The sequence below is a fragment of the Nothobranchius furzeri genome, chromosome 5, assembly GCF_043380555.1.
Source record: "Nothobranchius furzeri strain GRZ-AD chromosome 5, NfurGRZ-RIMD1, whole genome shotgun sequence".
Taxonomy (NCBI): Eukaryota; Metazoa; Chordata; class Actinopteri; order Cyprinodontiformes; family Nothobranchiidae; genus Nothobranchius; species Nothobranchius furzeri.
This window is the reverse complement of record NC_091745.1, coordinates 41933045-42005133: the sequence shown is the minus strand read 5'-3', so window position 1 is coordinate 42005133 and position 72089 is coordinate 41933045. Positions and strand designations below refer to the sequence as shown.

The 72089-nt window shown below is 41.2% G+C and overlaps 3 protein-coding genes across 4 annotated transcripts in view; all 3 read left to right on the top strand.

Annotated features, from left to right (window-relative positions):
- Positions 1-27491: 27491 nt before the first annotated feature.
- Positions 27492-45901, top strand: LOC139070099 (tumor necrosis factor receptor superfamily member 11B-like). Its single transcript, XM_070551766.1, has 6 exons — positions 27492-27802; positions 34148-34375; positions 34710-34854; positions 39791-40006; positions 44429-44632; positions 44704-45901. The coding sequence occupies exons 1-6, from the start codon at positions 27752-27754 to the stop codon at positions 45096-45098; spliced, it is 1239 nt and encodes a 412-aa protein (XP_070407867.1). The 5' UTR covers positions 27492-27751; the 3' UTR covers positions 45099-45901.
- A 6925-nt stretch (positions 45902-52826) lies between these two features.
- LOC139069921 (tumor necrosis factor receptor superfamily member 11B-like) lies at positions 52827-54601 on the top strand. Its single transcript, XM_070551298.1, has 5 exons — positions 52827-52867; positions 53237-53618; positions 53710-53889; positions 53997-54075; positions 54164-54601. Exons 1-5 carry the CDS (start codon positions 52859-52861, stop codon positions 54372-54374), a joined length of 861 nt encoding a protein of 286 aa, XP_070407399.1. The 5' UTR covers positions 52827-52858; the 3' UTR covers positions 54375-54601.
- Positions 54602-64155: 9554 nt separating this feature from the next.
- The window catches only part of LOC107378724 (F-actin-uncapping protein LRRC16A), a 70764-nt gene continuing 62830 nt past the window's right edge, over positions 64156-72089 (top strand). For both annotated transcript variants that reach the window (XM_015949084.3, XM_054740426.2), the window contains exon 1: positions 64156-64354. In XM_015949084.3, coding sequence (XP_015804570.3) covers positions 64315-64354 — 40 coding nt within the window. In that variant the 5' untranslated portion in view covers positions 64156-64314. The remainder of the gene's footprint in view (positions 64355-72089) is intronic.

Below are 72089 nucleotides of genomic sequence, written 5' to 3'. Positions count from 1 at the left end.
ACATGAAAGCAACTGAACCCAAAAATATATTAACCAGTATATAACTGCACTCTCACACAACACGCCTGCAGCAACAGTTGGGACTCCTCCCTCCCTTTTAAAAGCGTTTTCGCTTCTGAGGACATTGTGATTGTAAAACCACATGCTAGTAGTCTGGCCCCGGTGTGATCAACCAGTTTCTTTGCCATGCTAAGTCTGACCTACAAACGTTGCAGGTAACGAATGTCTTCGCCTGATTTAACTGAAAATGCTCCCAAACTTTAGAAGTTTTTACTTTTTTGGGGTCTCGATGCTTCTGCCATGTTCCTCTTCCAAACACCTGCCGGCTCTCCAGTCTGCGCGCAACGGCGGGTGGGAGGGGAGGGGGCTTTTGGAAGAGTTGTGCAACACAACGAATCGATGACGCAATTCATTGCCAACGCTTTTAGTAATCGATTTTCATCGAATTTTTCGATTCGTTGTTGCAGCCCTACTGGACAGGCTTCACTGCATTGGTCTGCATCCCAAATTCCAGTCAGAAAAGATCTTCGGATGAGAAACGGAACATCTTCAACAAACCAAAGAAGTCCAGTTGCCTTCCTTTGATCCCTGTGGATTACCATGACCTGGATGACTAAAAACCTTCACCAGCACATGTGTAATTGTTGTTCTTTAAAAAAAAATAAAGATTATGTATTGTGTACAAGATGCTGAAAACATTAAAGACTTAAGATCTTTATCTTCCCTATAGGCATCAAAATGACAGTTAGCTTAAAAATGCATTAAATATTATTTGTTTTTACAGTTTTTCTCAGTCGCTTTGGTGCGTTTCTCAGATCAGAATTAAAATTCTCATAACTATTAGTTCAACCTCCACAACATTTAGTCATTTGTGCACATAATAGTAGCAATTTCTCCTTTCTCTGAACAAACTGCAAATGATTTTGGACATGCATCAGTTGCTTTCATACATTTCTCTGCTGTTTTTTGACATTTCCATTTGCTTATGTCATGTCAGTCAAAATGAATTATACTTATGGATGCTGAATAGTCACTCTCAATAAAACTAATAGTCTTACTTTCATTGCTTGAGTCATTACACACAAAATTGTTGAACTAGTTATCAAATGTAAATATCAGTCATCTGTCAAGCAAATTCTATACCTTTCTTTATCATTTTATTCTGGAAATGTCTCCTAAATTGAACAATTGATCACAGGTGAATTTCATCTGTCACTCATGAGGAGGTGAATCCTCAATTGGCAAGCATATATGAACTGAGCAGGAGCTAGTGTGTACCATTTCTATACTTCTGTATACTTCTCCACTCCAGGAGATACTTTCCTCGCTGCATTGCGAGGGATGACATCCATTGTGATGTAGATGAAAATATGTGGCCAGACAGGCAGGAACGTCTGGATGTGCCAGAATGATTTACTGTACCTGTATGTTACAGTACTGTGGAATACTGTATATACTGTTACATGTACTGTATATTGTTCACATTTGTGCACAGCTCTACCAAAAGGGTGATTTTTTGTTTACATGTATTCTACAGTAAACAAGTGACTGTAGCATATTTTCTTTTGCACAATGCTGTAGAATTACAAACACTTCTATACAGTAAAAATGTAAAACGTACGTATTCAGTGTCTCAGTTACTCCCAAAACTCCCATAACCTCTACAGTAACTTTACTGCACATTTCAAATGGCTGTACCAGTAGGGCATAGTGCTGTCTTGAGCATTTTCTGGTGTCACCAAATATTCTTGCAATGGAAAACACTGAAATTATAAACTGTCATAGTGAAAACATGACAAAGCCATTTAACTATCTTGTTCATAGAGATGGTGTCAAGACTTTTCATTTTGATGGCACTGACAGTTTCATTGACATGAATACTTGCTTTTGAGGAATGGATTATCAATTTTGAGCATGTGACGTGCTTTTGCAGGCTTTCCACTAGGTTTTGCAGTTTGCACTAATTGTTTTGAGAAACGCACTAACTGCTGTGCAAATGTTAATAGTGTTCTGAGAAACGCACCAAAGCGACTGAGAAAAACTGTAAATCAAATGTATAGTTTTGACATGAATGTCCCAATCTAAACTCAAGGCTCTACTGGGGTCCTGATCAAGATAGTCTGAATTGGTCTGTATCAAATTGGTATGGCCACACTCAGCTCCTGATCTCTATTGCCTTTAGTTTTAGATCAGTTGCGCCACAGTACAGTACAGTGCCAAATGTTTGCTGGATAAGAGGAAAAATACACTTTATTTAGGTACTGGAGGTGGGCTCAAGTCCAACAACCAATGAAATTTATGGTGGTTCTTTGCTCCTGTGGGAGGTTTGCTGAACTTACAGCCCTTTTCCCTCAGTTTTCTCCATGTCGAACGTCTGGTTCGATGATGTCACTTTTGTGAAGCGCATTTGTAGTCCTGGACTTATTTTTACACAAACCTAAAATAGTGCTTCGCCCTGTTCGAAAATAAGAGCATTGTTGGTATGAAAATGAGCCTTTAAAATTCACGGAAATCATATGAGAAATCCATGGCCCAAAACAAGCGTGATTAGAAAATAACGTTTTTAGCCCCATTAACTTAGACAGACAGACAGACAGATAGACAGACAGACAGACAGACAGACAGACAGACAGACGATAGATAGATAGATGAAGATAGATAGATAGATAGATAGATAGATAGATAGATAGATAGATAGATAGATAGATAGATAGATAGATAGATAGATAGATAGATAGATAGATAGATAGATAGATAGATAGATAGATAGATAGATAGATAGAGATAGATAGATAGATAGATAGATAGATAGATAGATAGATAGATAGATAGATAGATAGATAGATAGATAGATAGATAGATAGATAGATAGATAGATAGATAGATAGATAGATAGATAGATAGATAGATAGATAGATAGATAGATAGATAGATAGATAGATAGATAGATAGATAGATAGATAGATAGATAGATAGATAGATAGATAGATAGATAGATAGATAGATAGATAGATAGATAGATAGATAGATAGATAGATGAAAGATGATAGATAGATAGATAGATAGATAGATAGATAGATAGATAGATAGATAGATAGATAGATAGATAGATAGATAGATGATAGATAGATAGATAGATAGATAGATAGATAGATATAGATAGATAGATAGATAGATAGATAGATAGATAGATAGATAGATAGATAGATAGATAGATAGATAGATAGATAGATAGATAGATAGATAGATAGATAGATAGATAGATGAAAGATGATAGATAGACAGATAGATAGATAGATAGATAGATAGATAGATAGATAGATAGATAGATAGATAGATAGATAGATAGATAGATAGATAGATAGATAGATAGATAGATAGATAGATAGATAGATAGATAGATAGATAGATAGATAGATAGATAGATGATAGATAGATAGATAGATAGATAGATAGATAGATAGATAGATAGATAGATAGATAGATAGATAGATAGATAGATAGATAGATAGATAGATGATAGATAGATAGATAGATAGATAGATAGATAGATAGATAGATAGATAGATGATAGATAGATAGATAGATAGATAGATAGATAGATAGATAGATAGATAGATAGATAGATAGATAGATGATAGATAGATAGATAGATAGATAGATAGATAGATAGATAGATAGATAGATAGATAGATAGATAGATAGATAGATAGATAGATAGATAGATAGATAGATAGATAGATAGATAGATAGATAGATAGATAGAAAAATAAGATTAATGCAGCCCCAATAGGGAACAAGCCGTGTCCTATTTGTTCCGGTCCCAAGCCCGGGTAAATGCAGAGGGTGGTGTAAGGAATGGAGCAAAGGAAAAGATAGCTATATGGATAGAAGAACTGTAGTGATGATAGCATAGTTTTCTATGCATTTACTTACCAGGGTGTGTAGCAGCAGCATTACACAGTTATATACTTGCATTTATTTTTTTGTTCTTCCGGGGACCCATGATCCAGAAGTAGGTGGGCGTGACTTAGGCTGATGTCTCTTGAAGGCCACTCAACAACATCGGTCTGAAACCGCTTTTATCACTCAAGAAATATCTCCAAACTGCGACGGCTGGTGCCAAAACATGAACTTGAAATGATTATCCATGCCTTTATTTCCTCTCGTCTAGATTACTGTGACACACTCTTAACGTGTTTTAACAAAAAAAAAAAAAAAAAAACCTTGACCACCTTCAGTTGGTCCAGAACTCTGCAGCGAGGCTTCTAACTGGAGCAAACAGAAGAGCTCACATCACTCCTATTCTAATGTCTCTGCACTGGTCACCTGTGAACTTCAGAGTTCATTTTAGAATCCTGACTAGAACTTTCAGTGCTCTACATGGTCAAGCTCCTCCCTATATTACTGATCTGTTATAGCCTTATGCTCCAACCCGAGCCCTCAGGTCCACCCACCAGAACCTTCTAGAAGTTTCAAAGTTCAGATGTAAAAGTCAAGGTGATCGCTCCTTCCAGACCGTTGCACCTCGACTTTTGAATGATCTTCCTTCATTCTTATGTAGCATTGACAGTTTGGACACTTTTCAAAACAGCTGAAAAACCTTTTATTTAAAGCTTCTTTCACATAAATCTTTTATTTTCTTATTTTTTAACTCGAATTTGTAATCATCTTTCATTTGTTTTATGGTATTTTATAATTTTATGACTTTGTTGTTCTGATTTTAATTTATTTCTGTTTTAAGCTCATTACGATTCTGTAATTTGTTTTGATTTATGTTGAAACACTTTGTGATTTTCTGTCTGTAATGAGAGCTATCTGAATAAAATGCTTTTGCTCTTTGCTTGCACTCTATTTTTACCCTGTCACCTCTGGCTGAGCCTAACTGCTGCTCTTCCCTCTTAGTAGTTTATATTATCTGCTATAGTGACTGCATTGTTAAAACATCTTCTAGCAAATACATAATTATAAAGACACAACATAAAAAGCTATTTCTACTCAGGATCCCTTCGTTAAAGCCCTGAGATTGTTGCAGTTTCCTGAAAAACGTCGACATATCCAAAGTTTTAGCAACAGATTTCCACGGGGGTAACTGAGTACTTCCTCAGCTGTAGAAATGAAAACACAAAGAGCTGTAGATCTTGGGGAAGATATGAAAACAAGCTTGTTTAGGTCTCTCGTCAGTGAATGATTTGCATCATCATACGTCCAGATTGTAGTAAATAAAATTGGCGTTTTGAAAGAGACCAGATTCCTAAGATTCCTTAGACAGATTTTGCAAAGTGCTCAATGTTACCACACATCCACTTGGTTGTTTGGATGGCACAAAAAATACAAGCCTGTAATAAAATATGAAACTTCACATGTCAAGACAAAAGAAACTGAAGATTTATTGATGCTACAAATGCCTAAGAGTGAATGAAATGTGACAAATGTGTTCAGCTAATGCACTGTTTATCCTGCCTTCACTGTGTGTGTGTGTGTGTGTGTGTGTGTGTGTGTGTGTGTGTGTGTGTGTGTGTGTGTGTGTGTGTGTGTGTGTGTGTGTTTGGCTGTGACAGAGGATTTTCCAGACTCTGCAGACCCTGATGAATGGGCCACTTGTGTGTGTGTGTGTGTGTGTGTGTGTGTGTGTGTGTGTGTGTGTGTGTGTATGTGTGTGTCGTCAGATGTAACATCAATGAAAAAGTTGTAGGCCTTTAAAATTGTTGTTGCTGCACCATCCGAAAGGAATTGCAGCTGTAAAAATCTATCAGAAATATTCATGTTTGCTCAAATGAAAAGTGGGATTCAGAAGCATTTTCTTTCTGTAACTGCCAGACATGCCCACTCCTGTCCTACCATGGATTAAGTTTGACCAGAACATCATCAAATATTTAGTGACTCAGAAGCAACAACAAGTAGCAATCTGCTCAGCCTGCAGACACGCGACTATGACTTGAGATCAAAGAGGTTTCGAGCTACTGTGGCTGCTTGTGTTACCATGCAGAAACCCTCAAACCCCAGTCAAATATGATGTATTTGGGTTAAATATTACCACGGAGAATTTCAGCTCTAAAGGAGGGTCCTTGTTCTAAATAAAGACCACACATTTGTGCAAGCATTGGACCTTATACTGATGACCAACGTCTGCCACAGTTCTAGAATCATATTTGATCTTAAATATCATTCATATATATAAATATAACATATAACAAATAACATTCTCTAAAGTGGATTTTACATCCTAGCTTCCAACAAGCCCAGAAGGATACTGCAGCCCTGTTGACATTTCAGGAGGAACAAGATGTCAGGCTGTGTTCCCAAACAAAGCCTTCTTTTGCTAACACTGCAGGATTGTTCACTCTCTGAATAAAGTGACTATTTTCAGCTCATATGAGCTAATCAATCGTGAAATGAAATGAACAAATGTTATGTGAATCATAATAATGTTTTGATTAATCTGCGCTTGAATTACTGAAGTTTGAAATGAATGTTATTATTAAATAGAAAGATTTCTATATGATGGTCAGTAATGTTTAATATGACAGGTGAATCATTATCTACACTCAGACACAAGGTTCATTAGAGATGAATTAAAGTTAAGTTAAACGTCATGACACATGGATATTTTCTTAGCCACAAATCCGAGCATCCTGTATCTGAAAGAAGGCGTATTTTCTGAGGTTTGCTTGTTAACACCCCTTAACATGGCACGTCCCGGTTGGTCAAGAAATCATAATATGAGAATATTACAACAGAGCTCACTTGACGGTGAGTCAGTTCTAGAGAAAGCTACGGACAGGTCATCCGTAGCGAACCCTCTTTAACCCAGAGCATTTTTGACAAGCTGTCAAAAACCCTGCTAAAAGCTGAAGCTGACACAACAAACGGTTCCTGCAGAACAGAGCTGATACAGTTCAGACTCCGCAAGAGTCCTTCTAGATGCAAACGATTTCATTTATCTGTTGCGACTCGGAAACATCTCTGGACTGGAGAGTCGGTGCTGCGGTTAATCTACCAAACCTCAGTGCCCAGGGGTCATCCGACCTCCCTGGCCTCCGGAACCGCGAAGAGGGTCTCCAACGAAAGGGTGAGGTAGACACACAAATTGCGTCTGATGTGGTTTTGATAAAAATCAACTTAATAAATTAATGCAGACCAAATTCCTTTTCACACCCAGAACTCAGTTCTTCTAGATACAAGATTCTGATGAACACACACCATTCAATCACCATACATCACATCCCATCCTCTTAGATTCATCCATCGCAGTAGCCTTGGTTAACTTGTCACGTTTTAATTTGTTTAGAAAATAAATTCTTACTTTATATAAACCTGATTCTGTCTGAATTGATACGAAGTGTGTTTGATCCCTGAAAAAGCAAAGCATCCTAGAATCTTCTGATTAAACATCCAAAGGCCAAGCAGGTTGGTATTCTATATTTATATAGAGTATCACAGCTTATTGGTCATAAGTAAAGGTATATATTAAGCTTAAAAGCAACAACGTTTACTACTCTGCACAAAGCATGCAGCAAATTTTCAATTGTGGGAGTGGTCAGAAATTCTTTATATTTGGAGGGATGGACTTTCTCCATTCCAGTAAATGTTCTAGTTCTGAAGCAGATGACATACAAATGACAGAGAAAGTCAGATATAAGAAAGCAGACCTCAAATTCTGTTCATTTGAGTAAATGAGGGAAATTACAAGTTTTGACTTTGTGTTTGGGAGAGAATTGAGTGTTTTTCTATAATTAAATTATGATGTTTTCTTTCAGTTCTCTTTACTTTACAGTCCCTTAAATTTTCATTTCATCCTGGGTGTAACCTGCTCTTCTGTTGATTACAGCTGTAACAAACTCAGCTCTAAGTGACCGTAAACACTTAGGCGGATATTTAGGTGTCTTTCGGTGGTAGCCAATGGTTTTGATATGATTTCAGCCAATGCCTTCCACCTTATTTTCTATTTATGCAGCCAAACATGATTAGTTTATAATAATCAGACTATTGACCAGTTTCAAGATTTTAAAGGTCCAGGACTTTAAACGGACTACATGCCAGATAAAGTGCAGGGAATTTTCTCAGTGAGTTCGTAGACTGTCATACGTCTCGCCAGGGGCGTAGCACCAAATTCTGGGCCATAGGTACAAGTCTTCTAGGTGGGCCCCCATGCTCAATTACTTAATATCTCTCTTACACATTTTTTGTCATGCTATAAGACAAGATAATAAATATGATCTTAGTTTAACCTCTATATTGAGCAAATACAAATGCCAGCATAATAAAAGTGAAATGCCCAGACTTCACACATAATTATTTTTATTTGCCAACAATGTGTTCAAAAAAAAAATCCTGGAATTTATTTTCCAGTAAATGCCCACTGACGGGTCTTCATGTTAGCAAAATCACTTATGAGATCTTTAAAGTCCAATCCTTTGGCTAATTGGCTTTCAATAGAAAGAAGAGCTAGGCTGTTCAGTCTATCCTGGGACATTGTTGATCTCAAATAATTTTTCACCAGTTTCAGTTTGCTAAAAGCCCGTTCACCCCCAGCAACAGTCACAGGTAGTGTGCAAAATATCCTCAGTCCAATACAAACTTCTCCAAAAATGCTCTGTAATTGCATCCTGTATAGATGGCATTAAGCAGCTCAAGAGGAGACCAAATGTGTGGAAATGTGGCACCATTTATTGTTCTCAGGTGTAGCATCTCATTCTCAAATTCAGCTGTGAGATTCTTGTGATATTTTCTCATCGGTGCCTGGCATGATATCTTCATCTGCTCTTCGGTCATGTCTGTCATGGTTCATGACGTTAAGCTTTGCTGATATATATTGATATATTAAATACATATGACATGAAATAAACCAGGTTCTCTCTGTGAATGTAATGTACTCTAAATTTTAAAATCCCTGCATTATCAGCCAAATTATAAGATTGTCCATTTTCAAGATCAAATATAAAGAAATTTAAAATAGGCTTAAAATATCTAACCAAGTCAATAACAATCCTCTAACACCAGTGTCATCATGTTATACGAAACAGTGGCAGCTTCTCATTCCTGAGATTACCACGAATCCATCGATACCAAGTTTGTCCTGGTCCATGACTGGGAAGGAGCTGAAATATCCACACAGAGTGAACCTGTTTTTACTGCGAGGTCCGCGAATTAATTGGCGGCGGCCGCCCGCGATAATAATTCTGATTAATATATATATATTAATTAGTGTTTTCACTGATAACACTAATTAATTTATATTTGATATTGATGGTGAAACTAAAGGCGTTTAACACTGAACACCTACCATGAATGCAGCTTCTGAGAGCTAGCTAGTATCAGCTAAAACTGTGTTCTGCTGCTGCTGCTCACCTTCCTTCTACTTGCTTCTGTTCAATTAACTTTTCCTCCTTCTCCTTCTTTTCTTTTCTGGAAGCCAGATTTCCCTTTCTTGGGAAAAGACATGACTGACTCTCCTGCCTCCAGCTCTGGCTGTCGGCATCTGCGATGTCTCATTAGCTGTACATGCGGCTGTGCAGCCCCTGGCCGCTGGTGTGGACTAAACCACTTTGCACATTTTTAAGGGGTGATAGATGCCTCAGAGATTATTCAGTTATTATTTTTAAGGCGAAATTCTGTTTCTTAACCTCTTTATCCAGGTAAAGATAAGTTTATTAAGACATTAAGTAAGTTGGGGGGAAAAAACAACAACAATAAAATATTTTTATTCAAAGCTGTCTCAGGGCCCCTCCCTGCAGTGGGTCCTGGGTAAACGGTACCCTTCCCCCCCCCCCCAGTCCGACGCCCCTGCGTCTCGCTGTGACTTCAGTCCGCTGTTTATGACGGCTGAAGGCGGGAAACCCCCTGAAGCTTTCTTTGATTTCAGGAAGCAAAAGAAAGAGACAATCATGGCTGCCAGAAAAGTGCTACCAATCACTATTTTAAAAGTGTTCAAAAGGCAAAACATTTGTTTTCTGCTCTATGAGTACTTTCTCTCTAACCCTGGCCCTGAAATCCCCCTATCCAGCATGTTTAATTGTTCATGCTCCAACACACCTGATTTGAGTCAGCAGCGGATTAGCAGGCTTCTGCAGAGCTTGATGACCTGCTGAATATTTGAGTCAGTTGTTTTGGAGTAGGAAAACAACTAAAACATGCTCCTTAGGGGTTGGTGAGCTCTGCTCTAGTGCCATCATTAAGTTTAACTTGATATATTTGTGGTTTGCTTCTACTATTGAGAATTATTTGATTTTCAGTTTTTATTATTTTACAAAAAGTTGATTTTAAAAATTGCACATATAAGCACACTTGGTTCTTTCATGTTTCACATGTGTGCTTTAATTTATAAACATTATCCTAGCTATAAACATTATTAATACTTTAGTAATGTGTGATGGTTTAGGAGCTGTCGTAATAAAGTAATTTCTGTTTTTACAGAAATGCACCAATTCTGATTGTGTGGACCAGTACCAAGTTCTAAACTGGCCCGATGGAGATTTTGGTTTATTCCGATTCGTCTCAAAGGAATGCAATAGTGCATTCACAGAAACACAAAAAATGAGTTTCAGATCGGCCAATCATTTATTAAACTAGTCATGCAAAAAATTGTAATTCTAACCAGAATTGATTAGACTGCATGCATTTATTTTTAAATTTTGGTTGTAACAGATTTTAATACCAACACACGCCTAGGCTAATCTGCAAAAACATCACAAGTAGAAAGCGCTAAACTTTGAACAGCAGAACCGTGTTTGTTGTTCTAACACTCTACAAGATTAAATAAAATAATAATTGATTTGTGTACCAATGGTTTTTGAGCAATCATGCCCAAAAACATGAAAAACAAAGTTTAATCATACATTTTGTGGGATAAAAGAATGGTAGTGTAAAATAAATACATCAGTGTAACGTTTACTTTTGCCGTTTGTCTCTAAGTTTACATCTTGAGCGACCTTTCTGTCCATGATGATGTAATGTTTTCATGCTTCAGACGGCCTCAGTGTCGTACTGCCAGTTCTCTGTCCGTTTCACTCATCAAAACGGGCCAGACCAGAACAAACCCACTCTGTCCTCCAGCTTTTACTTTGGGACTCGGTTTATTTTGCTAGCAGTGCAACGACAGATATAATCAGTATGAAGCAGAGAGCTGACTGGTGAGAAGATTTTAATAAGTTTTTTTTTTTGTTCCACAGGATGAAAACCAAGAAAAGTCAAAAAACAGAAAGCAAATTAATAAAAGACATTAATATTACCCAGTATTTACTCTTTCTTTATGTGTCGCGCATGATCAAAGTCCATTAATGCGGTTGGGCTGATCAACTATGAAGGTTTGTTTATGTCTGGAGCTCTGGTGATGAAGTCAGTTTGTCTCAAAGAAAAAAACATGACATGAGAAAAATAAAAAACTGGGTTGAAAAATGACTTTTAAGGAAATGACTAAAGCATCAAGTTTATGTACCAAAAGTCATAATTCAATTTGATGCATTTTCTGGTCAGAATCTGACCTCACCAACCACTTGGTTTCCAAGCTATGGGACCTCGACTCTTGTGGTCATGCGACCACTTGTGGAGCTGGATTCATGTGGTTTGAGTTCCACCTAGCTCCAGAAGCCATGGTTTGACCAATGGCCCCAAGAAGGTGCCCATCCTCTCTCCGACAAATGTAAGCTGGTTTCCATGGTTCTCCTTCATCCCTTCCTTCCTGCTGCAATTCCGATGAAGGGGTTTGAAACCTTCAGAGTCTCATCTCTGCTTTTGTTGATGATGTTTTGGAGCTATAACATTCAGCATGGACTGGGGTGGATAGCTGAGAGTGCCCCTGATTCTCAACCTGAGTGAGTCTCTTCCTTTAGCAGAAATGAAGGTCCGGTTCTCAAGATTGGGCCGATTTTTGACATTATCTTCCCTTCTGACAATCTTTAGGATACACCTGATTATTTTAATGGCTCTAAAGATGATCTTATCAGATAATCCTATTGTGTGTGGTGTGTTCAGATTGTCCTTGCCAACTCTGAAGGAGGCTGAGACCACTCCAATCATAAAGGTGTTGCTTGTTAAAATTTATATGGAGCCAATCAGACAGCAGGGAGACAGTAGGGCTTTACTACAAAGTCTTATTTAATCTTGCAAGATTTTCTGTCTGACCGACAAATGTTCAATCAATCAATCAATCAATCAATCAAAGCTTTATTTATAAAGCGCCTTCCGCAACCCTGTCAGGAAGCCCAAAGCGCTTCATGTCAACATATTCTCACACCTTGAAAACTGATGCTGGGTGACCAAGCGTTTGTTTCGAGGCGACATGTTGTGTCAGAACATCAGTTTCCGACGCGGTAAAACGCACATTTCACCGACATTTAACCTCTAACCTCTTGCTATTTAACCTTCCCTTCACCCCATCCTAATCTTAACCCTGTTGCTCATTCTAAACTTCCCGTTAACTGCGTTGGAGAGGGACGTTATAACTAGGAACAAAGTTTTGAAAGCGCAAGAGAGTTACGGTTAGCATGGGGGTGAGGGGAAGGCTAAATGTCAAGAGGGTAAAGGTCAGAATTCAGTGAAATCTCAGTTTTACCGTAGCAGTCAGAAACCGTGTCGGCTCCCGATGCGTTGGTACTCCTAATGCATAGTTGGAAAAAAACGCTTGGTCACGCAGCATCGTTTTTCGACACTTCAGGTGTGAGAAAGTGTTGTTTGTGTGTATTTTTTGCAGTTTTGCTGCACATATAGAGCCAGTCCTGGTGTATAGGTGATTTATTAGTGTATCACCACTTGAAAGGTCTCTAATGTTTAGCAAATTGACCAACAATTTCAAAATGTTGTCGTGAAAATCAAGCTCTTCTTAGATAATGGCAGGATGGGGAAAGATGGGCCAATTATCAGGGCTTTGCGCTCAAGAGACAAACATTTCCCTCAGGTGGACGAGGTTCTTATTACTGCACAAAACAAAGATTTATAAGCAAAACATATCACATCACCACATCTTGTGGTTTAAAATACTTCAAGATGTTTTGTGCCCAACAGCACACGCCTCAGTAAGGCATGCATAAAAATGTCTTTTTAATGTGTTAGTTAGACTTTTTTGGTCAATGATAATCTCAGAAGATTAATAATAAAACATAGAAATGCTGTTATTTGAATATGTTTAAAGGGGCATTATGGAAGTTTGACAGTCAAAACATGTATAGAAATAATAAATGTCTTCTTCATACATTCTCCTGCAATGCCCTGGTCCTGTAGAATGAGCCCTGGCATTTTTACTGTGATTGCCTGTTTTTCTGTAAAATCACAGAAAAACAGAGCTGCTCGGGTTGAGCAGGCTGCTTCATGCGCGTTCACGCTCAGGCATAGCCCGTAGCATTTGCTATCAGTAGCTTTAGCAGCAGAGAGTGAGGTAGTGCCAACTCAGTGACTTTGTGTTCCTAATGCCTAGTGATGAACCTAGCTACATTTCTGAGGCCCCTAGCTACTTTCTTCTAGATATTTCCTGCAAATTAGCAACAAAATAGCCATTTTCGCTCCGAACTGTTCTTTGAATGTTGTTTCAGCTGTCATCAAGGATATAAATGTCACAGATACAAAAGATGTCACTGGTGCTTTAGCTCACCTAGTAAAATGTCGGACTCTCATGCAGAAGACCTGGGTTCAATTCTGGGTATGAATATGGTTTAGTTGGAGTTTATTCTTACATTAATGGTGTATTTTTTACAGTAAGATGCCCACATTTTTATTTGAGACTCACCGAACGGCATTCAATTCACAGATAAAAAAGATGTGGGTTCAACTTTCATTTTGGAACAAGTTTTCAAGCAAGGGAAGGGAATGATCTGAGCATGCAGGAGGACTGACCCATCTTGAAGCTTTGTCGGCTGTGCTGAAGAGAAAGGTACAGAACCAAATTATTTAATTAATTAGCTGCGCGTTCTCCTGTCTTCCGGGCCACACACACACACACACACACACACACACACACACACACACACACACACACGGGACTGTCTCAGCTGTTATTTTCGTTAAGGAGTGTGGACGTACAGCATGCGCGCCTCGTGCACGAGCCTACTATTTAAGCTGCCGTTACGCTTTTGGCCTGAGGGGGCAATCGCGAGTATAAAAATTCAAAACTCCGTAAAGTCCCTTTAAAGAAATATAATCAGTCCATAACTGAGATTTTTCTTTTCAAACACCAGGACCATCCCATCATCAGGGCAAATGGTTTGCATTATAGGAGTAGCATACGCATTTATTTGGGTGCTTTTAAAGCTTGATATACTACATTACACTTTGACCAATGTGATGTGAATTTTGATATAAATATGGAAATCCAGTCTGACTGGTGTTTCAATGTTTTACCAGAAGATTTAGAATTCTTTGTTTATTCAGGGATTGTCAGACACTTCGTATTAATTCAAGAAGAGAGTCAAGTTTATAAAAAGTAAGACATTTATTTTCTAAACAATTAAAAACATGACAACTAGGACAATTTATGTGATGGATGAATTTGAGTGGATGGAATGTGAGGTGTGATGATGTGTGAATGTGATGTTATCAGAACCTTCGTATCTGGAGAAACTGAGTTCTGAGTGGGAGTGAATTTGGTCTGCTATAACTATAGTGATGGTTTATAAAACCACATCAGACACAATCTGTTGAGTCTACGTACCAGCTCGAAGACCCCCGTGGTAGATCCAGAATGTGTTGAGGTCCGGGACCCCAGAGGTACCAAAGTCCATAGAAGAAACCGCAGTGCCAACTAGACCGGTCTCGAGATGTCTTCAGGTCATGACAGTTGTTATTTGCGTCTTAGGAATAACTCTTAAGAAGTTGAAGTTGGCTCAGCTTTTTTTGGAAGGAACCGTTTGCGGTCAGCTTTAGCGTGCAACAGGTTTTTTTTTGACAGCTTGTCTGTCAAGAGATGCTCTGGGTTAAAGAGGTTTTGCTCCGGATGGCCAGTCCGAAGCCTTCTCAGAAAGTGACTCACGGTGAAGTGAGCTCTGTTTAAATGATCGCCATATTTTGATTTACTAACAAATCAGAATTTGACATGTACAAAGGGTTTTACCAACAAACCTCAGAAAACACGCCTTACGTGTCTGAGTGTGTGAGCCGTCAGTAGATAGCGATTCACTTGTTAAATCTAACTTTACTGATAATAATATTCATTTCAACCACAGTAATTTAAGCACAGATTATACAAAACATTGTTATTATTCTTCAACCAATATTGTTCATTCAACCATTTGATTATTTACTCCTTTTGTTCATTATGCAATTTAATTATGAACGTTCATCCATCTTGTGCTGTGAAGTGAAGCAGTCTTAGATAAGAGGGAGCTTGGAGGGACCTTGGGCAAGCACAGTATCTTTCTTGCAGATTGAAGCCTCAGTTAAGACTGTCTCCATGTGACCCGATACTGAAGAGGTTGACCTGTAGATAGAAAAACAGACCATTTCCAGAGGCTACAGCATGAACATTTAAAGGCAGCTTTGTTGTTTACTCAAATCAATCAACTTCAGTGTGTAAGGTGCCCTATAGGTAAAAAAAAAATTGTAAGTCGCTTTGGGTAAAAGCGTCTGCTAAGAACATAAACAACATAAACAACAAACAACATAAACAAGGTGTCTTTCCTTCCATACTGCTCTGTTCCATTTTGTCATATCATACGTTCCACACAATGAGAGCATATACCCAAATGTTCATCTTTAAACGGCGGCTTGTCATCCTAGTTGGGTGGAGAGAAAAAGGATTAGAGAAGGACAGAAAGATGGAAAGAAGAGTGAAAATGAGATGTAATAAATTGAAGAGGTTGAATTTCTGTTAAGCCAGGAAACTGCATCCAAACAGAATTAAGGGGAAATTTAATAAATTTATAGCTCAAATTTAGCCTTTCCAGGATTAGACTTCTATTCTTAAAGAGACAAACGATGTAAAAAGAGAAAACCTCAGTGCATTTTTAGATTTACAGCAGTAAGGAAGGTCAGAAAAGAGATGTTGATGCAAGTCCAGTTATTTCCTAGTGGCTTTCTGGGTGCTGGCGCACATCGCTGTGGGTGCTGGAAAAAGCTGACCTTTTTTGAGTGTTGCGAACACACATTTTAACAACAACCAAGGCAAAGATGAGCACAAAATCCATTCAGAATCAGAGCCATAAGGATAATGGGAAAAAAACAATGAAGAGCACAACGTGGAAATCAAACGCGTTGTCTGTGATTAGCTAACTGGCACATTAGATTCTTGGAGAGAAGCTGACTGGTCTCAGTGAGCCTGAGCCAAAGAAATAGAGAGAAGTAAACCACAGCACTCTCATCTTCTAGTGCCACCAGAACCAGGAAAGAGATGGAACATATGGACTCTGTTAGACTGAATTACTTTAAAAGCTCTGCATATCCATGGCTCACTTGATATTAAGAGTTTTACAGAGCTGTTGAGTGATCCATCGTTCAGTTATTCCATGATGCCTTCCACACTAATGGGTACCAGTATAAAACACACAGGACTCATACCAAAACTAAGAGTCATCACTGGTCATCTGGTCCCATGATACCAAGTAAAAACATAAATGATTCATAGACAAAAAGTATTTTGAGTTCTATTTTTGCAAAGTCTTAAATTGGTTGATTGGTTGGTTGGTCAGTTGGTTGGTTGGTTGATTGGTTTGTAGGTTGGTTAGGTTGGTTGGTATTTGGTTGGTTGATTGGTTTGTTGATTCGTCGGTTGGTCGGGTTGTAGGTTGGCTAGTTGGCTGAAATTTATTTGAATTATGACTGTGCATAATAAACGTCCACAAGTCAGCAATAAGCATAAATTGCCTGAATTAGCTCAATAGCTAAAGTGAGACCATTGTCCTAAGTCAAGTGCCACAACACAAAGATAGTATATTTATATAAAAGTATAATTCTAGGTTCATGTTTGGTCCATTGTCTCCTTGGAAATATCAAGAATTGAAGAATCACAGATTAACTGTAGCCTACATAAAATGTTTAGATGCTCACTTCTGTGTTCTTCCTCTCCTTTTCGCTCACACTCTGTTTCACTGCCTAGTAAGGCTTGCTGCTGAAACCTTTTCTCCAAAAGGTCACAAGACAAATGTATTTTAATACATGCTTAAAAACAACAATTTCTCCTAAAACTGAAAAAACTTTTAAGACACTAACAAGAAACTCCTTACAGGTGGATATTCAATAATATGCTGTAAATGTTATTTGTGCCTTTTTGCTTTTTTCGTCTGTGAGTGAAAGGTTTTAAGTGAATTCTGAAGTGAATTCTGTTCAAACTTAAGCAAACACAGCAACATTTCTGACTTCCTAACTGGAGCTTTTTCAAACATGTGGCTGCTTTTTCACAGTATTTAAGCTGGTTCTTTTTCTGACAACTTCTGATTTACAGCTTAACCCTCTGGAGGCAGGCGTTGCAGATTTGCAACGTTAAAACCCACCTACCTGGTTACTCCACAGACGTATTTCATGAGCATTTTTTAACTCAAAAGTACCCCTGAAGGACTTAGTTGTTTGTTCTTTTATCAAAACTTATTTTGAGCCTGATGGTTAATCTATCTTTCACAGAGCAATAACACTTGAGCGAATGTAGGAAAGGCCCAAAGAAAACTGTATGATTGATACAAACCTGTCTTTCGGATTCACAACAAAAACCAAAAACAAGCAAAGTAGTTTTCAGAAGCTAACCGAACTTAGTGAACCTCATGAGGAAATACTTCAAACCAAAAGAAAACCAATGAAGTACTCTCTACTTGTACAGAATCATCCCAAGTTTTTATTTTTGACACATTGACAAAAGGTTGCACGCCTCTAATGCCTGGATAGATGACCATCGTCTAAGCTGTACCCAACGGGTAAATGTCTGATCACCAGGAGCTCAACCACAGCCTGTCATTCATGTTCTTATCTTGTTGCCAGTTTCAGATTCGTTGTTAAATCCTCATTAAGGAGAAAGTAGTGGTTGTCACCATCTAATAAACATTATTGGTCATGCGTGTGTAATAACATATACTGTAAAAAAGTTAAAACACTGTGGAAGTTTCAAAAAGTGCGTAAAATATGAACATAAAAAATATTAAGATTTCCTAAAGATTCTTCTTGTATTGATTCTTGTTTGTTTTCATGTCACAATTGTAGCTTAAAGCATCCTGAGTTGTTCCGCAGTGTGGACTCAGAACGAAGAATAATTCCTGCTCTGAATGCAGGTCAGAGAGGAACTGCTGAGCAAAGGTCCGGGTTCGATGTGAGTGCTTTGGGAAAAAGTTGCCAGAAAGAAACAGAGAGTATGATATGAGTTATACTGACAAAGTTACGAAATTTGCAACACTGGGTCTGGGTAACTTGTTGACCCCATCAAAAAGGTGTCTAGAGCCCCTTTCGCCTTGGTGTGAACGACAGAATAATCAGGGTATTCTGGGATTAATTTACCTTTTTTTTACACGACTAAGGTCCAGTTCACACGTCAATATAACCATTTTGGTTTTTGATGTAATTCTCTCCTTTTGACATTCTTAAAGGCACCAATATGGCTCTAAAGATAAAGATAGTCCCACGTGAAGAGAGCTGAGGTCTGCTCGGAAGCCCATCACTCATTCAACACGTTGAATTGTCTTGCCCTAATGTCACAGTGTGTATGGTGTAACACCATACACACTGTTTGTTTAATCTTGAGAGGAACCTTGGACACTGTCTTTGCCATTTGGCCATGCACCACATGCTGCTATATCCATGCCTTTTCTTATCGGGTTCTCTCGTTGTCTCAAGGTCTAGTAAAGGTCTGCTTATGAATGGAGCTAGAGTTATGCACCAATTTTTTCAAATGAGTGTTAGGGAGACATCCTTCATGCTGTGTGCATCTTCACCAAACCTCCACGATCCTGTTAAATTTATATGGAAGTGCCAAAATTTGCAGTTCCATCCTCATCCGCTAGGGGCTGGCACCAGAGGTGAGCAAGTCCTCATTGACTCTCATGTTAAAAATGCCATTTTCACAGCAGAGGTAAACATGTTTACAGCCTGGTTCAAAAAACCATTTTAGGTTTAATATCTCTAGTTTGCATTCATGACAACTCTGGGGTGAAATTTGTTTTTGTAACTCTTCCATTTAACTGTAATTAATGCTTGAAATTGTGAATAATTATTTTGATTGACAGGTAGCATGACTGCAGAGCTAGCGCTTGGAGCTAGCTTCGGGGACAGGCCTCAGCCTGGCCCTCATGTTAATAGATGTTTGGCTATTTCCACTCTCTGAACTTTAGTTGTGTCCTCTGTGTGCTCGTGTTTGGACGTTAATCGTGGAATTATTTGGACAAAGTGGGCAAGCTGTGGTACGACTGCATTAACATATCAGCCAAGAATTGAAAAATCCAATTATATTTCTGAACTTTATTTTTGCTGGTTGAATGGATGGAAATGCTGTGCATTTAAAGGTGCATTATGTAGAAATGAAGTAAAAATGACATCCTGTGGTAAAATTTGGTTACTGTAACCACTTTAAACTATTCTGGAGCTTTTTGCAAGCCGTCGTCTAATTACAATGGTTGGTGCTGCATTATTAGCTCACAGGAGACATGACAACCCCACAATCGCTGCTGGTAAACAGTTACGTCCCTCCTTTCATTGTTTTGAAAGGAGAAAAAGTGACAATCCCCAGCCAGCTGGATATGAAATATGTTTCAGTATAACCTTCCTTCCAAAGTGACTGAAACTTTAGACTCTTTTGGGATTTTCTCACTATATTCTTACATACTGCACCTTTAACACAACACTGCTTTGTCAAAGAGGGGTTGAAATATGTGGCTGGCTGACGGGGTACCAAAACTCGTAAGCTGACCGAGGCTAGCTGGCAGAGGCTTTGGGGCTTTGCTGGTCCACTGCTGTTGAAGATTTGTGAGGTCGCCTCTGCAGAGAGGTTAGCCGAGTTTCTGTAGCGAGCCTCTCCCTTTAACAGTGGCGACCCTGAGATCAGAGATCTGCCAATCATCCTTGCGGAGAGAGCCCAGCGAGGCCGGTGACAGATCTCTCCTGTCTCTCAGCCGGGAACATCTCCTACACGCAGGCAGCCACATGCTCTCGTCTTGCGAGCGGACCGAGACACGCTGTGCATCCTCCTGGGGGTGCTGGTGGTCTGGGGGCCACAAACAGGTGGCCGCCATTTGAGTACCACTGGACAAAGGTAAGGAAATCTTCTGGAACATCTGAAGAAGATGTGATGTTATAAATCTTTCATTATGTTTTTCTTTTCTAAGATTTAAAGTTAAAGGTGCAGTTGACTGAAAAAAACTATTTTAAATGTTTTTTCTAAATACAATCAGTCAAGTTTAAATTTAAAAAGGAGTGGGCTTTATATTTAGAACATAATGACCTGCCTGGAACATCAGCATCTATTCTCTGGGAGGCAGGAAAGGCAGTGATGAGAGGCAAAAAAATCTCTTTCTCATCACATAAGAAAAAAAAAACAGAAAACAAACATATTCAGGAGTTAAAGGAAATCATTAAGTCTTTAGAGGCATCCACAGAAGAAGAGTTAATGAGCAAATTACGTAAATCTAAATTAGAACTTCATGGAATTATTGACAAAAAGACACAATGTTTAGCACAAAGACTACGAATAGAAAACTTTGAACATAGTAATAAATCAGGTAAATTTTTAGCCAGCCAATTAAAAATAAATAAAGAGAAAACTACCATATCTGCTGTTAAAGACTCAACCAGGAATATATATGGCCTGTATTTGATATAGCGCCATCTAGAGTCCTGAAACCTCCCAAGGCGCTTTACAACACAACCAGTCATTCACACACACATTCACACACTGGTGGGGATGAGCTACAATGTAGCCACAGCTGCCCTGGGGTGCACTGACAGAGGAGAGGCTGCCGAGCACAGGCGCCATCGGTCCCTCCGACCACCACCAGCAGGCAACGTGGGTTAAGTGTCTTGCCCAAGGACACAACGACAGCGACAGACTGAGCGGGGCTCGAACCTGCAACCTTCCGATTACGGGGCGAGCACTTAACTCCTGTGCCACCGTCGCCCCTATATAGTTTATGACCCTGAAAGAATAAACAACACTTTCAGAGACTTTTACCAAACTTTGTACTCACCACAGATAAACCCATCAGATAATGAGATCAATGAGTTCCTTGATAGGATAACACTTCCTAAATTATCAGACAGCCAAGTTACAGTCCTGGACTCGCCTCTAACATCAGCGGAGCTCCAGGAAGCCCTTAAATCCATGAGTAATAGGAAAGCTCCAGGTCCAGACGGGTTTCCAGCAGAGTTCTACAAAGAATTCTGGATCATTCTGGCTCCAACATTCTACAGAATGGTGAGGTAAATCGAAGAGAGCGGCAGATTACAGCCAAACATGAACTCAGCCAATATTAGTCCCTTGTTAAAACCATTTCCTACCAGCTATCGCCCAATTTCTCTTATTAATGTTCATCTCAAAATAATTTGTAAAGCCCTGGCAAAAAGATTGGAGAAGGTAACCCCCTTCATAATACACCCGAACCAAACTGGTTTCATCAAGGGTAGACAGTCATCCACAAACTCGCGTAGATTACTTAATTTGATAGATTTCTCTTACAGTAGAAACATAGAAACTATCTCTAGATGCAGAAAAGGCTTTTGATAGAGTTAACTGGAAGTTCTTATTTGCAACTTTACATAAATTTGGGTTTGGGAACTTCTTCATAAACTGGCTACAAACATTATACAGTTCACCAACTGCACGTGTCAGGACGAACGACCAAATATCAGGTCTACTACCTATCTCCTACACTAGATTCTGATGGAAAATAGGTGGAAAAAACGTTCAGTTCAGAGAAGCCTGACAGATCCACGTCACACTGTCACTTTGGCATTCATGGACTCACCCATCTTGACTCAAAACAAGGAAGACTGTTGTTTTAGTGTCCAGGAATCATCAGCGGACGTCTTGGCTTCTTTGAGCTAACTGTTAGCATTAGCAAGTTCACTTCACGGCACAAGTCCTCCAGGAATGGGTTATTTGTGTAAATAAAACTTTTGTGTTGCTAGTGTCGCGGTGAGGATTAGCTACATTTATTAAATGATCAATAAAATGTGATATTTCATATAAACATGAATTATCAATCTGATCAGTCTTGGTCTTTGAATGTTTAATTTAATACTACTCTAGGTTCTTTGACTATTCAGGGAACACACACTTCATATTAATTCAGAGTCAAGGATATAGTTAAAAAATGAATTTATTTCTATTTGACTAAACTAATGATTATACATGACAAAGTATGAATGAAATGATGGTTGTGATGATTATAGCAAAACCTGATTGATTATCAGAGAGATCTTGTGATGTAAAATCAGTTAGGCTGTGTGGTTTGATAAGCTAGAGATTATTCATAAAACCACCCGACGCGATTTGTGCCGAGTCTACGCGCCCTTTGTGTTGAAGGTCCTTGCGCGACCCAGGGGGTCAAGAGGTTGATATGGACAAATGCGACAGGGGTTTGTGGGCTTTTTTGTGCCCTGAGTCCTGTCTGCAAGGCATTCATTCCTTCTAGAGACGACAAATGTACTGATTAAAAGAGTAAGGCAAGACAGCTTTATTTATAGAGCACATTTCAAACACAGAGGCAATTCAATGTGCTTCATGATCATCAGGACATGATGTGAAAACACATAAAAACACAAGTTAAAATACACATAGCTAGAATTACAGTTTAGAGCTAAAGGAGAAGACAAAGTTACGGCGCAGATTACGGTGGGGACGACTCAACACAAGTAACAATTTATTTAAAGGCTGAGGAGTACATTTGGGTTTTTAGTTTTGTTTTAAAACACAAAACCCAAATGGTGCTGGCCATAACAAAATTAGAGCAAGATAAGCTGACCAAGGATAACGGAGGCTATCGGGCTTCGCTGGTCCGCTTTGGTCAAAGGTCCACAAGATTGCCATTGTTGACGCTCCTAGCTCTGCTCTGCACTGACACTCCTGACAATGGCGGCCTTGCGGATCTTTGGCTGGGGTGGACTGGTGAAACCCGATAACCTCTACCATCCTCAGTCAACTTACCTAGCTTTAGTTTTGTTACCCAGCAGGCCGGAAGTGCCTTCACTTTGTAGTTACTCAATCGCTTTTTTCTTGCTAAAAGTGCCCAGAAAAACTGTTAGCTTTGAGTTAGCATGTTGGTAATGTCTCACTGATCTGCAACCGTGATGGAGCACAAGCTGACATAAGCAGCCAGGGTGCCTGGTTCCGATCACATTGGTCTGAAGCTCTGCTTGTATTTTAGTGGTCCATTTTTTAGCTCCACAGGAAACCAGCATGACTAGCTAATGTGGCGGTGCTACGTCCAGAATTATGATAAACATTAAATGACTTGCACTTGTATAGTGCCTTTCAGAGTCAGAGGATTCCAAAGCGCTTCATTCACACACATTCACACGCTGGTAGTGATGAGCTACGATAAGGCCATTGCTGCCCTGGGGCACACTGACAGGCGAGGCTGCCGAGCACAGGCACCACTTATCCCTCCGACCACCACCATTATATTACATGTCTATGATTGAATCTAAATAAATATGTAGCAATTCTAAACACAATTACTGTTGCTAACGTGCAAATTCAGACCGTCTGATTAAAGGAATCTACCAAAATAAAGAAATATACTAAAGAAGCGAGAGAAGCGGTCTTTTATTCTGAGAGTCTCTGTGATGGTAAGAGACAATTCACTCTCCTTCAATGTAGCCACCTGAATTGAATTTTAAATTATAGAATTAAACCTTCTACATTTAGATTAGATTTTAGCTTTTAGATGTAAATTTATATAAATTATCTGTCCAAAAAATGTCACCACCTAATCAAGCAAACAGGTAGGAGCCTCCTAATTACTGCATGGGTGATTGTCTTTCAGCTGACATCAAGTTTTTTAACCCTAAATGGTGCAATGAGTCACTTCTCATTTGTTAAACAAACATGTGGAAAGACACATCTGGTGGTCGTGGAAAAGATTTTAGTCTGTGTGAGAAGGGTCGGATCATTGGCACCAAGCAGAGAAAACATCTAAGGAGATGCAGAAATGACTAAAACTGGGTGAATAACTGTCCAACGCTTTAAAACGCTTCATAAAAACTGGTCTGAGATGGACCCTCTTCCAGAGTGATGGTGCATCTGGATAAGAAGAGAGGCAGATGAAGTGATGCACCCTTCATGCCTAGTGCCTACTGTAAAAGCCTGTGGGGGCAGTGCTATGATCTGGGGTTGCTGCAGGTGGTCAGGTCTAGGTTCAGCAACAGGATGTGCTCCAAGAATGAGGTCAGCTGACTACCTGAATATCTTGAATGACCAGGTTATTCCATCTTCCCTGATGGCACGGCCATATTCCAAGATGGCAATGCCAGGATTCATCAGGATCAAATAGTGAAAGAGTGGTTCGGGGAGCATGAGGGAATAATCACACATGGATTGGCCACCACAGAGTCCAGACCTTAACCCCACTGAGAATATTTGGGATGTGCTGGAGAAGGCTTTGTGCAGCGGTCGGACTCTACCATCAACAATGCAAGATCTTGGTGAGACATTAATGCAACACTGGATGGAAATGTCAGCTTCAGAGCAGGAGGAGTAGGTCCCGAGATGCAGGGCACCAGACGACATGAGGCAGGAGTAATTGAAAAAAGGTAGAATCCTTTATTTTGGGAAATAATCCAAAAATCACAGACAGGAAGCCAAGCCAGGTATCAGGAACAAATGAAAGAATCAGAAGGTTACTAAATGAGCAGGAGTCTAAGGTTTACACGGGGGAAACAAAACACGCTGACAACAATGGACCGACAAACACTGAGGGACAAGACAGGGTTTTAAACACAGAGGGAGGTAATCAGGGGAACAGGTGACAGGTGTGAGGAGTGAGATTCTGGAGGGAAGGCAGGTGCATTCAATGAACTAAATGGGGAAAAGAACTAAGCAGGAGGGAAGATAAACATTGACCTATAACACACGGAGTAACTAAACCTAGACCAAGGGCAAATATAAACAACTGATAACTAGAGGGAGGAGGAGGACTAATATAAGATCAAAATAGGAATTACCAGGGAGAGGCTGGGAGGAAACCTGAGGGAAGCCTGGAGAAAGCTGGGGATCATAATGAGACACAAGAGGAGAACCTGGAGTGAGAACAGGAGGGGCCGAGGACCAGAGGGACACAGAGCGTGACAGGAAATAACTCTGGTGGTGACACTGCAGAAGCTTATCGAAATAACGCCTCGGTGAATGCAGAGGCGGTTTTACCATTAGGCATAGGTAGGCGGCCGCCTGGGGCCCCCTTGTGTTGGGGGGTCCCCTAGCCCTGACCGCCGGCACCCCTCTGTTAATGCCACAATATTCTTATTACCAACCTGTGGCCGCAGACGGGATTGGACATGTGCACTTCTCATTACCATAATTCCTGAACTGTTCAAGATATCATTAAAATTCCAAAAGTGCTGAAAAGATATAAAATGGAGCTATTCGTGCATATACAAGACATTACGGTAGCCGCCGGGATTCCCTGTCTTGAGCGCAATGAATCACAACACAGTTTCAGAGACGTGCTGAGTTTGTCATCCAAAATGCTCCGTTTTATAACTTTTGAATGGCTGATCAGATCTAGGAAATTCCAACGGTTCCTAAAAGTACATAAAAGCAGCTTTCCAACAATCTATAGCATGAAGCAATCAGAGTTATGGACAATATCGCTACGAGGGGAAATCCTGCTGTACAGCCTGATTGAAACGGAGCGCAGCGCCGCGCTGAAAGTGGATAACGGAACGGGGAAGCTAATCAGCATAAAAACCAGCATGAAATTATGGAAATGCCTCAAAGAAAATCAACACGATCTATTAGGTGTCCCAGAAGGCTTATATCTGAAGACAGTGACCACTAAGAACGACAGATCTCCGGTGAACCTGGGCATGAATGTTTGTTCTGTCTTTATATTTTATTTTTTTATTTGAACAACCCTCAACAATTTGCTAATTGTAAGATTCAGCTTCATTCCGGCATTATTTATCTTTTTACAATAAATAATTATTTTTGCTAAAACAAAAGTTTTTGGTATATCAGTGCACGTGTGCAAGAGAAGCACCCCATGGCAGTGTGAGGTGTGTGGGACTCTGCCTGCAGCTGGAGAGAAACTGCTTCAAGGTCTACCACATCAAATAAAAACGTCTGAAAGTTTACAAAAATAAATGGTCTTAAAAACTGCTAAAAATATACCAAGGTTCACACTTTTTTAGGATTAGATGCATTACAGTTCAAAGTTTAAATTGTTTGCCCAGTAATTTTGAAGTTCCTGTTCAGTAATAAATGTAAAAAATTCAAATGCGTTTTTTGCTTTTTTCACTTTTAAGCTGATTTTTAAAAGGCTTTAATAGAAATACATTCTAAATACAAACCATACACTAATAGCGGAGGTTGTTCTGAAAAAAAAAAACAGAGTTACACACACTTTGCGCTTTTTATTACAATTTTACAGCCATAAGATTTTAAAAAATACTAGGTGGCCCTGTTATAATTATGGTCATAAGAGGGTTATTAAGATGGTGATGCACAAACAGGAAGTGATTGCTAGTCATTCCACTCCAATCCAGTTGGTGGCAGTAATGCACCAAATTGTTGTTTGCCAAGTGCCATAAGACCACAAATAAGAATAAGAAGAGAGGCGGGAGCGTTCGTAACAAACCCAAAGTGATACTCAAAACATTTAGCATGAACAGAGTTATCCTAGTGGCTCCAATAAGAGAAAGAAGCTGCTTGCTTCATAAAAGCTTTTATCTTCACTTCTGAAAGTGACGTCGTTTCTCGATGTAAACATCAAAAGGAGGCAGAAAGGAAAGACAATGGAAAATGTTTCAAAGGAGGAAAACATAGACCAAAATGGAAAATAGAAAAAATAACTAAGGCTAAAGCACAGGAACACTGACAGGAAGAAGAAAGCAGAGCAAATATTGAAGGCACTCAAAGGGAGAGAAATACAGGAAAAAAAGGGGAGGACTAATAAAAAGGGAAAATAACTCATGTCAGAAGAGGGGAGAGTTTCGCAAATCCAGTTAAAGGTAAGATTGTCGATAATTTAGCGTAAGGGGCCCCATGTCTGTGTTCGCCTTGGGCCCCCAAATTGCTAAATCCGCCCCTGTGTGAATGTGTGTCGTAATCAAAGCTAAAGGCGGTCCAACAAAAGATTTATTTGCGGCCTTTTTATTTGGTGGGGACTTTTCTTGGCCAGGCAGTGTATTTAGATTCAAATTCTAAGTAATCATTTCAATTGTAAAATGTATCCTGTGTAAACACGTGTAATAATTCAGATAGAAATCTGTGGTAAAAAGTGACTTCGAAAATGTAAATCATACTTTTTATTTTATCTTGTTTACTTAAATGTAATTAAATGAATCTTTTACAAGCAGCCTCCCACAGGAGCCCTGACCGTCACACATGACGCAGATTTGAACGTTTGCACTGCTTTTATATAATTAGGCTGGGTGTTTCCTCAGGAGGAACATCAGAGCTCCAGTTCATCCGAACGGCATGAATTTGCTCTGAACTTTGATTTCTGTGGATTTTGGTTTGTCTGTCTGTCCTCCCCCCGCTTTTTTTTCTTTGCGTATACATGCGCACTTTCTGGATTGTGGGTGGGCACACACGCAGCTCGCGCGCGTTCTCTCTCTCTTCCTCCGTCTGAAGCGTATAAGAGCGGATCTGTTATGGAGACCCCATCACACAGCGGTTCACTTTCACGCAGAAAGGAGGATGATGAGCTCAGAGATAGTGAAATCCAATCCGGTCATGAAACTAATGGTGGTGAGTAACCTGGATCTCTGCGGGTGGAGCGCACGCGTCACTCTACGGACAGGGAATCCTTTTTAGGATCGTTTGACACCAGATCTGTCTATCTCTTTTATTTTTTTTTACTATGCGCTCAATTTGAAATAAAAGAAAACTGGTTCAGTAAATCAGCCACTGTGCAAACATTTACAAGACAAAATTGTAAAATGCAAACGATTCCGACAACCCACGCGCTGCGGCAGCGCACGTCGTTGCAGGATGGTCAGGTTATTACGCGGAGCGGTTGTCAGCGTGTCCTCAGCCTTTTGCTTTAAATTCAAACACATTTCATTTTTTTCTAGTGTAATTAGCGCGTGCAGATTATTGCACCTGACTACCTGCGTGTTTTCCCCCTAATGTTGCATAGTGCTGCAAAATAAGAGCATGTTTCGTTACTTAATGTCAGTTTTATTGTGAAAATTCCTCACAACCATTCCCAATGTGGACACTCTTTCATTGTAAGCTGATATTTGGTCTTATAAAAGTGGCCCTTTAAATGCTCTTCTCCTTTCTGTGCTTTGCATGCAGCGTTCCACTGGAGCCTTTCCAGGTTTGCATATGGTGAGATGGGTATCAGGTCAGCAACAGCTCTCACTCTGTGTACCTCCTAAACACTTGTTCCACTATCTCTCTTTGTGGTCCAGGTGTTTGTATGTGTGTGTGTGTGTGTGAAGCAGCTGAGTGTGTGTGTGTGTGTGTGTGTGTGTGTGTGTGTGTGTGTGTGTGTGTGTGTGTGTGTGTGTGTGTGTGTGTGTGTGTGTGTGTGTGTGTGTGTGTGTGTAAGAGAGAGAGAGGGGCAGTGTTTTGGACAGAGCGTGGTCAGTTGGTGGTTCTGTTTGTGTTGCTTTGTTGTGCTCACAGCAACATGCAAATGAATGTGTGTGAGGACACATTCTCATCCTTACATTAATTTCTCTCACACGGCATAAATGTGCCTGTTCAAACACACTTTTTTGTTTGGGTTCCTTTTCCTGGATGAAGTCAGTGGAATAAGTCTGTTTGGATGAGAAAATGTGTTTTATAAGCAGCTAAAACAGTGCAGCTGTGTTATTCAGCCTGACTTTGGGATGATGGTTCCACATTTCGTCCCTGTGCAGAAGTGAGCCTAATCCCTTTCTGTTGTCCCGGGTTTTCAGTTATCAGCATTTCTTATCTTTATGCCGCCTCCTCCTTCACTCTCTGTTGTGGCCGTTGGCTCTGGTCTCTCCAACTTCCCTAAACCTGGCCGCAGGTTCACACGTAGTGTAAAGAACCTGAGGGGGGATCCGTTAGCTGGAGAAACGGACCTTTTACTGTTGTTTTTGTTTTTCTGTTAGATGTGCAAATGAAAGAGGGGGTAGGTAAGAAGCAACTAGAGTAGAGAGGGGAGGCACAAAAACACGCTTGTGTGAGAGTGAGGGATCCCGTTTTTCACTTTTGAACTGCATGGAAGCTGCTTTCTTTCACCAAACTTCCCCTTTTCCTTTGACAGCAGATGCATGTACCCGAGATGGTGTTTATTAGTGTGGTGAGCAGGAAAAACCCAAAGGAGATGCGCAAGATGCACGAATGTTCCTCTCTGCCCCCATCCGTGCTTTGATCTTTCTGCTGTTGCAGACAGGAAGGCCGCGCCGATGCAAATTTCTGCTGCAACACTTGATTTGGCGTTCTGAGAGGCTGATTAATTTGACTTGGAATTCACACAGCCGGTTTTACACGGCCAACACTTTAAATGCTTGACTTGATGGAGCACATCGTGGATTTTATTGTCTAAATCAAAGTTTGGTTTAGAAGTTTGATGCTTCTTTTGCAGCGATGCAGCAAAATAATCCAGAATGCTCAAAACTTTCTTCTTTTTTTTATTTCTAATGTTAAAATAAACATTGTGGTGTGGTTTACTACAAGATAAATCACATGGTGTAATGATGATCGCGATACAGAATCAAAACATTTACGAAGGGTAATTTTACCACTTTGTAGCCTTTCTAGACTAAATGATGACTTTTTTCTACCGACCATATTCAGGGTTTCTATTAACAATCTGCTGTTTGCTTTTGTCATTAACTCTGACACAATTACTTCATATAATATTTGATTTCAACAAGCCAATTTGGACTCATTCAGACGACTTGTTTTATCTGGCCGTCAGAAACGCACCAAATGACTGATTTCCTAGAAATACAATCTGAAAATATTCAATGTTTTGCCTTTTTGCCGGATTCCTGGGGAAAGTTGATTGCACATTTAATCATAAACTCTTGGCAAATGTCAGTTTTAAATATGAACGGCGTTTTATGCACTGTGGCACGGCTCCATCACCCCCTGCATGAAGATGATGTATATTGTGATGTGGCATTGCAGAGTTTCTCCAGATCTCAGTGTGGGTTAAAAAAAAACTGATCCCGCATTCATGTAAGGGCAGACACATGCGCGCACGCACACACACACACACACACACACACACACACACATGCACGGGAGCTGGAATCCCCCCTCAGACCACCTGCACTCTGCAGTTAACTGAATCCATGTGCTCGGTGGATGAGCCGGTGTGGTTTGGTCCTTTTGTGCCATGGCTGCTCTCCTCGTGCCCTGACTTTAAAACTGACCTCAGATCAGCGAAGCATGGAACCTCATCTAGAGTTACATATCATACGGTCAGAGCTCAGTGTAGGTCCAACTCTGAAATTCATGTTCAGGAAGGTGGTTAAATGAAATAATATTTCTGTGTAGTTTAGCTGCAGACGCCATGTTAACGACTAATTTGCAAACTTTGCATTTTAAAGCGTATTTTCTGCTGAGTGTTAGGTTCACCTCTTGTGCTTTGCTTAAAGCAGGCCTCGTTAAATCACTCAGTCATTAGATTTGTCAGAGAAAGCATAACAAAAGTCTTTCAGTCCACCCCATGCACAGCTTTTTATGCCACTGTTGTTTCCTGACAACGTACATCAGTGCAGAGATGCATAAACACAGAGAATGAGACGAGCTTTGCTCGCCAGACATCATCTGCAGCATCTAAACATCCGTCTGAATCCCAGTGATTGTTTCAAACACGATCCAGTTTCTTGTTTCGGCCCTCTATCATTGTTTTAGCCTCACAGCTGTCGCCAGCCCGGCCTTGCTTCAGGACGTCTGCACAGGTCATGTGGAAAGAAATTATTATTATCCGCCGTTTCCTCTCAACTGCTCCTCCTCCGTTTACGATCAGCTTTTTGCTAACCTTTCTCTGAAGATGGAAGCGGTATAATTATGTTTGTCATTTGCTTCTGGCTGCTGTGTAATTTAGACTTCCAGTGGTTGTCCATGATGTCTTTAAATGCTGGTTCTTAAGGTGACAAGAGGTCAAAAAAGGTCAGCACCTCTTTTAGCCAGTGGTAGAACAGGATGACTTGTAAACGCTGCAGAAAGCTGCTGTTTGGGTCGTGTGGAAACAGAATGCACGAGTTAAAAACTAACTTCAAACTGTAAGCAACAAATCTGACCGTTTCCAGTTAAAAATGATTTGCGGTGCTAATTCTGAACACAGAAGCTCCCTCACAAGAATTCTGCTCGTGATGATTGTGCATTTTCAGGTGCTGCAGCTTTGAAAAACGACAACAAAAGTGAAAATTATATATCAAGAAGTGTGGTCCAGTGGAGAATTGTGGGCTAAGAAGTTTGGTAACAGTTCTGAGACAATTTCCCCAAAACCCACAATAGGACTTCTGCGACTCAGGTGGGAGAATCCAGCGGTGTTTGGAGCTCCTCTGCTCAGCCACGCTTCACAGTAGAAACATCGTTCAAACTTTAAACAGGCCACAGAAACTGGACTGAACCTGGACGACTCAAATGGTTTCCTGATCTCCTTTCTCCTTCTCAGCCACAGTTTGGGAGTTTTCTAACAGATTTTTCAGCTGATGGCTGATGATGTCATGACCTTCAAAGTCTTTAAAAATGTAGGAGTTTCTTGCAACAAACTGCGTACTCCAACAATGTCTTAGTACAAAAGTAAAAGACTCATCTAAACAAAGCTCTTCTTGTCTCCTTTCACCCTTTCTCTCTGCTGCAGGTCATTCAGTTTTCTCTCAAACTCCCTCAGAGTGTCGTGCGGCGCACGCCTGATTTTCTTTAGATTTCAGTTATGTCTTGTTCTCTTCTCAGCTAGCGGGGGGAAGATGTCGTAACAGGTAACATTGTAGAAACAGCAGAATCCACCGATTTAACCTCCAGAATGACTTCACCACAACCTACAGTTCTCTCACAGCCACCGTCTGAAACCCTTTAGTCTGCGTTCCTGTCTGCCATTAGGTTTACTGTCAGAGCACGAGACAGGTGTGGTGTACATGATGACCTTACTGAGCCATTGGTGGTTACTAAAGTGAGCTTAATGAGTCACCGGCAGCAGCTTTAACATTTTTTTTACTTGGTTCTCTTCACATTTCTTATTGCAAAGGTTTTGTTGGGCTTTGGGCTGTGGCTGCACTGATATCCTTCAGACCGGGTCTCAGTCAGAGATATTAGATCGTATGCATCATGAATGGTGTCTTCATTCCCTAATAAATGTATTGCAATCATCCGCATCTGTAAAGGTGCCACAAGAAAGCTGATGACTAGGGATCTCCACCCAGTCACCAGGCTGTGTCTGAGAAAGCAGACGATCCTTTATTCTAATTCTTTTACAATATAAATGGAGCTTAAGCTAGGAAATCCTGACCTCTGCTCAGATTCACTGCCTTTGCCTGAAGCAGACATCCCAGACACCGAAGTCATCGTGGCTTTATCCTAAGATTTAAGCAAAGACAAGAAGTGAAACTTCATCTAGATCTTTGCAGAAGAAGCCCCTCAGATGACCCTCTGCTGCTCCATCAGTGGTTCTTGAAGCTCCTAAAGTAATAGGACGTGGCCCCATAGTTTAATCGTGTGTGTGTGTGTGTGTGCGTGTGCGTGCACTTCTTAATTTGAAGAACGAAGCAGTGATTATGGGTTTGATTGCTGATGGGGCCACCCATATTACAAACAAGCCTCCTCTGAAGCGCTGTCTTTAGAGGCCGACAGGTTTTGCCGGGAAGAGCGACGTGCTCGCCAGGCTGCTTGAAGCGTAGTTTTTTATCGTGGTGCGTAAAAAGCATTCATCTGCTTTTTTGTCAGTTTTTTAAACAGTTTTATTTCATCGAACCCCACTGCACCAAGAACCAGTCTATTTGAATAAAGAATAAACGGACACATGTAGCAACGACTTATTAGGTGAGAGCACAGATGCTGCTGCACGCTGGGGCAAAAACAGCCTGTTTAGCAGCACGAGGCAAACGGGGAGAACAGCTGTTCAGCATATTATCTCCTCCAGACATGAACACACATGCATTCATGATTTAAAACAGATAAATTCATCGTAAAAAAATACGCTCGCCTGGCTTCTGATCAGCACTCGGTTCCATGCTCAAATTAGGTTTTGTGGCTGAGAGTTTTAAAGTAGATCAGACACATGAATACAAACATGCAGAGCGGAGATCACTAGGGTGCGGTTTGGTGAAGTGAAGACCAGAGGGGATGAGTGGTTTGTACTCTGATGGCAAAAGGGGGAAGTCCAGATCTAACCTCCAGCGGCCCTCTCTACGTGCAGCAGCCGGAGGGGGCCACAGAAACCAACTCTGAGGAAGACGGTAATCGTGCGAGAACCTCAACAAACATCTGACAAACACTACTTCACAAAATGTTTTCTACTCGATTGTTGGATGAGTTAACTGGGTTTTGAGGATGCAAGCTCAGAGAATGTACAAACACAAAGGATGCAGGTTCTATTGTTCGCTGTCCGAGCTGCGAAGATGAAAACGAGCCAACGGGAAAGTCCACAGGGCCGACGGCAGAAGCCCTCGGCGGTGTGTGACATCTGGTCCGCATGTGGCCCGGTCCGGCTTCATGTCAAACACGCTTAGCAGACAATGTGGCGTGTCAGAGACATCTGACCAGAGCTTTTCACCTCATGCTCAGGCGATGACATGTGGGTTTGTTAATGAATAAACACGTCTGTCCCAAAGCCGCACCAACATCTGCTCCTACCTTCAGTTCATTACTCAACTTCAGACGTTTCGCAGAGTTTTGATGAAGCATTTCGACCAGTTTAAAAGTGTCGGAAATATTTAATAAAGTCTGATCCTCTAAAATAAAAACGCTGTGTTGGGGCAACACCTAACCTTTCTTTGAACTCTTATGTTTGCGTGAGGTTTTGGGTTTGTGTTAACTTCACAATAAACTAAAACATTCTACCCTGCATCCACAGAGGAGCTGCACACGTGGCGTTTTTAATGACACATTTTTGTCTCTGCAGTTGAATCTCCGCTATGCTGACTCATTTCTCTCTTGCAGCTTTTCACAGCTTCCTTTTCCTGGGCTTTTCAGCAACACGCTGCCCCTCTAAAGTACCAGTACCGAGACCCCAGGACGTCTGACCTGCTGTTGTGCGACCAGTGTCCTCCAGGGACGTCGCTGAAACAACACTGCACCGCAGACACGCCCACAGAGTGCCAGCCCTGTCCTGAGAGACATTTTGCTGAGAACTGGCACTGGGGGGACACGTGCCAGTACTGTACCTCGGTATGCAAGACCTCAGTCTCACGTCATCCAAAAACAGGATCAGTCTTTCAGATTTAGGATATAAATGTAACCTCATGTTCTTTAGAAACACAGTGTTTAGATGCATTTTCTAAAAATGTATTCTAGTCTCTTTTTATGCTTCTTTCTTTAGCTTTTTTCCAGATTTTCTTTCCCTTCTTGTGTTGTCTAAGCTGATAAGTCTCCAGAGAAGTTGTAAAATCACCTTTTTAACCTTTTCACACGAGTTTGGAACTACTTATGGTGGAGCTGCACATTGTACAGATTATAAATCAGCTTTGTGTGACCGTAGCCTGCCGCTGTGTGATGTGTTCAGGTGTGTAAGGAGCGGCAGCTGGTGAAACAGCAGTGCAACAGCACTCACGACCAGCTGTGTGAGTGCGCTCCAGGGTTCTATCTAGTGGTGGAGTTCTGCATTACACACAGCAGCTGTCCTCCGGGCTCCGGGGTCAAAACATTAGGTAAGATTCTTATTGGTTGCTCGATTAGTTGATCTGTTTACAAAACAATAGCGTATCATTTTGATTCCACTCAGAAAGTGCAACGTCAACACGTGCTCCCGTTGTCTGACTCGTGCTGTCAGGGCAGAAACGTGCATCAGTTGAATCTATATCGTGGAAAATCTCTTTGATGTATCACTGGAAGCCTTTCTCTGTAAGCCAGATGTGTTCCAGATGTCACTTTTTATTTTCTTAAAGTAAGCATAAGAACTGACATTTTTTCAGGCTGACTCTTTCCAAGAGGTCGTCTCAGTCTGACTCCAGAGATCTGCCGCGGCCAATCCGATCGTGTTGTGTTTTGAGTATTTTCAGCCTCTCCTGTGCGTTCAGTTGTCACCATAGAGATTAAATATGTAATCACACACTAGCTTTCATTTTAAATGGCATCACAGTATTATTATGAACAGTTTCCTAGGTGGAACGCAGGCTTCCTGCAGAACAGACATGATGAAACTTTATCATCCTAAATTATGTCAGAATTGTATAAAAAACAACTAACTTTTTATTATTATTTTTTTTTAGAATTTTAAAAAATAGAAGCACTGGACATAAATAGATACATTGTATAAATGTAGGTTTATATCCTCTTGAGACCAAAGCAGGTTTTACGTTTTCTCTTTAGGAGCTCATGAAGCCCACAGTTATAGACGACAACAGTAAAAAGTAAAGTAAAAATAATAACAACTAATGAACGTAAAACAAAATGTTTTAATTAAAAAAAAACTTTCACAAAGTTGAAATATAATAACATTTATAGAGCCAAAGTAGCCATTGCCCTCCTGAGCAGATGCAGAGTCACAGAGAGGTAGATGAAAATCCAGTCGCCATGTGTCACCTGTAGTTCTTAGATTCTCCAGCAGAGGGAATTAACAGATTCAGTACAGCAGGTTTTGAGGAACGTACTAATCCTATTAAAGAGATAGAGCTCTTAAACACTTGTGTATATTATAGAGTAGAGTTGGAGTTAATAATTTTTGTTTTGGTTCATCTGTTTATATTTTTTTACAATTTGTTATTTTTGTGGGTTATTGTTTACTATATTCATATTTCTGTTTGAGCTACGTCACATCCTGAGTAAACGGCACCTTTTATTTTGTTGATCCTGGTAAAACGTGAACATGAGAATAACAGATGTATCCTATTTGATTTAGACAAAAAGAAAGGGGAGGTGAGCACCAAAAGAACTACCCTTTCACTCTAAACCTGAGTTCCTAAATCAGATTTGTTTCTGGAATTCAGGTTTTTACCAAGATTGAAACTCAAAGACAGCTTCTGTCGTCCGTGAATACAACTTAGTTTTAATTCTCAGAAAACTTTTTGCTTTTGGTTGAAGTTTTTCTGCCCTCGCTGTCTACGTTTCTTAGTGTTTCTGATTCTTAGAAGATGTCTGATCATGATAATGCACATCAATCAGAAGAACAAGGATGCGTCTCTAAGTGGTGGTTTTTCTGAAGTTGATAACAGATAATTATGTGACATTTTTGTTTAGTGTTATGTTCTTGCCGTGCCCAGCATATATATTTGTGAATAATAAAATAATCTAATTAATCAGAGGCTTTGTAATTAATTACTCAATCCATCCTAATTAATCCTATTTAAAAATTTTAACAATTCATCCTCAAGCAATTGTTTTTATTAAAACGATTTTAGATGACATACCCACACTTTAATGAGTATAATTCTGTAACCACAAGGTCTATTTGATTAACTGGGTCTCATTATAAAGGTAACCATTGTGGGATTTATTGGGACGTGTAAATATTAGTGTATGTGTTATGTGATGAATGGACACGGAACATATAATATTAGATAATAATATATTTAGAGGTGTAGTGTAAAGTTCAGGGGAAGTTCTGCTGAGAGTTACAAGATAAAGGCTGTGTCTTATTTCCCTCCTGCTGTATGTTCATATGGATAAAGTTACTTCCTGCCTGCTTTCTACCAAAACATAAAAGCAAAAAAGTTGATATTTTCTTCCTGTCTTTCCCCTCATGAAGAGCAATTAGTCACGATTCCTTAAATTATAGTTTTAGTTGTGTTTAGAGCACGTAAAAAAGTTTATATGGTCACTGCAGTTATTCTTTAGATGTGCAGCACACTTATAAGCTAGACTTTTTTGTTCCCCATTTGGGGGGTGCTCTGGCTCAGGCGTCAGTTTTTTAAAGCATAATTTTTTTCTAATTAATTGATGGTGAATAACTCCCCGCCCCTAAGAGAGAAAGACTGCGAGTATGAATCAAAGCTAAGTGCTGAGATTAGCCAAATGGATTTTGTCCTCAGCTGCTTGTTAGTCACATATTTAGAAATCTGGAGTGGAATGTTCCATGTCGTCATTTTGGATCTGCTATTTCCTCCAGATCTTCTTTTTGCTGTGTCAGCGATTATTATTTCTAACCCCTAAAAGGATGCTGTACATCTGCAGACCTGAACTTTGATCCTTGAACCGGACACCAGTCACCACAAAGATGAGACGACATTTTCCCCTCCGACTCTGGTCATCAGCGGACCTCTGTCAGCTGACGTTTTTCAGAAATGTGACACAATTTCCAAATGGATCCACAGCTGGAGTGTGTGATTTAGTTCAGCAGAAGTTTAGGGGGTTTCCCCTGACCCCCTTGAAGCTGGACGACTTCTTATGTGAGGCCTCTGCTTCAAGTGGCTTCTGCTTTTAAACCACAGGACTCTGCTTCAGGCTCCTAAAATCACATTCTGTTTGTGACTCCTTCCTTTTCCCCCTGAGCTCATGGTCATTTCTGGCTTTGCAGGCGTTCCATTCATTTTAATTAGAATCTTAATTGGCATTAGATCATAGCCAATGCACTAGAAAATATAAATGTGATGTTTTTGTACATTATTTGCTTGATTTGTTAGATTATAGAAGGAAGTGATAAATTTCCCTCAAGGAGGAAAAAACATCAAAACATTATCAAATCAACATTTTTCATAAAGCAAATTTAACCAGCATTAACCAAAGTACTTAATAATAAACCATCCAATGATATTTAAAATTATTAATAGCCCAAATTCTTTAAAAGTATGAAAAAACAATATTACAAATCAGGAAAAAATATTAAAAATAGCTAGCTGTAATATTTATTTAGAACGGGAGTGAGCGGGGGAAATTTTGTTTAAAATGAAATCTAAAATAATTCACCTGAAGCGCTGATTTTGCATGAAGGAAATTCTGAGAATTTACATGTCAGCATTAATTTTGAGTGAGCTGTCAGATGTGCACTGCTTCAGCGACATTAGTACAGGAAGCGTTCAGCTGGTGGTTTTTATGTTTTTATGTTGAAGATGAAAAGAAAGCACAGCGTGTGCTGTGATAGCGGGAAACTGATAGAAGCATCCCACGCACTTTCACTTCTACCGCCCTGATTGTAAAATGAGGATGTGATCACAACGCTGGTTCCGTCATGAGCTCTGCATGTGGAAGCTGCAGGACGTTTACTGTAAGGTTACCACGTGTTGTCTCACACACGTGGCTCAGCCCAGAGATGTCACACTCATGTCGCAGAATGTGAATACTACGCTGAAGTTCTGGTACACGTAAAGCAGCGGTGCGCTGAAACTGTTGACTTATTTCAGCGTCACTGTGGGAAAAATGCTCCAATACACCTCTGAGGTATCAGTTACCATCACATGTGCTGCTGATGGGTTGTCACGCGTGTGAGAGTTCTAAGAGTCACTGATTATGGAAAGATTTAAGTCATGTTCGTAACGTCTTTAAAACCTCTCAGCTGCAGATGAGAATAAAACTTTTAGTTCTGCCCTTTTTTTTTTTACAGGAAAGTCTGATATTTTGTTCAAATGTGTTGTCCCGGGAAGTTTTCATATGAAAGTCTAGCTGACAGCATTTGGGTTCAGCCCAGACAGACGTTTACCAAACGTGAAGGTATCGGAGTTCAAATGAAAGAAAGGTTTGCTCTGCATCGTTTACACGGCACGTGTCGCACAGGCCGCGGCTTTTTGCAGCTTCTCTGTGAAGAGGATCGAGTAAAAAAGAGCAATTAAAAAGCAGTTTAGCTTAAAAATCTACAATATTGATTTAAACTGCTGCAACTGGTGGGAAAGTTCATACCTGCTCTTTTACTCTGCCTGTTCTCCCTCCGAATGAAAAAATAAATATATAAAAATAAACAAATAAATAAATAAATGAATAAACAAATTAACAATCTAATAAATAAATTAATAAGCTGTCACCTGGATCTGGAATGAGGTCAGCTGACTGCCTGAACATCCTGAATGACCAGGTTTTCCATCTTCCTGATGGCACGGTTATGTTCCAAGATGGCAATTCCAGGATTAATCAGGCTCAAATAGTGAAAGAGTGGTTCAGGGAGTATGAGACATCATTTTCACACATGGATTGGTCACCACTGAGTCCAGACCTTAACCCCATTGAGAGTCATGTGCTGCAGAAGGCTTTGTGCAGAAGTCAGGCTACCGTCATCAACGCAACATCTTGGTGAAACATTAATGCAACACTGGACAGAATTAACTCTGGTGACGTTGCAGAAGCTGATCAAAACAACGCCACAGCGAATGCGTGCCGTGACAGTGTGTGACCTTTGTTCGGTGGTAACTTTATTTTTGCAGAGCCAGTGTATGAACCACAGTTTTGAGGAACGTCTGGCAGGACTTCTTCTTGTTGTAGAAGGTCAACTTCTGAGTTGACCTTCTACAACTGTGTAACACGACATGAGCCGCTGTGGGATAGGAGTTGTTTTAAGACGTTCACCTTGTTTCTGGAATCTAGCTGCTGCCTCAAAAGGGTTTTTTTTTTGCGTTTGTATTTATTGTCTTCCCTCTGAAGTATTTCATTTTGTAGTTGTGATGTACAAAATTAATTCTATTATAAAATATGAAGAAAAGAATAAAGGAACTTGTTTTCCAGGAACGCCGGTGAGCGACACTGTGTGTGAACGCTGTCCCGATGGTTATTTCTCCACCAGCAGCTCTCCCGCTGATCCGTGCCAACCTCACAGGAACTGCTCGGACTCTGGCCTGAAGACACTCCGATGGGGCACGTCCACTTCAGACAGCCTCTGTGGACCTCAGGACAGAAAAGCAATGCTGGGGTGCTCTCAGCACCTCAGCTTGTGCCGTACTGGTGAGAACATCCACAATACAAAACCCTGAATCATTTGTAATTCCTTAGTGGCACACAGAGTTTTTGGTAGCCGTCGTTACTTCACTTCCAGCACATACTGAACCCCCGACTCACACACGACTGTTTCTGAGTAAACCTCAATTGTCAACAACCTAAAATCAGTCAGAACCGAATCATTTCAGACTTGTGGTCATTTTCATTCCTGAAGGCGGAGGGGATTTCCTCGGTCAGTGTTGTCGTTCAGATTCCATTCTTTTCCTAATTTCTTGCATGCTTGGAAAACCGACACAAGCAAGAGAAAAGCCAGGGGTTGTAGTGGATGTTTATGACACGGCTTTTAAAACGAGACACGATGGATCAATTAGTCCTTAAGCTGTCACATACTCAACAACAGAGGAAACGGAGTCACACAGAACATGAGAAACAAAAGGAGCTTTTAGCCTTTGTTACTCACAACTAAACTATGGCAGGGACTAAAACTCATTAGAAAAAGGAAGCCTCACATATGAAATTAAATCCCCAAGCCTGAGAAAACCACACACACACACACACACACACGCACACACACACACACGCACGCACGCACGCACGCACGCACGCACGCACACACACACACACACACACACACACACACACACACACACACACACAATTGCTGGTACAAATAATCTGCAGAATATATTCTGAGCTGTCACCCAGCAGGGACGGTGGTGCGTTTCTTAAACATTCACAAATTGTCGTCCTTTGAAGTGCTCAACCCCTAAAAGTCTGAAACTAATCCTGGATCACGTTTTTTAACAGCTTTAACAAACGTGAAACTGAGAGCCGTGGGATTCCCAAAGTGAACACGTTGAATTAACCAAGAATATGTCAGCGACACATGATTACATCATCAACACTTCAAAGAAATGGGACAAGACCTGTTTTTAGGTTTAACCTCAAACTGCTTCTTAGAAACTTTTGTGTTTTATAGAAACTCTAAACAAAATTGATCAGAATTTTTTTCCACGCTCTGCAAAAAGTGTAAAAAACAATGTAAAAAGCCTCATTTATGGAATTTTTTTTGTCTTTTTAGTCTAAAATAAAAAAGTATTTTTCTCTAAATACATAGCAGTAGTTAAAATGAAGTGAATGTCTTTAAATATGATCCAAATTTTCTTGTTTTAAGTAAAAAAAATCTGCCAACGGGGTAAACTAACACTTCTTAAAACTAGCAAAAGAAGACTTCTAATATTTGCATGAATCTTTTTTATTGTTTTTAAATTTGTCATCTAATGTTCAAATAAACATTTAAATCAATTAAAATGTTTATTTATTTGAAATTTATACAAATTTTTACTTAAAACAAAAAACTTTTAAAGGTTTAAAGGTGTGGTTTACTCGTTTGATTAATTAGTTTGCTGTGGTCTCTAGTAGGATTGAATGCCTTGTAAATAGTTCGCTGGGTACAAAAGGCCCTGGTACGCCTGCTTCAGGAACTAGAAAATCCGAGGAAAGCTTCAGATGGCAGGATTTGAAGTCTTACGTCCTGATATTTGGACGTCTCAGCTCTGATTGGCTAACAACAATGGGACTATACCACTGGCTCGGTTTACTTTTGCAACGTTGATGTTTTATCTCCACAAATAACACAATCCTGGAGGAGTTCTGCTGTGTTGTAGTAGCTAATGCTAATGGTTAGCTTCTACAAGCGGAGACATTTTCTGCTGTTTCCTGGACACTAAACCAACAACAGTCTTCCCCGTCATGAGTCAACATGGGTGAGTCCATGAATGTTAAGTGACGGTGTGACTGAGGTAGGAATGGGTACCGAATTCGGTACTTTTTAACTCATTCACTGCCATTGACGACTAAAGTTGTCATTTTAGATCCAACCGTTCACTGCCAATGACGACTTCAGTCGTCATTGGCATTTCTTTACTGTTTGAGCATCGGAACGAGCCCCCACGCTGAGAGAACAAACATCTCAGCCCTAAAGCCGATCTTCATCCGCATACGTCACAGATCACATGATCAGGAAGCAACACATCCATGTGTTTGGAGATTGTTTTCGGCCGTTCTTGTAAAAAAAGTGAGGCGCGACCCGGAAAAGCGTCTGCCGATCACAATTCGACAATGGATTATGAAAGAACGGATAACACTCGAAACACGCGGATTCTTCCTGATGTAAGAGGTGAGTCTCCTCTTTGTTTTGGTTGTTTTGGCATCGACATCATGCTAGCGCGCAACGCTCTGTGACTCTTAAAAAAACAGTAAAAACGGTGAGAAACGCTGGCAGCGAAGGCCGTTAGTGATCAGGAAACGGCTGGCAGTGAATGAGTTAAGGCACCGACTGAATTCCACAGTACCGACTGAGTACCGATTCATGTCATGAAATGTGCGGCACGCCGGCACAAGAGCACAAAATTATTATTAAACACTCAAAGTATCGAAAATTGGTACCATTAAATACCGATATCAATTTGTAGGTACCGGGAATTGGTACAGTATCGATTCAAATGTCAAAGGTACCATCCCTAGATGTAGATCTGTAAGGCTTTTCTAATCCCAGAGTTTCACCGTCTATTTTCTATGTAAGCTAGTAAAGGACAGAGGTGTAGGAGACTATTTTCATTTCCGCCTGCATAAAAAATAATTTTAATCAGAAGTAATAATTAAAAAATGGGTTTTCAGTGTCCCACAGTTTTGTTTTTTTTACTAGATGCTAATTTTCTAGTGAAGAAGTTTTCATTTTTGACAAAAAATAAGATAAAATGTCTAAAACTGAGGCTTTTTTACTTTCTTATAAATCTTTTTTTGTGTGTATTTGTGTGTAAAAACATTTTTTTTGTTTCAACACAAACATCATAAATGTCCGTGGAAAACTTTTCAGACCGTGTTCTTCGCTTTGAGACCTGCGTGTCTAAGCGGGGACTGTCCTCAGTGGGGACATTTATGGTTTCACAAAGTTTCAAAGTTGGCAGAAAAATACCCTGCTGTTTGTGAACATACGCTGTTTTCTTCTTTTTTTTTTTTTTAACCTGTCTGGCAGTGAAGCAAACATAATTGATGTTTGAATGCTGGTAACAAGCCTTACAGATTTACTCTCAGGTGGAGCATCAAAGCGTCTGCTTTTAATGTCACGCCTGATACTTCAAACTTTATTGTTATTGTTTTTGAATGCTTTTTAATTCCGACCAGACACGGAGACAGAGGTGAAAGAGAAAGGAAAAGACAAAAGGTGGGGGGAGGAGGGAAGGGGGGGAGGAGTCAAAGGCCCCACCTGACATATACAGTCATGCACAAACACAGTCACACACTCCCTCCCTCATGCTCACACATGCACATACAACCAAAGACTTACAAAATGCACGCCGGACACCCACTCATGCTCCCCATACACACCCTATTCACTCTGGTCCCGGTACTGCTGCACATGGGGTACAACCATCACCGGTTACCAGAGTTTGACCCTTTCTGCTGGGGTGCTGATGAGCAGGCTCCCCCGCCCAACGCTGAGCACAGCAACCCACCACCCCAGACCCCAACCAGACGGCCAGATCTCCCTCCTAGCCTCGTGCCCCAGGAAGCCAAGCAACAACAGAGGTGTGCTAAGACCCCTAGTCTCCCTCCGCCTGCTCCAATATAGTGTTGTGTGTTAATGAGGTGTATTCCATGGCTGTGGTGAGCGGGCAGTGTGGGCATTGTCTGGCCTATGCCAGCTGATGCCACCGCACCACCCCACTTGCACCCACAGCCCTCGGTGTCTAAGTGCTGTCTTCTAATGAGAGCTTCAGGGATTTTGGCTGTTGTGCAGTTTGCAGCAGTCAGGTTCTGCTGAAGGTCAATCACAGGATAAAACTCACGCAGTATATCTTCAAATAAAGGTGTTAAAATAGCAGAACTATAACTTTTAAATGTAAGATTTCTCAAGCTATGTTGGTTCTTCATTGGTGAGGCCTCGTTGTTAAAGATTTGCTCCAGTATTTGTTAAACCGTCTGTTTAGGTGAGAAAAATGATTGATGAGTAGCTAGCATGAGCCATTCACCACCCACTGGGCCCTTTGTGCGACTGTTGGTGACTAGTTTGAAGCACAAAAGTACAAGAAAACATGCAAACTGGAAAGAAATCAGACTAAATGGGCACTTATGACACTTTAGGGTATCTGGAAACGCAAATACATTTCTAGGCTGGCTTACTATTCGTGAAAAACAGTCAAATTTCTGCATTTCGATTTTGTCATTTTGTCTTAATTTGTTGCAGTTAGTTTTCATGTAATTAATATTTTTGTGGAGAAACCAAATCTTCAGGATTTCTCTGGTAACTTCCACACAAATCCCTTTTGCTGCTTGTTGGATTCCAGTGCGAGGCTGGCTTAACTGTGGCTTATAGATTCCAGAATTCCAGTATCTTTTTAACATGTCTTGTGTGATTCCTTCCAGATGTGTCTCTGTGTGAGGAGGTGGCCTTCCAGTCCCTGTCCTCAGTGCCTCTGGAGCGACTGCTGGAGAGTCTGCCTGGTCAGAAGGTGGATCACAAGAGCCTGGAGAAGATGAAGAAGACCTGCAGTCCCCAGCAGCAGGTCCAACACCTGCTGCGGTTGTGGAGGCAGAAGAACAAAGACAAAGTCTATGGCATCATACATGGTAGGGACAGCATACACGTGTCATTGTTTAACTCAGTGTTTTACCTAAATATCGTTGTTGTTCATCTCCAGGAATGAACCACTGTGAGAGGAAGGTCTCCCGCTGTCACGCTCTGAAAAACCTCACCACCAGTGACCTGATGTTGGTGACCAACAGCCTTCCTGGGGTCAGAGTTCAGGAGCAGGATGTGAGGGCCATCGTCTCCACCTGTCTGCCCAGCCAGTACATGCTGCAGGTACTCCACCTGTGGAAATCCGAAAACCACAACCTGGATCTAGCAAAAGGTCTGTCTCACAGTCTGAGGGTGTTACGCAGCCAGGGGGCACCTCGGCATCTGCTGAAGGGGCTCAAGAAGATCAGCCGCATCACAGGAACCAGCTCGGCGCCCAAGATGTGCGAGAAGATGTTAGTTAAGATGCTACAGGATGACTCGTGTTTTAAAGCTCATAAGGCATTAAATGAATGAGGAGAAGAAGAATCTTCAGTCCATAGCATTTCAAAAGGTGTTTTCTAATGGAGAACACCAAAGACAGAAGAACCATGAGATATGGGGACGACATCAGATACAACATTTAAATATCCACCTTTCCAGAGAGGCAGGTCTATAAAGAAAATTCAGGTGATGAGGTAAATTCCTCTTCCTCCTTTTGAGTTTGTGTGCAGAGCATTCATACTGAATATTCACCAGAGTCAGGAAGTCAAAAGTGTCGACATGGAGAATAATCCGGAAAGCCTTAAAAGAAAACCAAATCCACAGTTTGACCAGATCCTGGATGAGATCAATATTATTTAAGATGTAAATAACACTGTTTTATAGAAGGAGGGCTGGAAGAGTCTATTATAGCTTTCTCGTAGTTTGAGAGCAAGGATTTGATTTCATAATGAAATACATTTATTTTTATGTATTTATTTTCATTTCATTTCATTTTAGTCTCAGCTGTTCTTTTGTGTTTGTTTGGGACAAATGAATCATAAAGCTCGCCTGCTTTATTTTTTGTTTCTCTCTTGGTCAGTTATATGAATGTATAAAGGAGTGCAATTGTTGGGTTTTTGTATTTAAAGTGTCCTTTAAGTGTCTGAAAATGTGTGTATTATATCAAAAATACTGGATTTCAAATGCTGCAACTTTATGAAGTGATATTTTTTTATATTTTGTGTTACCATCTTTCTGTAGGATCTGTACTGTATATATGCCCGACTGGTCCTGTTTAAGCTTGTGTAAGTAAAAAAGTTTGTAGAAATACATTTTTTAACCAACGAACAGAAAAAGACTGCTTGTATTTTCTTCTATTGTGCGATTTTCTCATCCCAATAAACAAGAGAATAGAATAGAAACTTCCTTTTTTAATCCTTCATTGAGGAAGTTTTGGTGTAACAGTAATGAGGTTCTGGAAACCTCCACCATCTTCACCAGCAGGATCCCCAGATGATGCTTGGCCAACACGGAGATAATCAGTTTTATGTGTCCTGGGTCAACTCGGGGCCTCCTGCTGACAGGACATGCTTGAGCCTGGGAAGTGTTCATGGGCATTCTCTTCAAATTAGTTTTTTCGGTCGTTATGGGTGCCATAGGTGAGCATTCAGATGAAGATTGCCCAGTAAATGGAAAGCTTTGTCTTCTGGCTTATCGCCCTCTTTCCAACAACCGACTGGCTCAGTGTCCACATCACTGCAGATGCTGCCCTAAACTCCCAGTGGATGTTTCGTTCCCTCCTATCCTCACTCATGAGCAAGACAGCTAGATGGTTAAAAAGGTAGGACCTTTGCATCAACCTGGAGTTGGCAATCTCCACTTTTCCCTGTCAACAACTGAAGCGAAAGATTTGGAGATGTTGATCTCCATCCCAGCTGCTTCAAACTCAGCTGCAGACCTCCCCAGCAAGCATTGAAGGTCACAGGTTGATGTGGCTAATGGCACATTCACATTTGGGTTGGCCCAGTACAGCCCTGGTAGGGTCATTGTGTTCACATCTGGATTATCTGTGTGCTTTTTGTGCTCAGCTGACCATTTTTTTCTGACCTGATCTCCAGCAGTCAGCTTGGTGGAGAACGGAACCGACACAGACTAGCTGTGTGCTTCATGCCAGTCTCCAAAACAACAATGCTCACGGCCACTTTTGTTTTCTAATCGTTTAAGGAGGACACCACAGACTTCACCACATCGCTTTTGCCCCACCCACATGCTCAGAGACGGCTACGTTCCTGAGAAGGCTGCGTGGACCAGAGTCACACACTTGTTTTACAATTACTGAATAACCCTTAATGGGGGCCATCCACCCCATACTCCTTGAGGACCCCCACAGGGTGCCCCTGAAAACACGGTCATGACCTCTCTCCAGACACACAAAACAATTGTGGATTGGTTGGGCAAAGATTCAAATATTGACCTTCCTCTCCAGTGCCTTGGATTAGAACTTTCCAAGGATCCCTCTATAGTTGCAACACATTTGCCGGTCCTCTCCTTGAAAGTGGAGTGTGCCACTCCACAGGCACCACCACTGATGTCTATGCAATGTTGCACAGGTGTGTCAACCAAGAAAGATCTACAGCATCCATACCCTTGAGGAACATCGGTATGAACCCCTGGAGCTCCACCACTGCATAGATGTTGAAATAACTTTGTGACGTCTGCTCCAGAGACTGAATGATTCATCCTAAGTTTCCTCGGCTTTAGTTTCCTCACTGGAATACGCGTTAGTGAGATTGAGGAGCTCCTCAATGTATTCTTTCCACCGCCCGATCATTTCCTCAGTTGACGTTAGAAGCCCTCCATCCTGTGGATCCACTTTAAAACAGCCTGGCCATCACCTTGCAGGGTGAAAGTTACAAATTTGCCTTTGATTGACTCAAGAAAGCGAGGAGCCATGGTGCTTGTCTGTCTTTTGATGAGAGGTCATTCCACATCATCGAGCTAGGACAGAAAAGGCATCTCCTCCTTGCAATTACAGCTAATGTCTTGACCCTGTTCTGCTGACCGTAATGGGTGAGATGAAGCATACTGTTGGATCATATCAGCTAAATATTGTGGGACAATACCATTCAGAGCCTTGAAGAAACAAGATAATATTAAAACTAAATCTGTAAGTTACACTCAGTCAGTAAAGGGAAGCTAAAATGGGAGTAATGTACGCTCTCTTCCTGGTTCCAGTCAACCATCTTGCAGCAGAATTTTGAACCAATTGAAGTTTTGCGATGGCAGTCTGCTTGTGTTGAGTTACAATAGTCCAGCCTGGATCCTATAAATGTGTGAATCACAATATCCAGGTTATTTCCACATGAAGGAAACAGCTTTATTTTAGCTAAGCGGTGCAGATGGGAGAAACATGATCTAACTGTCCAATTCACCTGGCTGACCCACATCCAGTTTCACTCCCAGATTAGTCACCGCTGCTTTCTCAAATGTGGCTAGCGTGTGACACCCCATCTAGAACTACACTTTCAAATTTCCTTTATTTTGTAAAAAATAATTGTCAGCCAGTCAGGTTTTAATGTCCAATAGCAGTTGGATGGAGCCAAAAGTATGATGCCCCACTGGAAAGTAAATCTGTTAATCATCAGCGTACAGGTGGAACTTGACGTGATGTTTACCAAACGGGGCATCTAACAGCAGCAGATAGTGGTAAAAGAGCAGGGGGGCTAAAATGAACCCTTGTGGCACTCCCAGGGGACATTGTCCATCCTGACCCTGAAGCTCCTGCCAGTGAAATAGGACCTTGCCCATTTTTGGGCTGACCCTGTAATGCCCATCCACAGATCCTCACAGTGCATCTAGGGTTCTCCAGGTGAGTTAGAGCTCAGTGTACGAGGTAGATGATGGTATCAGAACAGGGTAGGAGTGGGGGCAGGGGGGGTGTAGGATGGGATCCTCTGTGAAAGAAATATTTTCTTTACTCTTTAAGTAAATTATTAGACCAACAAAATGACATCAGCACAAAAAAGGACATTTCTGAATGAAACAATCAAAGAAGTTCTCCAATTTTTATGTTGTAACTGTCATGTTCTGTGTCCTCTTGGTCCCCAGCCCCCTCCTGTTTGTCCTCTGCGTTCTCCTCATGTGTCTCCTGGTGTTTCCCAGCTTCTCAGTTCTCCCCTAGTCACCCCTCTGTAGTTTTATTTTCTATAGGTTCAGCTTTTCATTTTCTTAGTTCCCTTTAGTGTTTGTGTCCTTCCCCACTTGTTAAATAGTCTCCCTTACTCCTCTTGTCATTAGTTGTTTATCTTTGCTCTTAGTTTCTGGGTTTTGTTATTTAGTGTTTTTATAGGTTATGTTATCTTCCCCTCTGCTTGGTTTTTCCTTCCCATTTAGTTAATTGATCACACCTGTCACCTGTTCCCCTGATTGCTTCCCTCTGTGTTAAAAGCCTGTCTTGTCCTTCAGTGTTTGTTGGGTCATTGTCGTATGTGTCTGCGTTGTTCGTGCCACTCTCGAGTTTCTCTGAGTCTGTGCTCATGTGTGAGGGTTTATTTGGTTTTGAGCATTCAGTGAGTTTATGAGATTTAATCTTATTTTTTGTGCTTTGGATTTTGGCGCATCCTCCTTTAATAAAATAATTGTTTTCTTTAAACTACTCCTGCCTTGAGTCGTTCTGGTGTTCTGCGTTTTTGGGTTCAACCTCCTACACTCAACGGTAACATTTGGTAAAATCAACCAGACACAAGCCTGACTGAGGTGTTAACAAAAGAAGAAAAACAACAGCAGACACTCATCTTGAAAAGGTTATTTGAAAAGTTAAAAGAGAAAAAAAATGGAAATTTAAAAACATGACTGACGTTCAAAGCCAGATGACGGCATGAAAAGCTTACAGGAGATCTTGTAGATAGAGAAACGATAATTTACAAACTCATCATAAAACGATCTGCTGAGCTCATTTTCAGTGTCACCTGTGAGCGTACACTTCCGGTATCAAACGCTGACTCTCACATCCTGAGAACAAAATAAGGATGAATTAAGTGACTTGTTTGTTGTCTAGTACCGTGTATTTAATACAGAGTACTAGTATGTTTCAGTCACTGAGTAATTGCCCTTATTCAGTGTATTTTTACACTACGCTGGTTCATCATTATGACTCACCAAGACATTCTTCAGAAAACACACATGCCTTATTACCATAAACTATACCCAGCACATGGAAAATGATCTTTTAGAGTTTCACTGTCATTAAAAATTTCAGACTGTGTCACTAATGTTCAGGAAACAATTATCTGGAAGTTTTTGAAGATGAGTAAAAGAAAAATCCCATTTTTTTTTTCACGTTACTGCGAACGACTCAGGGGGGAAATAGAAAAGGAAAGCTCCAGGACTTTTCTCCAGACGTTTTGGCAGGTTGTGGTTAAATCATGTTGACTTCACGTCTAATTAACCGAAAATGGGACACACTTACTGTGCTGTGAAAAGGATTTTACCCCCTTAAATATTTGTTCAGTTTCAAAATGCTTTTTCAGAGACAGTTTTATTTTTTATGGAAAGAATTATTCGTTCTGACTGTATTGGAATAATTAATGATGTCATTATCTGCTGGTCTTTGTTGGGCAAGTTGAGTTTTTCCCTCAGCCGAGGTCAGATCATGCACTCTGCACACATGCTTGTCATCAGTTATCAGCTCACATTTGCTGACTGATAAAACTAAAGGCTCACTTGTGCCTAAAACATCTCGATGCTTCCCAAGACCTGTGGTAAAATATTCTGTGTAAAGGAGCAAAAAGTGGTTCACAGAACTGTAAAGTAGACTATCTGCTGTAAATCAGCGGTGTTCAACCTTGGTCCTCAAAGGCCACCATCCTGTTTATTTTAGAGGTTTCTCCACTTCAACACAGATCAGTGATAAACAGGCTTCTGCAGGTACTGATGAGCTGCTGATCAGGTGATTCAACCACAAGGAAGCCACTTAAAACATGCAGAAGGGTGGACCTCCAGGACCAGGACTGGGCACGCCTGAACCAGATAAGAATCTTTATTGAGTTAATTACAGTTTTTCTCAATTGTTTACACACATTTTCTGAAAGCATGCCCCATATTTTCAGAACTCTACACACAAATCCAGAAAATACACACACAGTGGGCAAAACCCCTCACTTAACCTGCAAAATTAAACTTCACATTCAAAACAATGTTATTTCTCCTCAAAATGTGATTTTGTTGTCAAATGACACACACAAACCATCGTATGAGTAGACATTTATAAGAACCAGCAGAACACTCATGTGCTCAGTGTTAAACACCATGATGAATGGAAAACACTTCTTCTCCATTCATCATAATGACTAAAGCCTTTTTGGTTCAGTGTTACACCTACTACAGACAGTATATACATGCATGTGTTGTTATTTCAGAATATTGTTTTTACACTCTGAACACACAAATACATGGTAGAAATTATTTTATTTTTCTCACAAAACATTGTACACAATGTTCATCCCATTCCCAACCAACACAAAGTTGCACACATAAACTACCCACAACAGAAGAATTTACAGTTACAGTAAAGCAATAAAACTTATGCTGCATCCTCTCTTCTGTTGTGGTCTGGCCACAGCGCCTCATCCACGTCACAAGCAATGTTGTCCCTGGCCAAGCAGCGGGGGAAATATCTCCTAGCATGGCGATTCCAGCCATGAAAAGAATCAGCTGCTATATCTCCACATGCGTCCTCCATAGCTTGGAGAAGAGGTATACGGGTTTGTGGCTGTCGGCCATACACCTTCCATCTCCATGCAGAAAAAAAATCCTCAATGGGACTGAGGAATGGAGAATATGGAAGGAGATAAACAACTTAAAAGCGTGGGTGGCCAGTGAACCAGTTATGAACCACATGTGGAAACTTACACTGTCTTGAATGACAACGTACCTGGGCTGTTCTGGACCATCTACCTGGTCTGGTGGAATGAATGTGTTGTGTAGGGTGTCCAGGAATGTGATCAGATGGGCGGAGTTGTAGGGGCCAAGGGTAGCATGGTGATGGATGATGCCATGGTAGCCAAGCGCTGCACACATTGTGATGTTCCCTCCGCGCTGGCCAGGGACTTCAACAATGGCATGCTGGCTAATGATATTCCTTCCCCTCTTTCGTCGTTTTGTGAGGTTGAATCCAACCTCATCAATGAAGATGAACTGGTATTCCTCTGCAGCTGCCTCTAGCTCAAGGACTCTCTGAAACACACATGACAATATCAGAAATAAACGTGGAGTGGTCACTAGTGTGAAGCACAGTCATTATGATTACAATATTGAAATATGGATCATTTACTGTACACAGTGTTGAGTGAATGCATCAATTGCGGGACTCACTTGACTCTCATAGTTATATGGCAATTCTTTGACTCTTTCTGAGTTTCCTTCAAATTGCACCCTGTTGACCTGTGGTTCGGATCTCATCAGAGATTACGGTCCTTGGTCTTCCTCTTCCTTTTCCTCGTCCTCATCCTCCCCATCCTCCTCCTCTGACTCTCACTCCTCTGGCTCTTTCCAAAGTTGGCATCCATTGCTCCAACACAGAAGAGCTCACCTGTTGCCCTTTTATGCTAAAGTTCTGTTTGCTGATTGTAAAACTGTGTGGCGGGTGTTTGCCCGTGTGATGAGTCAGTGTGCACATTTGAATAGCTGTGTGTTCCTTGTGAGAACAAGATAGTTCCTGTATGAAAATTGTGCCAACAGCAGAGAACTGTGTGTAGTGTTTTGAGAAAAGTGTGTTTTAGATTTGAAATTTGAGTGCAAAGCAGGAATTGTGCTTGTAGTTTCGCAAAATTGGTTGGGGGTGGGGGGTGGGGGGGGGGGTGGGGGGTGGGGGGGTTACTTGGTTACATGTTGTGGTAATTTTGTCTCAAGTACCAGAAAATGTGTGTAACCAATTGGGAAAAACTGTAAAACTGTTCTCCTCTCTCTGTGACTAAAGTGACCAATTAATCACTGCAATGTTACTTTAGTTCATCTTCCAGTGAATCAATGAGGAAAAGGACAAAGATGAGTCAATCCAGACATAAAATTCACTCTAGGTACCTAAAAAAAATCTGTTTAACTGTGTAAAACAGTTCATTTTACTTGAATAAGCTTTTATATGATGCAGACTTCATCTTTTAACATCAAAAGCTTTTTTAATGACTTTGATCTGTGTTTTCTGCTTTGGTTAGGATAGGGAAGCTGACCTTTAACCGCCCACGCACTTGAGCTCTATATAAACTAGAAGAATCTGCTTTGATTATCAAAGCTTCTTTGACTGAAGGGAAGACATCATGATGATGGTGAGAAGTCAACAGAAATAATTAAATTTTTGAGATTAATAGAATTTTAGTTGAATTGAAGTTTCATGATTCTAACATATATTCAACCCATACAGCTAAGATCACTTCTGTCAGCTGGTGTCAGTTTAGGAGGTTTTTAAACTGTATTTTCAGATTTATTTGTGCTTCTGAAGGTGAAAGTTGGGTTTGGTAAGAAAAAAAAACTATCAAGATAGTGGAGTTCTTAGAGGAAATGTCTTTGCTTTCCATGTGAAGTGGAATAAATGTGTTTTTAAAGGTAGATTCCACAAAAAACAAAACTTGGAAATACACATTTATGATCTCTAGAGGTTAAAGGGTTAGCTCATCATTCTCTGTTGCTCCATTCAGCTAGCTCTGGCTCTTCTGTTCCTGCTCTCTGCCGTTGCCACAGCAACAGATCCGGCTACTACCTATAGCCACCAAGACCCAACCACAGGTGAAACCTTATTATGTGGCAGTTGTCAACCCGGCACTCATCGGGTTGCCCACTGCACCGCTACCACGCCCACGCAGTGCGCCCCATGCAGAGAAAACCACTTCACTGCGTTGTGGAACTACCTGCCCAGGTGTCTGTACTGCAACCACATATGCATTCAGAACCAGGAAGTGGAGACCGAGTGCTCCCCGGTCAGCAACAGGGTCTGTCGGTGCAAACCGGGCTACTACCTGATGGATGACTTCTGCGACAAACACTCAGAATGTGGCCTTGGATATGGAGTCCAAACTGCAGGTACCAATGGAAAGATAAAAGCCTGAAAAGGAAGTGTTTCCTGACCAACGGTTGCTCACTAAATCACGTTTGTGACTGTTGTCCTGTCCAGGTACTCATCAGAAGGACACAGTTTGTGAAAAGTGCCCCAGTGGTTATTTCTCTAACTCATCCTCTCAGCTGGATTCATGCATGAAACATCAGGAGTGTGGTAACGGTCAGCTGGTCCTTCTCGCCGGATCAGCGTACCACGACACTGTGTGTGGAGCCTGTGAAGATTTTGCAAACGGAGGTGTGTAAAAATGTCACTTGTTTGATTTAAGTATGTATAACTGTTCATTTTAAGTAAGTAAAATGAAAAACTTTAAAGTAAATGGATGTTACATAATCTCTTCTCAGGTGAGACTCTCAGGACTTTCTTCTCAGCTTTCTTTAGTGGATGGATGCCAAAAAGAGATCTGAAACATTTTGTTAACAGGTGAGCACACACTTCCCTCTTTACTGTTAATTTCCATCTTCTTCTTCAAGCTTTGTGCATGAACAACCCATAATGTCCCCCCAAACAGGGTAATCCACAAGTCAGAAGAAAACAAGTCTGCTTCGAGGCAGAGGGGTTTTCTGGTGGATCAGATCCGAGCCTGGCTGGCCCAGGCTTCACCGGTGCAGATGAAGGTGCTGCCCAAAGCTCTGAAGGATTCTCATCTGGGCTCCATGGCAGATAAACTAGAGGAAAGACTCGGTGAAATAAGGCAGCAGAATCCCACCTGCAGCATGTAAAGATGCAAACGTCCATAAAAAAGTTTAGCTTTTGACCTCCTTGCAGGATGGTGTGATAGTTCTCATCCCTTAGCAAAGCTCCTTTATATTTTTAGAGTTTAAAGTTAGCTTTTATCAACAGGCAAATATATTTCTTACAAGTTAAAAATTATGTCTGTCTTTTTATAGTATTGTAAGAGTATTGTAACAGTATTATAACAGTACTGTAACAATATTTTAACTATATTACAACAGTATTGTAAAGTTATTTTAATGGTATTGTAACAATATTTTAACAATATTACAACAGTATTGTAACAGTATTTAACAATATTACAACAATATTGTAAAAGTACTTTAACAGTATTTTAACAATAGTACAACAGTATTGTAACAGTATTTTACCAATATTACCACAGTATTGTAACAGTACTGTAACAGTATTTTACCAATATTACCACAGTATTGTAACAGTACTGTAACAGTATTTTAACAGTATTGTAACAATAGTTTAACAATATTACAACTGTATTGTTAAAGTATTTTAACAGTATTGTAACAGTATTGCAACAATATTTAACTATATTGCAACAGTATTGTCACAGTATTCTAACAGTACTGTAACAATACTTTAACAATAGTGCAACAGTATTGTAACGGTATTGTAACAATATTTTAACAATAGTGCAACAGTATTGTAATGGTATTGTAACAGTTTTGTGACAGTATTGTAACAATATTTTAACAATATTGTAACAGTATTCTTAATGATGGCCACTGAAGCATTGCTGAGAACAAGGATTTTGATATATTTTACACAAGACTGGAGTGAAGTGCTTGCCCCGTAATCGAAAGGTTGTAGGTTCGAGCCTCGCTCAGTCTGTTGCGTCGTTGTGTCCTTGGGCAAGACGCTTAACCCACCTTGCCTGCTGGTGGTGGTTGGAGGGACCGGTGGCGCCTGTGCTCGTCAGCCTCGTCTCTGTCAGTGCGCCCCTGGGCAGCTGTGGTTATCGTAGCTCATCCCCACCAGTGTATGAATGTGTGTGTGAATGTGTGTGTGAATGGGTGAATGACTGATTGTGTTGTAAAGCACCTTGGGGGGTTTCAGGACTCTAGAAGGTGCTAAATACAGTCCATTTACCATTTACCATTTACCAAGACTGAATATATATTTGTATATTTTGATGGATACGTTCTACATTATTTGTTTTTTTTAATCTTTTTGTAATATTTGTATGTTTACTTTAGGTAGAGATGACTGACATTTTGCTAAATGTTTTGATATTAAGCAAAACCATTATGTTTCGTTACAACAAAATAAAATTCTAATTGAAACACACTAGATTCCAAGGTGTCATTTGGATAAATACCCACAAGGTGGCACTGTCCCCCTATGTTCTCTGCTCTATCTGTCTCTCTCTCTCCATACCTTTGACTGGTGCTTTTATTGTTAGCATGTAACATGATTCTTGGACACCTAGCCTCCCCAGCATTCCCAGTTAGATGAGAGAGGAACTTTCTCCATCTGGCTCTGTGGACAGTGTCCCCTGCCTCTGACCCGTGCTTGCTGGAGATAGACATCAGTTCCCTGCAAACCTCCTGAGGAAAGTTTTTATGATGTTTCTAACAGTAGAGAATAATAAATGAGTAATCGAGTATCCTCCTTCCTATAATCTCCTAACACTTTGTGTCTTGGTTTATTTTCTATGCTGGTGTCATACAATAGTTTCCCCTAATAACTAAGTCTTTTCTACAGAAGATTAATTTTTCAAGTTGTTTTACTTCCCTTTACCAATTAGAAATCAATGTCATTCTCATGTCTGAGCTGTGCTGAAAGGAAAACTATCACTTGTCCTAATTTAATGTCCTCTGGGCTTTTTCTTTGTACAAATTGTTGCATTTGGTGCCCTGACAACACAAATCTTTAAGTCCTATTATTAAGGCCACACCTTGCTACGTGGTCAACTTAGTGTCTACACACATTAGCACATACCAAGATCAAAAATGTCCCTTGTTTAGTTTTTAAGTTCATCATCTTAGCAACTGCCTTTCTGGTGTTTTTAGCTGGACTGCCGATGCATCACCTGCTATCCTTAACCTTTACAGTCCCTGTGACACAAGGTGATAGCACAAACATTCCTACTAGGTTTGACCTAACAAGATGAGAAGTCACACACAGTAACTTTATTGTCACTCAGTATGTACTTGGACTAGCTAGCTTACTAGGTTATAACTCTAACATCCAAAGCTAATTTGTCCAAGACTTGAATAGCCATGTAGACTAGAGTTATATCAAGGCACTTCACACAGTAAACATTCCAATACATGTCAGTTCATTTAGCCAATCAGTTAAAGGTTTCCTGTATAAGGAACCCAGCAGGTTGCATCGAGTCACTGACTAGTGTCAGAGTCTTTACAGCAATCCTCATACTAAGCAAGCATGCAGCGACAGTGGAGAGGAAAACTCCCTTTTAACAGGAAGAAACCTCCAGAGGATCCTGACTCAGTATAAGCAGCCATCCGCCATGACTCACTGGGGATGGAGAAGACAGAGCAGACACACACACACACACACACACACACACACACACACACACACACACACACACACACACACACACACACACACACACACAACATATATGCCAAGTAGTGTTTCTATGGTTACATTGTGATTTCTTAGTATATTAATCCTAGTGAATCTACAATTAAATGGGTAAACTAGTAGTAGCCCATTCAGTGTCAAAGAGAGTAAAGTGTAATTATCAGGAGAGGGAGAATATTTAAGTGGTTAGCAACACTGTTCAAGCTGATGGGCCCCTCCATGAAGCCACCACAGCTCAGCAGAACATCATTGTAGCTTCTTCTGGGGAGAAAAACACTTAGAGAGAAAATAAAGTTAACAGCTGAAATAACAGGAAATAATACAGTTAAAGAGCAGATTGTAGAAGAAAGTAGTCGAGTGTGGAAAGTGGTCAGTGTGTCCTCCAGCAGTCTAAGCCTAAGCAGCATAACTACAGAGATAACTCTGGGTAACCTAGCCTTTTAGATGGAGGCATGTTGGAGGCAGGGCAAGGGAGAGCCGTCTTCACCGACTGTACACTCCACCTCCCTCTACTCCCCCACTTGTCCAGATCTAGGCTAACATCAGATTTTAACCATAGGCTGGCTCTATCAAATAAATCAAATAAATATCAAATAAAAATGTTTTCAGCCTAGTCTTAAAAGTAGACAAGGTGTCTGCCTCACGGTCTAAAGCTGGGAGCTGGTTCCACAAGAGAGGAGTGTTGATTTATACATTTGTTCATACTTGACTCTATAGTTGACTAGACCCTAATAATGTTTTGGCTACACTGTATTAAAATGTAAAGACTGCTTGTTAATGACTCATTGTCGTGGCGATTCATAAGATTTTTTAAATCCAAATAGATTGATGGAATTCAGTTTTACATGTTCACACATTTGAGTTCTCAGAATTATTATTTGTTACCAAATAAAAAAGAAATGTGCAAAATGTGTATTGAAACCTCTGTAAATCTCAAAATAGCAGAGAAGGTTGTCAGCAGGTCAGGACGCCTTGACCTCTGACCCCTGTGTCTACAACTGCTAGGTCAAATCAATAAGGCCTCCATTAGGTCCTGTGATATTCCTATTGGGAGTTAAATCCAATTTGTGGATTAAAGTGGGGATTTAAAAGTAATTATAGACCAACAAAAGTCTGTAGTTTGTCATTCATTTCAAACAGAATCATTCTATTAGCATCAGGGTTGTTGAATACTGTAGAATGTGTATCAGAGTGTGTGTAGTAAAGTGAATACTATAGAGTGTGTATCAGAGTGTGTACAGTAAAGTGAATACTATAGTGTCTCAGAGTGTGTATAGTTAAGTGAATACTGTAGAGTGTGTATCAGAGTGTGTGTAGTAAAGTGAATACTATAGAGTGCGTCAGAGTCTTCGTCTTCGTCTTCCTCCGCTTATCCGGGTCCGGGTCGCGGGGGCAGCATCCCAATTAGGGAGCTCCAGGCCGTCCTCTCCCCGGCCTTGTCCACCAGCTCCTCCGGCAGGACCCCAAGGCGTTCCCGGACCAGATTGGAGATGTAACCTCTCCAACGTGTCCTGGGTCGACCCGGGGGCCTTCTGCCGGCAGGACATGCCCGAAACACCTCCCCGGGGAGGCGTCCAGGAGGCATCCTGACCAGATGCCCAAACCACCTCAACTGGCTCCTTTCGATCCGGAGGAGCAGCGGTTCTACTCCGAGTCCCTCCCGAATGTCCGAGCTCCTCACCCTATCTCTAAGGCTGAGCCCGGCCACCCTACGGAGGAAACTCATTTCGGCCGCTTGTATCCGTGATCTCGTTCTTTCGGTCATTACCCAAAGCTCATGACCATAGGTGAGGATTGGGACGTAGATCGACCGGTAAATCGAGAGCCTGGCTTTCTGGCTCAGCTCCCTCTTCCCCACGACAGATCGGCTCAGCGTCCGCATCACTGCAGACGCCGAACCAATCCGCCTGTCGATCTCCCGATCCCTCCTACCCTCACTCGTGAACAAGACCCCGAGATACTTAAACTCCTCCACTTGAGGTAGGACCTCTCTCCCGACCCGGAGGTGGCAAGCCACCCTTTTCCGGTCGAGAACCATGGTCTCAGATTTGGAGGTGCTGATCCTCATCCCAGCCGCTTCACATTCGGCCGCGAACCTACCCAGCAAGAGCTGAAGGTCAGAGCTGGATGAAGCTAGGAGGACCACATCATCCGCAAAAAGCAGAGACGAGATTCTCCTGCCACCAAACTCGACACACTCCACACCACGGCTGCGTCTAGAAATTCTGTCCATAAAAGTGATGAACAGAACCGGTGACAAAGGGCAGCCTTGGCGGAGTCCAACCCTCACTGGGAACAGGTCCGACTTACTACCGGCTATGCGGACCAAACTCACGCTCCTCTGGTAAAGGGACTGAATGGCCCTTAACAGAAAGCCACCCACCCCATACTCCTGGAGCGTCCCCCACAGGGTGCCCCTGGGGACACGGTCATAAGCCTTCTCCAAATCCACAAAGCACATGTGGATTGGTTGGGCAAACTCCCATGCCCCCTCCATCACCCTTGCAAGGGTATAGAGCTGGTCCACAGTTCCACGGCCAGGATGAAAACCACATTGCTCCTCCTCTATCTGAGATTCAACTATCGATCGGACCCTCCTCTCCAGTACCTTGGCGTAGACCTTTCCAGGGAGGCTGAGGAGTGTGATCCCCCTATAGTTGGAACACACCCTCAGGTCACCCTTCTTAAAGATGGGGACCACCACCCCGGTCTGCCACTCCCTAGGAACTGCCCCCGATGACCACGCAATGTTGTAGAGACGTGTCAACCATGACAGCCCTACAACATCCATAGCCTTGAGATACCCAGGACGAACCTCATCCGCCCCCGGGGCTCCGCCGCTGTGTAGTTGTTTGACTACCTCAGCAACTTCTGCCCCCGAGATCGGACAGTCCATCCCCAGGCCTCCCAGCTCTGGTTCCTCCTCGGAATGCGCATTGGTGGGATTGAGGAGCTCCTCAAAGTATTCCTTCCACCGTCCGACTATAGCCTCAGTTGAAGTCAGCAGCTCCCCATCCCCACTGTAAACAGTGTGAGCGAGTTGCTGCCTTCCTCTCCTGAGGCGCCGGACAGTTTGCCAGAACCTCTTTGGAGCCGATCGATAGTGCGTCAGAGTGTGTATAGTAAAGTGAATACTGTAGAATGTGTATCAGAGTGTGTATAGTAAAGTGAATACTATAGAGTGCGTCAGAGTGTGTATAGTAAAGTGAATACTATAGAGTGTATCAGAGTGTGTGTAGTAAAGTGAATACTATAGTGTCTCAGAGTGTGTATAGTTAAGTGAATACTGTAGAGTGTGTATCAGAGTGTGTGTAGTAAAGTGAATACTATAGAGTGCATCAGAGTGTGTATAGTAAAGTGAATACTGTAGAATGTGTATCAGAGTGTGTATAGTAAAGTGAATACTATAGAGTGCGTCAGAGTGTGTATAGTAAAGTGAATACTATAGAGTGTATCAGAGTGTGTATAGTAAAGTGAATACTATAGAGTGCGTCAGAGTGTGTATAGTAAAGTGAATACTGTAGAATGTGTATCAGAGTGTGTATAGTAAAGTGAATACTATAGAGTGCGTCAGAGTGTGTATAGTAAAGTGAATACTATAGAGTGTATCAGAGTGTGTGTAGTAAAGTGAATACTATAGTGTCTCAGAGTGTGTATAGTTAAGTGAATACTGTAGAGTGTGTATCAGAGTGTGTGTAGTAAAGTGAATACTATAGAGTGCATCAGAGTGTGTATAGTAAAGTGAATACTGTAGAATGTGTATCAGAGTGTGTATAGTAAAGTGAATACTATAGAGTGCGTCAGAGTGTGTGTAGTAAAGTGAATGCTATAGAGTGCGTCAGAGTGTGTGTAGTAAAGTGAATACTATAGAGTGCGTCAGAGTGTGTATAGTAAAGTGAATACTATAGAGTGCGTCAGAGTGTGTATAGTAAAGTGAATACTGTAGAATGTGTATCAAAGTGTGTATAGTAAAGTGAATACTATAGAGTGTATCAGAGTGTGTGTAGTAAAGTGAATACTATAGAATGTGTATCAGAGTGTGTATAGTAAAGTGAATACTGTAGAATGTGTATCAGAGTGTGTATAGTAAAGTGAATACTATAGTGTCTCAGAGTGTGTATAGTTAAGTGAATACTATAGAGTGCGTCAGAGTGTGTATAGTAAAGTGAATACTATAGAGTGCGTCAAAGTGTGTATAGTAAAGTGAATACTGTAGAGTGTGTATCAGAGTGTGTATAGTAAAGTGAATACTATAGAGTGCGTCAGAGTGTGTATAGTAAAGTGAATACTGTAGAGTGTGTATCAGAGTGTGTGTAGTAAAGTGAATACTGTAGAATGTGTATCAGAGTGTGTATAGTAAAGTGAATACTGTAGAGTGCGTATCAGAGTGTGTGTAGTAAAGTGAATACTATAGAGTGCATCAGAGTGTGTATAGTAAAGTGAATACTGTAGAATGTGTATCAGAGTGTGTAGTAAAGTGAATACTATAGTGTCTCAGAGTGTGTATAGTTAAGTGAATACTATAGAGTGCGTCAAAGTGTGTATAGTAAAGTGAATACTATAGAGTGCGTCAGAGTGTGTATAGTAAAGTGAATACTGTAGAGTGTGTATCAGAGTGTGTATAGTAAAGTGAATACTATAGAGTGCGTCAGAGTGTGTATAGTAAAGTGAATACTGTAGAGTGTGTATCAGAGTGTGTGTAGTAAGGTGAATACTGTAGAATGTGTATCAGAGTGTGTATAGTAAAGTGAATACTGTAGAGTGTGTATCAGAGTGTGTGTAGTAAAGTGAATACTATAGAGTGCATCAGAGTGTGTATAGTAAAGTGAATACTGTAGAATGTGTATCAGAGTGTGTATAGTAAAGTGAATACTATAGAGTGCGTCAGAGTGTGTGTAGTAAAGTGAATACTATAGAGTGCGTCAGAGTGTGTGTAGTAAAGTGAATACTATAGAGTGCGTCAGAGTGTGTATAGTAAAGTGAATACTATAGAGTGCATCAGAGTGTGTATAGTTAAGTGAATACTATAGAGTGCGTCAGAGTGTGTATAGTAAAGTGAATACTATAGAGTGCGTCAGAGTGTGTATAGTAAAGTGAATACTGTAGAGTGTGTATCAGAGTGTGTGTAGTAAAGTGAATTCTGTAGAATGTGTATCAGAGTGTGTATAGTAAAGTGAATACTATAGTGTCTCAGAGTGTGTATAGTTAAGTGAATACTATAGAGTGTGTCAGAGTGTGTATAGTAAAGTGAATACTGTAGAATGTGTATCAGAGTGTGTATAGTAAAGTGAATACTATAGAGTGTATCAGAGTGTGTGTAGTAAAGTGAATACTATAGAATGTGTATCAGAGTGTGTATAGTAAAGTGAATACTATAGAGTGTATCAGAGTGTGTATAGTAAAGTGAATACTATAGTGTCTCAGAGTGTGTATAGTTAAGTGAATACTATAGAGTGTGTCAGAGTGTGTATAGTAAAGTGAATACTGTAGAATGTGTACCAGAGTGTGTATAGTAAAGTGAATACTATAGAGTGTCTCAGAGTGTGTATAGTTAAGTGAATACTGTAGAGTGTGTATCAGAGTGTGTGTAGTAAAGTGAATACTATAGAGTGCGTCAGAGTGTGTATAGTAAAGTGAATACTGTAGAATGTGTATCAGAGTGTGTATAGTAAAGTGAATACTATAGAGTGCGTCAGAGTGTGTGTAGTAAAGTGAATACTATAGAGTGTGTCAGTGTGTATAGTAAAGTGAATACTGTAGAATGTGTATCAGAGTGTGTATAGTAAAGTGAATACTATAGAGTGCGTCAGAGTGTGTATACTAAAGTGAATACTGTAGAGTGCGTCAGAGTGTGTATAGTAAAGTGAATACTATAGAGTGCGTCAGAGTGTGTATAGTAAAGTGAATACTGTAGAGTGTGTATCAGAGTGTGTGTAGTAAAGTGAATACTATAGAGTGCGTCAGAGTGTGTGTAGTAAAGTGAATACTATAGAGTGTGTCAGTGTGTATAGTAAAGTGAATACTGTAGAATGTGTATCAGAGTGTGTATAGTAAAGTGAATACTATAGAGTGCGTCAGAGTGTGTATAGTAAAGTGAATACTGTAGAGTGTGTATCAGAGTGTGTGTAGTAAAGTGAATACTGTAGAATGTGTATCAGAGTGTGTATAGTAAAGTGAATACTATAGTGTCTCAGAGTGTGTATAGTTAAGTGAATACTATAGAGTGTGTCAGAGTGTGTATAGTAAAGTGAATACTGTAGAATGTGTATCAAAGTGTGTATAGTAAAGTGAATACTATAGAGTGTATCAGAGTGTGTGTAGTAAAGTGAATACTATAGAATGTGTATCAGAGTGTGTATAGTAAAGTGAATACTATAGTGTCTCAGAGTGTGTATAGTTAAGTGAATACTATAGAGTGTGTCAGAGTGTGTATAGTAAAGTGAATACTGTAGAATGTGTATCAGAGTGTGTATAGTAAAGTGAATACTATAGAGTGCGTCAGAGTGTGTGTAGTAAAGTGAATACTATAGAGTGTGTCAGTGTGTATAGTAAAGTGAATACTGTAGAATGTGTATCAGAGTGTGTATAGTAAAGTGAATACTATAGAGTGCGTCAGAGTGTGTATAGTAAAGTGAATACTGTAGAATGTGTATCAGAGTGTGTATAGTAAAGTGAATACTGTAGAATGTCTATCAGAGTGTTTATAGTAAAGTGAATACTATATATTGTGTATTGTGTGTATTATTAAGTTGAGTTGTATTCAGTTCTAGGTAATAGTAGCCTGCCATACCCCAGTTTAACGACTAGAGGTCTCTGTTTCCTCGTTGGTTTCCTCCCAGCCTGCTCATTAGTATCCGTCTGTCACTACCACCGCCACCGCCTCCTCCTGCCACGCCACGACGCCCAGGCATCGCATCGGTTCCCCGGCTGTGGCATCACCGCGCGGGGAGGGGCTCCGCTCCCTACTGTAATACCGACCGCTTTACGGTGGGACGGAAGCCACGGAGCGGAGGGAGGATGCCCGTTATTTCCGTTCTTTTCTTCATTTGACTCAATTTCAGCGAACTTCCAGCTTCTGTTTCATGCCTCAGCCTCCCTTTAAAGCCCCAGAACCCTGCTGCGTTTCACCCGAACCGAGATGCGTCCTGATACGCACGGAGACATTGTCCGGACCCCGCGGGGGGAGGAGAAGGAGGAGGAGGAGAGGAGCATGTAACCGGGAGAAACGCACCGGCGGCGGCGGCGGCACCACCTGTCACCGCCTCTTATGTCGTTATCCTGCTCTGATTTAGCCCTTCCCTGATGTGTTGACGGAGTTTGTATTTTGTCGCAGTTTTGGATCTTATCTTCGGCAAAATGAGCGAAGAAGCGTCCCAGGTTCCCAAAGAGCTGCTGGGTAAGATCAGAGCCACGCGTCCCGGCCGGCGTGCTGCTTCCACCAGCTTCATTTCATCTGTGGAAAAACATCCATGGATTTATTCTGGTGTTTTATAAAATAGATTATTGTTATATTTAAACTCGTTCTCGCAAGTTTCCTTTTTGTAACCTAAACATTTTAGGATTTTAGGGGAACAGCTGAGGAGAATGAAGCTGCTCACATAGTGCGGACTTTGTTTAGGGTTAGGGTTAGATAAGTGGTTTATGTGTGACTGTCAGGACTATTTTCCCCCCAGAAACCCAGGATCTGCATGTTCTCATTGGCAGGCTTCTTATTCCATTACCGTGTTTCTGCTTCTGAGTCGCGCAGCTGTGGCTTTATTTAGGAAAGTAAATCAGTGACTGAAAACGTCAGTGTCACGTTGGCCAAAGCTGTCTCTCTTTATGTGGCACAGGCCAGGAGACAGGCCACTCAGGTTTGTCACAAAACAATGGTTGGTTATAGACCGATCAGGTGAGAAATGAATCAACCCCCCTTTCGTTTTTCTCCTGATGGTTGCGATGCGATTCCACTCAGAGCTGAGTAAGTTTCATTATAAGACAAAACATGCATGGTTTCCGATCATGTGGTGGTCAGTTTGAGATTTTACCTCTTTTAGACTCGCACAAAGAACATATGAAGCACATGTGACGAGACTGAGGTGATCATTGAAGTGAAACACGGTGGTGAATGTCCAGATGCAATCACCAGCCACTTTTATTAGGTACACCTAGCTAGTACTGCTGGGTCAGACACCCTTTTGTCTTCATAGTTCCACTGCATCCTGAAAGTTCTGGACTGGACTGCGATGTGGCGACTGGAGTCCAGGGAACACATGGTCATATAGGAACCAGTTAGATGATCTGATCTCTGTGAAATTGTGTCATCCTGCTGGAAGTGTCATCAGAAGGCGGGTCCATGTGGTCATAAAGGGATGGTCATGATCATCAACAATACTCAGTGAGGCTTGGGTGGTATAAGGGACACCTAAACCACTACAGCAGCAGCAGCCTGAAGCGTTGATACAAGGCAGGACGGATCCATGATTTCATATTGGTGCCACTATAATCTGACCCGACCATCTGCATGGTGCAGATCCAGACTCGGGATCAGGAAAGGTTTTTCCTGTTTCATCTGGTGAATTAGAACGTCCGTTTCTTATTCTTCGCTGGCAGGAGAGACACTTGGTGTGGTCTTCTGCTGCTGGAGTCCATCTGCTCCATGCTGGGTTCAGAGATGCTGTTCTGCAGACCTACGCTGCTGTTGTTGTCATATCATCTAGAACCGGTCTGACCAGTCTCCTTTGACCTCTCCACTTCTAGACTCATAATGCAGAGCTGCTTCCATGTGATTGGCTATTTTTGTTAACCAGTTGAATAGATGTGGCTAATAAAGTGGACAGTGGTTTAATATGGTCAATCCATTGGTTGCTTGTGTTGAATGTAAGCATCTCGTCCCACTGGGTTCTTTCCCAGTGCTTGTTGCCTTGCTGGACCAGTTCTACACACTTAACATAAGACATCGAGTACATCTTGAGCTATTGTCTGGAGAAGTAAAGCCAGCCATTGTTGGGCACATTTGCTGCTGCATGTGATTCTGCATCATGTATGATTCCACTTGGCATTCAGCACGTAGGGGAAATGCCATCACGATGGCACCGACACAACTAAATCTGTCTCTGACCGCTAAGAGCTTAGTTTGAGATTTTCCTCTCATACACTGATGAGCAGCATTTTATTGTTTACCTCATAAGAGCCTCCATTCGACCGAAGGAGAGTGTTTAAGCATCAGGAGCTCGGTAACTTGGTGCACACTCTAAATGAGAAACAAGTCAAACTATTTTTGGTCTCTGGAAAACAATTTTTTTAAGATGAGAGAAATAAGAATGGGGGCTCGGGTCAACAGACAGGGAAAGCTGCACACTTGAATGGTTTACAGCTTCATGCTGCGTTCGAGAAAACGGGGATTCAGTTGCATCGTCTGAACAGTGATGAAACAGTTTTATCTCCGTGTGCAGAGCCTTTTCTACATGCCTTTCCCTCAGGGTGGTGCATCTGCGTATGCCTGCCTGAAAGCAGGCTTCTGCTGTGAGAGATACGTGCTGAAGTAACAGCATCAGAAGAAAATGTATGGCGTTTAAAGCGTGCCACAACCCCTGCACGCGCATTGGGTCCACAGCGTGCGCGTGAACGGGACTCGCGAGCGAAAATATACATGGCGAGAGGTCATTTGTGCACTGAGAGGGAGCAAACTGTGTCTGTGAGCGCACAAGGATGTGCACAAGTGACAAACCTGCGTGCGCGCGTTGCCAACGAGCACACGGCAGAGGAAAACGTGCGCGCGCGGCAGCCTCTCTGCGCGCTCGGCAGCCTCTGCGCGCTCGGTTTCTAATTCCGCTCGCTCGGCTGTGAGGGCTTTTGGCACTCTGGAGGCGTGGCCTGTGGCAGATCTTCCCTGTCCTCTGATTGGTTAGTTTACCCCGCACTTTACTCTCTACCTATCTATATAAAAAAAATCTGAGATTCAGCAGTTGCTGTCATAGCTCAGCTGGGAGAGCGGGTGACTCTCACTCTGGAGGATCCAGGTTCGAGTCCGGCCAAGTAACATAGAGTTGATGTCATATTATTCTTTCCTAATTCCTGTGATATTATTTTACAGTTGTGACCGTTCAACTGTCATTAAATGTCCGAATGTTTGCTGGGCAGTATTTTAAAAAGTGCACATAAGCTAGATGGTTTTTACCAGGTAAAAATAGACTTGTGGGTGTAGGTATGTTCAACTTTAAAAAGTTCTTGCCTCATTAATGTATTGTTTATTTTTTTCAGCATTTAATTGACAAATTATCCTTTCAAATAATTAATTGATGAGTTACATAATTGTCCATTTAGAATTGTTGAATGGACTGAGTCAAGTTTGGTGCACTTTATATATTTCAAAACATGTTTTTTTATTTTAATTATGCATATAAATAATTTTAATGTTAATTTATTGAAATATTTCAATTTTTTCATTACCTCACCCTTGTTTTGACAAAAACAAGACCTTGCTGGATAATATCACGGAGAAACTATTTGTTCACAGTACTTGGCTCAGTGAGGATCTGTATACCAAAGGAGGAGATACTCAGAAATCTGTCTGCAGATTGTTACAACCCAGACTGGAAGTGGTGGGCTGTAATAAGAAAGGAGACCAAACAGAGGAGTGTGGGGTTCAACAACTGATTTATTTAACCAAAGTAAGGATTTACTAAAGCAAGTTAGTGAACAGAAAATGGCCAGTGAGGACTCTCCACCACACAGGAGAGACCCAGTGAAAGCAGAAAAACAGTAGGCTTTGTAGGCAGCACCACACCCTGAGCCCAGGTGCCTCCAAGGCTGCTTAACGAGCTGCCTACAACAGAAGAAAAACACAATTAAACACAAATGAAAACCCAGTGAGACGGTGGGGGCATCACAACACGTTCAGGACTACCCAAACACCAGTAATTCTTGACTGCACTGATCTGAGGTGTCAATGGCCATATCCCCCTCTCTTCCAGAGTCATATATTTTCCTCAAGTTCAACTGCACTCTGAAGAGGCTCATTTGGATTGTGCCACATAGGCCAGTGACCTTTGTCTCAGCACTGTATGCTGGAACTATCAGCGACCAACCTGGGAATCTGGTGTGTTGAAAATGCTACAACTAGAGATGGTCATCATGGTAGACAGGGGTTTCTTCATTGATGACATTGTGCCCTGCAAAGTGTACAGGCCAGCTTTTCTTTCTGGCAAACCTCAAATGTCTGCATGTGAAGTTATAGAAACAGAAGCCATAACATCTCTGAGTGCATGTGGAGCGCTCCATTCATCTGGTCCAAGAACACTAGGATTTTGATTGTTATTCCCCTCCTTGCATTTGTAAACAATCAGCTATATGCTGTGGTTTTTCTCCTTACCAACTTTTAAAATAGCCCACTAGTGAAGGCCTGGGCAAAGAAGCCTGATGTCTGAGAACCTCAACATATGTACGGCAACCACACTGCATATTTACACACTTTCATAAAGAAACTGCATATCAAGCTTTCATTCAGATGACCTTCAACAGTGCTGCACCCTGCAGAGGGACATCCGAGTAAAACCTTGAGATGGCCATTTTCTGTTCACTAACTTGCTTTAGTAAATCCTTACTTTGGTTAAATAAATCAGTTGTTGAACCCCCCACTCCTGTTTGGTCTCCTTTCTTATTACAGCCCACCACTTCCAGTCTGGGTTGTAACAATCTGCAGACAGATTTCTGAGTATCTCCTCCTTTGGTACACAGATCCTCACTGAGCCATGTACTGTGAACAAATAGTTTCTCTGTGATATTATCCAGCAAGGTCTTGTTTTTGTCAAAACAAGGGTGAGGTAATGAAAAATTGAAATATTTCAATAAATTAACATTAAAATTATTTATATGCATAATTAAAATAAAAAAAAACATGTTTTGAAATATATAAAGTGCACCAAACTTGACTCAGTCCATTCAACAATTCTAAATGGACAATTATTTAACTCATCAATTAATTATTTGAAAGGATAATTTGTCAATTAAATGCTGAAAAAAATAAACAATTCATTAATGAGGCAAGAACTTTTTAAAGTTGAACATACCTACACCCACAAGTCTATTTTTACCTGGTTAAAACCATCTAGCTTATGTGCACTTTTTAAAACACTGCCCAGCAAACATTCGGACGTTTAATGACAGTTGAACGGTCACAACTGTAAAATAATATCACAGGAATTAGGAAAGAATAATATGACATCAATTCTATGTTCCTTGGCCAGACTCGAACCTGGATCCTCCAGAGTGAGAGTCACCCGCTCTCCCAGCTGAGCTATGACAGCAACTGCTGAATTTCAGATTTTTTTCATATAGATAGGTAGAGAGTAAAGTGCGGGGTGAACTAACCAATCAGAGGACAGGGAAGATCTGCCACAGGCCACGCCTCCAGAGTGCCAAAAGCCCTCACAGCCGAGCGAGCGGAATTAGAAACCGAGCGCGCAGAGGCTGCCGAGCGCGCAGAGAGGCTGCCGCGCGCGCACGTTTTCCTCTGCCGTGTGCTCGTTGGCAACGCGCGCACGCAGGTTTGTCACTTGTGCACATCCTTGTGCGCTCACAGACACAGTTTGCTCCCTCTCAGTGCACAAATGACCTCTCGCCATGTATATTTTCGCTCGCGAGTCCCGTTCACGCGCGCGCTGCCATGTATATTTTCGCTCGCGAGTCCCGTTCACACGCGCGCTGTGGACCCAATGCGCGTGCACGGGTTGTGGCACGGGTCTGACGCGATAAAAATGGTTTAGAGGCGTCAAAAGAATGACATTTTATAGATGTTAGAACTGTTGCAGAAATCTCAAAACACTGTTCTTTATTGACAAGTGCACAGAAGCTCAGAATTGGACGTAATTAAGAGATTTTGTAAAGGCTCTGGGTTGAGTAAAATAGACGGTTGATAGGTTTGAGAGCTGCTTGTGTGAGCTTTAACTTTACCACTGCGCAGTGATTTCCTTCATTTCTCTGCACATACCTGAACACATTTGTCTATTTAAATCACACAGTCTCTGTTTTGATGCTGCAGAAGGAAAAGGTGCACCTTTTTTTGAAGAGTTTATTTAAAAGGCTCAAGGCTGGCAGATGAACCATTTTAGCACACTACGTAATTATTAGTTTCACTTTGATCTGACGACGGTGGGAGGAAGCCTGTAGGCGGGGATTTGTGCATGCCAGCACAGCTCCGCTCTCAGAATCCCTGTCTATGTCAGAGACGTGCGTGCACACTCCGTTGTTAGTCAGCTGGTGTATGAATGAGCAGCGTGAAGCGGCGGCTGACCCAGTTCTGCGCTTTAAGTGTGGCAGTTGACTGGGTGTTAACCATCAATCCAAACAGAAAACTCTATGCATCTGTTTTCATGCATCTTTTTCACATTATAAAGTGCAAATTTAATCACTTTTAAATAATCTGCAGGTTTTATCCAAGAACGACATCCAGACTCTGGATGGAGACTGATTGTGCGTTGGGATGGCTGAGCCAGAGTTTGTTAGCAGGAATAATCTTGTTGGACAAGATGGAAGATAAGCTGGAAAAACTGGAGAGTAGTTGGGCCGACACTTTAGTCACCCTCTAGCATCCATTAGCCTAAAACCTGATGGCAGCAGCCTTTTAACCCAGTGTAGGTTGATTACGGATAGAGCAAATGTCAGTGTTGAGGATGATCAAAAGGTTTCATCCTGCAGGATTACACTCTAGAAAGTGTGTACTGAATAAAATAACCTGATGTTTTTAATGTTTTATTGGGAAAATGACATGAGCAGGGGACAGCTGGTGGGAGGAAAGCAACTATGGGGTAACAGCAGATAGAAGAAGAAGCGTGGGGTGGGTGGGGGTGGGGGGCAGTGTGGATTAAGTGGCCTTGGAGGATTTGTTTAGACTTTTCTCAAAACCATCCTTACATAAGTTTAAATGTAACACTGGTCTTTAGTTTTAGTTTGGTCTGGTGTCATCGTTTCCGTTTACAGCATTTCCTGACTGTCTTTGGGAACGAGTAAAGGTCACTTACACCTGAAGTCAGTTTGAAAACCCTCCTGGAGGGGGACGTCGGCTGGCACACCACCTCCAAACCTTCTCCCTCTCCTGACATTATTATTTTTAAAATTTCATTAAGATAAAATGCTCTGACTAGTTTATATGGTGTGTGTGTGTGTGTGTAAAGGCTGGTTTATGCTTCTCCGTCTGCGTCAGTGCGGAGACACGCAACGCCATTATCCGTCGTTGCGTAGGGATCCGGCAGGCACGCAAGTACGTACGGAGTCGAGCCCACTTTTTTAAGCATCCGTCGAACGAGACGGAGAACGCAAGCTTGTGATTGGTCAGGACGCCGCTGTTGTTTACAGCGCCGCCATTGCAATACCTCGCGAAAAAACTCTAAAAATATGAACGTTTAATTCTCCCGTGACTGGAGGAGTGAAAAGATGCGCAGCAAGCGTTTTATTTGTGGACGGAAATGACAGGAAACGTGGGTTTAGAGGTGGGGAGCGCTAGCCTAGTGAACTAGACCAAATTCTTGCTTTGCAAAGAATGGTCTAGGCATGCTCCATTGGAACCTCAGCAGCTCCTACCAGGACTCTGGCTAGCCAATCACAGCTCTCTAGAGGGGTTTCAAACACATAAAGAGCTGTGATTGGTCCATAATGGTGGGCCAGTCATAGTGCTCTATCTGCTTAGTGAACAAATCACAGAGCTTTATCCGCTTTGTGGGCCAATCAGGGCACTCTATATGCCTGGTGGGTGGGATGATGCAACAGAGTGAAACAAGAGTATGTCACATTCATTGTTCAGTGGAATGCGGAGGTCATTTGAAAGACAACAGTAGAACCCGCCCCACAACCAAGAGCCGTCAATGGAGCATGGCCAGACTAAATAATACATTTATTTAGTCTGGCTTGCCAGGCTAGGGGAGCGCATGAAGCGGTGGGAGAATGAGAGACAAATATGTCCATATTAAAATTCTCTTATATACACAAAAAACACAATATAAACACACTATCTTGGACCGATACATGACAGGATACCACAGAACAGTGCTACGCCCTCTGTTGTCCTGCCGGGCAATTGCTTTCTCCAGGAGATGGAGAAGTAAAAGAGCAAAACGCTTCCGTCAATCCGTGCGTGTCTGTCCCTTGCGGAGCTG

What these genes read in the sequence shown, in the direction of transcription:
- LOC139069921 (XM_070551298.1), top strand. An exon ending in TGAAGATTTTGCAAACGGAG is followed by an intron (nt 53,890 to 53,996) that starts GTGTGTAAAAAT and finishes ATCTCTTCTCAG; the next exon opens with GTGAGACTCTCAGGACTTTC. An exon ending in CTGAAACATTTTGTTAACAG is followed by an intron (nt 54,076 to 54,163) that starts GTGAGCACACAC and finishes CCCCCCAAACAG; the next exon opens with GGTAATCCACAAGTCAGAAG.
- LOC139070099 (XM_070551766.1), top strand. Translation starts at nt 27,752, where the DNA reads ATGATGAGCTCAGAGATAGTGAAATCCAATCCGGTCATGAAACTAATG. An exon ending in CGTGCCAGTACTGTACCTCG is followed by an intron (nt 34,376 to 34,709) that starts GTATGCAAGACC and finishes TGATGTGTTCAG; the next exon opens with GTGTGTAAGGAGCGGCAGCT. An exon ending in CCTCAGCTTGTGCCGTACTG is followed by an intron (nt 40,007 to 44,428) that starts GTGAGAACATCC and finishes GATTCCTTCCAG; the next exon opens with ATGTGTCTCTGTGTGAGGAG.